At 38.6% G+C, this 72,089-nt stretch overlaps 4 protein-coding genes and 1 non-coding gene across 6 annotated transcripts; 2 read left to right on the top strand and 3 right to left on the bottom strand.

Annotated features, from left to right (window-relative positions):
• Window positions 1-13,309: 13,309 nt before the first annotated feature.
• Window positions 13,310-15,775, bottom strand: LOC141600365 (uncharacterized). Of its 2 annotated transcripts, XM_074420589.1 has the most exons (6): window positions 15,557-15,646; window positions 15,400-15,479; window positions 15,043-15,289; window positions 14,889-14,971; window positions 14,645-14,798; window positions 13,310-13,893 (listed from the first exon to the last, which is right to left on the bottom strand). In XM_074420589.1, the coding sequence occupies exons 2-6, from the start codon at window positions 15,436-15,438 to the stop codon at window positions 13,658-13,660; spliced, it is 759 nt and encodes a 252-aa protein (XP_074276690.1). In that variant the 5' UTR covers window positions 15,439-15,479; window positions 15,557-15,646; the 3' UTR covers window positions 13,310-13,657. The 2 variants fall into 2 exon arrangements, with proteins under 2 accessions (XP_074276690.1, XP_074276689.1); XM_074420588.1 differs by having other exon boundaries at window positions 15,400-15,775.
• Window positions 15,776-16,246: 471 nt separating this feature from the next.
• LOC141602114 (uncharacterized) lies at window positions 16,247-17,148 on the top strand. The gene is made up of 2 exons (XM_074422428.1): window positions 16,247-17,045; window positions 17,141-17,148. Exons 1-2 carry the CDS (start codon window positions 16,247-16,249, stop codon window positions 17,146-17,148), a joined length of 807 nt encoding a protein of 268 aa, XP_074278529.1.
• Window positions 17,149-25,042: 7,894 nt separating this feature from the next.
• Window positions 25,043-33,953, top strand: LOC141600364 (alpha N-terminal protein methyltransferase 1). Its single transcript, XM_074420587.1, has 8 exons — window positions 25,043-25,305; window positions 25,433-25,577; window positions 25,916-25,974; window positions 28,003-28,122; window positions 28,406-28,507; window positions 29,554-29,608; window positions 31,071-31,168; window positions 33,540-33,953. Exons 1-8 carry the CDS (start codon window positions 25,177-25,179, stop codon window positions 33,663-33,665), a joined length of 834 nt encoding a protein of 277 aa, XP_074276688.1. The 5' UTR covers window positions 25,043-25,176; the 3' UTR covers window positions 33,666-33,953.
• A 568-nt stretch (window positions 33,954-34,521) lies between these two features.
• Window positions 34,522-42,449, bottom strand: LOC141600362 (lecithin-cholesterol acyltransferase-like 4). The gene is made up of 10 exons (XM_074420586.1): window positions 41,949-42,449; window positions 41,714-41,832; window positions 41,417-41,552; window positions 41,255-41,306; window positions 40,309-40,409; window positions 37,248-37,430; window positions 36,978-37,135; window positions 36,431-36,485; window positions 35,581-35,634; window positions 34,522-35,148 (listed from the first exon to the last, which is right to left on the bottom strand). Exons 1-10 carry the CDS (start codon window positions 42,276-42,278, stop codon window positions 34,825-34,827), a joined length of 1,512 nt encoding a protein of 503 aa, XP_074276687.1. The 5' UTR covers window positions 42,279-42,449; the 3' UTR covers window positions 34,522-34,824.
• Window positions 42,450-53,932: 11,483 nt separating this feature from the next.
• Window positions 53,933-54,035, bottom strand: LOC141603987 (small nucleolar RNA R71). The gene has a single exon (XR_012525817.1). It is a non-coding gene; the product is annotated as a small nucleolar RNA R71 (small nucleolar RNA).
• Between the last annotated feature and the right edge of the window lie 18,054 nt (window positions 54,036-72,089).

Below are 72,089 nucleotides of genomic sequence, written 5' to 3'. Positions count from 1 at the left end.
TCCAAGCATCTTGAAAAACTGGATAAGAGACCGATGACGAATCAAAACACGATCGACCATTCTAACACACTTGCTAAAAGAAGAAATGTTTTTGACTCGTGAAGTGGGTGTGTGCCACTCGTGTTGAGTGAGCTTTGAAGAAAGGACAAAATTTTGAAAATGTGTATCCTAGTCAACCATAGTGTAGTTGTAGGAGTGGACTCGAAGTGAGGTTTTAAAATGGGCTTGTGGCCCGAATTTTGACTCGACAAACGGACAGAGTTTTGACTGGGTTTTTCACTAATCCAATGGCCTTTTCGAAATTTTGATTAAAAAAGGGTTTTGATTTTTGCAAAAATCGTCATGGTTTTGTTTAGAAATGGTGATCACGTAAGGTACAAACATTTATACAAGCATTATAACGGGATGCTGAGTGCATTTAAAAGGGTTTTGGTTTAAAGGGTGGGTTGCCATACCGAACCATCAAACCCGAAGTCTGTGGAGAGGCTCGTACCAAACAAGAGTAAGGCCGATTCCTAGTCCATTTCCTCAAGTAGTGAAGGCCCTTGATACAAACAAGAGTAAGCATCGTGGTATGGATGACGTCAATCGTTATCCATCTTTAGGCCCAAATAAGAATTAGGACCGTTTAGATGGAACGATTGGTCGAATGGGATGGGTTAGGCCTAGGAAGGCCGAATGAAACGGTCTAGGAAGACCGAGTTATGAAAACCGACAATTGTCTTGTACAAAATATTCCCTAACCTTGTTCAAGTTTCACCCTTGGCTACACGTAAGTGTATTATCCCCAGCGGAGTCGCCAAACGGTGGACAGCGGGGGGCCCACGGGGGCGCTTGGGAGGAAGAGAACAAGCGTTTGCATTTTTGTTGGAGTCGCCACCAATTTTTATGGGAAATTGGAACCGTTCGAATACCTCGTGTCATGTCAAGACACAAAGTAGTGACATGAACACTAAGCAATCGTTACCCTTAGCATTCTATGTCTAGAATGACTCTCGTGGATGCCAATGAACACGGATGTTCACAGAGATCTGGAGTAAGGGGTGAGGGTACATATTAGGAAGCTCTTTTGATCGAACACCTAATCCTGCCCGCCTCGATAGCGGCCTCTACTAATGATTAGGGACATCATCTATACTCGATATATCGTCGGCTATATGCATGCAATGCAACATCCAAGTTTTAATCCTAGCATGTGAGAATTAGACTAAGTCGGTGGACAATTAGTTTAACATACAATTGATGTCGAAGTAGGATTTAATGCTCAATTACAGGTGAAAGCATACAAATGATACAAGGAATAATAATAAATACAATAAAGAAAATAAAATGTAATAATGAAATTACAATAATTACATTGGGATAGGCGATTTATGTCGAAAATACCTTTAAAACGGATAATTTTGAGAAAACGAATAAAAGAATAAATTAACGAACCAAATAGAAGGTGATAATACGAGTAATAGTCAATTATACATAAGCTAAATAAACTAAGTCAAACAACAACGGAGTTCAGAGGCAGAATTCAACCCGGAACAGGCGCAACAGAGCTGCGTCCTTTGGAATAGGCGCAGCAGTTGCTGCGTCTGTTCCTGACCTGAATTCTGGCTGTGAAGCCGGAATTGCGTGTTGTTAATGTTAATTGGCTTAATTTGATGATTGATTAATATATTTCCTCGGATGAAAGTGATTAATAGGTTAATTACATGTGATTAAGGGTCATAAAATAATAAAACATGGATGAGACGGATGCAAACGAATTAATTACATGGAAGAATGATTGATTAGTGACATGGGTGAACAAAATAGGCTAAACATGATGAATTAATGACAAACAACATAATAGACAGGTGAAAATATATCAACGGTCGAATTCCAGAAACACGATATGAACAAATCGAATTCCTATAACCCGGATTGAGTTTAATGACGAAAACCCGCAAATATGAGATTATAAGGGATTTAAGTCGGATTTAATGATGAATTAACTATTAATGATGAACGATATTATACAGATGAGATTATTAGACTATTGTATCGAAGAATTAAAGAAAACAAACGAAACAAACAAAAGATTGACGAATTACAGAGGACGAAGGAAGAAGAAAGGAAGCAGGAACTGCGGCAGCCTCACGAAGAGGCGCGGCAGGAACTGCGCTCCTTCGAAGAGGCGCAGCAGTTGCTGTGTCCTTTCTCGACGGTTTGTCTTCTGGAAATCCGTAAAAAGAGGTTTTAAAGCACGGTTTTAGAAATCGGTTTTAAGAGATGTTTTCGACATAAACCTTACAATTGATGATGATACAAAAAAAAAAGGTAAATAACAATAAATAAAATAGGGATTTACACCCTCAGACTTACATGTTTGACGAAACGAGAAGAACTAAGTTATCGATTAGTGATGCTCGACTCGAATGTAGACGAAAGTGCCCTCGTAAGAGGAAAACGATTAGATTAATTAAGTTGATTATTGTGGAGTTGGTCAAATTGGTCGGTCATGCAAACGAGGCTGGTACTCAGAAGGATCCGAGCTTACGTGGTCGAATGTTCAATCACGTAGACGCCAAAAAGTAAGAATAAAGGTCTAGAATGCAAAGGAAGAAGAGAAGGGCAGACACTCGCGTGAGAAATATGAGGAGCGAAGGCTCCTATTTATACTAATCACGTGAAGGAATTAGGGTTTCGGAGAGTCTTTGGAAGTGAATCTCGGAAAGATATGAAAAAGATACGAAAATTACGCAGAAAGGACTGGGAAGAGGCGCAGCGCCCATCAAGCGTCTCTTGGAAGAGGCGCAGCACCTGCTGCGTCTGTTCCCAAGTGGTTTCCTCCTGTGGAAGAAAGATTTCCGTGTTTAAGTTATGGAAGGACGGAATAATTTGGTTTTCTTTAATATTTTATGTGAATATTACGGGAAATTGTTTACCAAAGGATAAAGATTGTGAAATATTTATAAAATATGGAATAGAAATATCCGGAACATTCCAGAACATTCTGACTCGGGATTTAACGGTTATCAGGAAATGAAGACGGTTTTAGGCCCGGACTCCAAATATACTCTAATTACTGTCAAAACGACCGTATCGGCACGTAGATGACAACTAAGAGATAGACATTAGTGTTTGAGCAATCACTTGACGATAAACTTACGAACTGTCACAAATCATTCCGCGTAGCAAACATGCGGCCCAATCATCACCGGGTGGTTTGCGAGAGGTGCATAAATGAGGTATCTATACAAAGTAAAGGTCCCAGGAGTCTACATCAGTTTGGAGTATATCCTCGTCTGGAAATGACCAAGTGTCTATTGTTTGTGCATCATTGACGGGATTTTCTGCGAAGAATTCGGCAACGGCACGACCTTTTATTACTTTCAGAGGCACGTATTTGAGATCGAATTCTGAGAGCATCAAAGTCCATCTTGCTAGGCGTCCGTTGAGGACGGGTTTATCGAAGAGGTATTTGACTGGATCCATTTTGGAGTATATTTTGACGGAGTAGCTAAGCATGTAATGGCGTAGCTTCTTCGTTGCCCACACAAGAGCGAGGCATGTCTTTTCGAGTTGTGAGTATTTGCACTCGTACTCCAAGAACTTCTTACTAAGGTAGTAGATAGCCCTTTCTGCACTTCCTACAGTTTGAGCTAGCATGGCACCCATGGTCATTTCTTTCGATTCATCGTGAGATATAAACCAAGAGGTTGATCTCGTTGAGGTGGCATGAGCACTGGTGGTTTAGCTAATATCTCTTTGATTCGGTTAAATGCCTTTTGACAATCATCATCCCACATGGTGTGGTCTGTTTTCTTGAGCTTCTTGAAGATAGGCTCACAAATCATGGTGAGTTTCGATATGAATCGACTTATATATTGCACTTTTCCCAGGAATCCTATGACTTCTTTTTCTGTTTGAGGTTGTGGCATTTCGATCAGAGCCTTGATCTTGGAAGGGTCTATTTCTATACCTCGTTGGCTAACGACGTATCCCAGGAGTTTGCCAGACGTTACTCCGAATGTGCATTTCTGAGGATTGAGCCTCATATTGTACTTTCGTAGCCTTGCGAAAAATTTGCGAAGGTTCGCAATATGCCTCTCTCTATCCTTGGATTTGACAATCATGTCGTCTACGTATACCTCAACTTCTTTGTGCATCATGTCATTTAAGAGCGTAGTTGCGGTGCGTTGGTATGTAGCTCCGGCGTTGATCAATCCAAACGGCATGACCGTATAGCAATAGGTTCCCCATTGAGTGACAAAGGCGGTCTTATGCATGTCTTCTATGGCCATCTTGATTTTGTTATAACCCGCGTACCCATCCATGAAGGATAGTAATGCGTGGTCTGCAGTATTGTCCACCAATATGTCGATGTGTGGTAGAGGTAAGTCATCTTTAGGACTTGCTTTGTTTAAGTCCCTAAAGTCAACACTAACGCGAATTCTCCCATCTTTTTTGGGTACAGGTACTATGTTGGCTACCCAGTCAGAATACTCAGAAACTTTGATGAACCCGGCTTTGAATTGCTTATCAACTTCTTCCTTAATTTTGAGAGCCCATTCCATTCTCATTCGTCGAAGCTTCTGATTTACATGTTTGAAACCTGGCTTAATCGGGATTATATGTTCGGCGATGTCCATGGCATGTCTTTGTAGGACCAAGAGAAAACGTCTTTGAACTCGTTTAGGAGGTCTATGAAATCGGCCCTTTCGGTAGAGCTCAAGGTAGTCCCTATCCTAAGTTCTTGGGGTTCTAGTTCGGTTCCTACATTGATGGGTTCGGTGTCCTCTATTACTGGCCCCCCTTCCCTTTCCTGTAGTATTTCTTTGGCTACGTAGGGAGGTATTTCGATTGAGTCTGGGTCTTGGTCATCCTCAGTATCATCGTAAACAGAATTGCACTCAAGATAACACAAAGAGTAAGCAGAACCTGATTTATTCCTATTAAAGTTTGAGAAAAGTTGAAACAACGAGGCCATCTGATCCATGGTCAGTGGCGGCAATGGGACAGTGGTTGGGACATTTCTCGAACTACTGTGACTACTCGAGGCTAAGCTAGGAGAAACAAAGGTAATGGGGATGACGACATGAGGAGACTCCCTAGTGACTTCTCTAGACTCCGACTCTGACTCGAATTCATCATCTTCTGGTTCTCCTTTGAACATCTCTCCTTCTCCAGTGGTGAGCTTGAAGAGTCTTCCTTGATTGTTGGTCCACTTGATTGACTTTCTCCATCCTTTCTGCTGACTCGTGTTAGTTTCTGTGATTAACGCGGTGGGGTTGAAGCGATCGTCTTGAAGTATCATGGTAATGATCTCATCCTGCGCGGCTCTAACAAATCGATCTTCTCCGAACAATAGACTAACAGCTTGTTCGTCTAAGCAAGGTGCTTGACGGGTTTTGACGGTAGGAACCGTTTCTGGAGGGATAAAGTAGCAATCGTGAAAGATCTCGATTCCGGCTAGCTTCCTCTCGAGATAATGCCAAGGCTCGGGAAAACCGTGAAAGAGTTCTAGACTTCCTTCTTTAACAAAGTACCCATTTAGGGTAGGGAGATAGGGTCGCATTTGGACTCCTACGTACTTACGGTTTTTAACTTGAGCGAGCATCTCGAGAACCTCCTCTTTAGTGGGTTTGTACCCTAGTCCAAGTGGTATTCTTTTTGAGTTGTCTTCCTTGTATGGTGCGAAGGTGTTTCTTCGAGTAGGGTTCAAAGGCATTCCAGGGAAGTATCCCTGGGTTTTGAGTATGTGGTTGACCACCAAGTTGGAGTAGGGATCATAGTATAAGGGTGCCAATTCGCTTTCTACGACACTTATGCTTTGGAAGCCCCCAAGTTCATATACCGGATCTGTAAGGACTTGATTGTTCGACTTCTTTTCGATTATTGCCTTGATGGGTGACGAAGTGATCGTCACTACTTTGCCATTTAGTGGGATCTTGATCTTTTGATGAAGGGTGGATGTCACTGCTTTGGAAGCGTGAATCCAAGGTCTTCCTAGGAGTATGTTGAAGGAAGCTTCGATGTCCACTATTTGGAAGTTAACCTTTCGCTCAATCGGCCTTGTGGCTATGGTTAGGGTAGCAAGTCCTACCACCTTTCGTCGTGTACCATCATATGCGCGAACACCTTGATTGGTAGGGGTCCAATCCGACTCTTTCATGCCTAATTTGTATGCCGTTTTGAGGGGTATGACGTTGACCGCAGAGCCATCATCTACCAAGGTCATTGGCACGTTCTTCTTTAGACAAATGACAGTGATGTAAAGAGCTAAGTTGTGACTAGCGCCAAAAGGTGGCAAATCTTCGTCTGAGAAAGTAATAGGATTACTTAGCTTCGGTGATTCTTGGAAGACCAAGTTGACTACATCTTCTGGTGTCGAGTCATGTGCTACATTTAGTTTGGCCAAAGCTTTCAGTAAAGCTTGGCGATGTGGGAATGAGCTCGCAACTAATTGCCAAACTGAAAGATCAGCCTTCGTCTTTTGTAATTGCTTGAGCAAATGGTCAGTGGAGTCCTCTTCGTTATCATTTGGTGTGACAACGTTGGTTGGACCATTTTGAGTAGTGCTTTGATATGGACGTCCCGAACGAGTTAGGTGGTCCACATCTTGGTCTTCACCATTTTGGACTATTTCCTTGACTAGGGAGTTTTCGATGAGGTACTCGTCCTCATCATCATCGGCCCAAACTCTATTTATTGTAGCTAGTTCCCTCATTCTCATGATTTCATCTTCTAGTCGTATGATTTGGTCGACTAGTCTATCAACCACGTCGACTATTTCTTGCATAGTAGCGTTTTGAGAGAAGATTAGTGACATATGCTCCTTGGGTGTTGCGTTGGGATCACGTAAAGTTGTCACCACATTTTATAATTCCCAAACTTGTCTATCCACACTCCTTGCCCATGTGATGAAGTCAGAAATGGTAAGGGAGATAGTAGAGTAGAACCCTTCATTCTCGATTGCATGGATTTCATCTTCAACTGGAGAAATGAGGTGTGAACAATCTAAGGTAGATTCGTCACTTGTAATCACTAGAACTCCAAGAGGATTCTGAGTGTTGTTGGGTTTACCTCCCGGCGGTATTGGTAGTCGGCCATCTTCAATCATGTCTTGAAGCACATTTTTCAATTTGTAGCATTTTTCTATGTCATGCCCCTTACCCCTATGGTATTCACAGTATGAGTTCTCGTCCCAGAACTTGGATTTCTTTTCAGGTTCGGGAGTAGGTCCTATGGGTTGGAGTTTGCCTTGTTTCATTAACCTTTTAAGAGCGTTTGAGTAAGTATCCCCAAGGTTTGTGAATCTCCTTGGTGGGGTACTTTTCTTGGATGGCTCGAGAAGGTTAACTTCATCAGTCTTGCTAGTGGAGCCGTAAGAATGACTTGTTGAGCCTTGATATCCTCGACCTACCGTTTTGGACAAGAGCCCTTTACGGATGCCATCTTCAATCCTTGTCCCTAGTACGGTTAAGTCCTTGAAAGTTTTGATGTTTTGGTATCTCAAATGGTTGGCATAAATGGGTTTGAGATTGTCCACGAACTTCTCCACAAGGGTAGCCACATCCGGCCGTTCAACTAGTTGGGTACTAGTCTTCCTCCACCTACTTAGGAAGTCGGTGAATCCTTCTTTGTCATTTTGGGTAAGAACCTCTAGAGTGCGCATGTTAACTTGGATCTCGGCATTATCCGCATATTGCTTGGCAAACTCGATCGCGGCATCTTCCCACGTAGCGATCGTCATGTGATATAAAGAGTAGAACCATTGCTTCGGGATGGTGTCAAGAGATGAAGGAAAGATCCTTAAGAACATCTCGGGTTTGATGCCTTTAATAGACATGTAATCCTTGAAGGCGCGGATGTGGTTCAAAGGGTTTTTGTGCCCCTTGAATTTAGGGATATCCGTCATATTGAAGTTGGTTGGCAATTTGGAGTTGACGGACTCATACTTGCGATTATTCTCCCTATAAATGTCATCCCCTTTAAGGTACATTAATTGCTCCTCTAAGTATTGGAGTCTTTTCTCAGCTACAGTCAGCCCCATGGGAGGATTTTCGTCCTTGGATTCATCCGCGTAGTCGCCCACTACTTCACTTTAATGAGGAGGCAATCTCCCCTCTACGGCATAGATTCGGCCCTCGATGGTATCAAGGCGATCATACACTTGGTCTTGAGTAACTTGGATTTGAGCTAGTGCGGGTAGGATTCGATCATTACCATCTTGAAGTTGGTGGAGGTTTGTTTCGCTGGTTCCAGGCATCTTGAAAAACTGGATAAGAGACCGATGACGAATCAAAACACGATCGACCATTCTAACACACTTGCTAAAAGAAGAAATGTTTTTGACTCGTGAAGTGGGTGTGTGCCACTCGTGTTGAGTGAGCTTTGAAGAAAGGACAAAATTTTGAAAATGTGTATCCTAGTCAACCATAGTGTAGTTGTAGGAGTGGACTCGAAGTGAGGTTTTGAAATGGGCTTGTGGCCCGAATTTTGACTCGACAAACGGACAGAGTTTTGACTGGATTTTGCACTAATCCAATGGCCTTTTCGAAATTTTGATTAAAAAAGGGTTTTGATTTTTGCAAAAATCGTCATGGTTTTGTTTAGAAATGGTGATCACGTAAGGTACAAACATTTATACAAGCATTATAACGGGATGCTGAGTGCATTTAAAAGGGTTTTGGTTTAAAGGGTGGGTTGCCATACCGAACCATCAAACCCGAAGTCTGTGGAGAGGCTCGTACCAAACAAGAGTAAGGCCGAATCCTAGTCCATTTCCTCAAGTAGTGAAGGCTCTTGATACAAACAAGAGTAAGCATCGTGGTATGGATGACGTCAATCGTTATCCATCTTTAGGCCCAAATAAGAATTAGGACCGTTTAGATGGGACGATTAGTCGAATGGGTTGGGTTAGGCCTAGGAAGGCCGAATGAAACGGTCTAGGAAGACCGAGTTATGAAAACCGACAATTGTCTTGTACAAAATATTCCCTAACCTTGTTCAAGTTTCACCCTTGGCTACACGTAAGTGTATTATCCCAAATGAGTCGCCAAACTGTGGACAGCGGGGGGCCCACGGAGGCGCTTGGGAGGAAGAGAACAAGCGTTTGCATTTTTGTTGGAGTCGCCACCAATTTTTATGGGAAATTGGAACCGTTCGAATACCTCGTGTTATGTCAAGACACAAAGTAGTGACATGAACACTAAGCAATCGTTACCCTTAGCATTCTATGTCTAGAATGACTCTCGTGGATGCCAATGAACACGGATGTTCACAGAGATCTGGAGTAAGGGGTGAGGGTACGTATTAGGAAGCTCTTTTGATCGAACACCTAATCCCGCCCGCCTCGATAGCGGCCTCTACTAATGATTAGGGAAATCGTCTATACTTGATATATCGTCGATTATATGCATGCAATGCAACATCCAAGTTTTAATCCTAACATGTGAGAATTAGGCTAAGTCGGTTGACACGTAATTAGCAAACAATTAATGTCGAAGTAGGATTTAATGTTCAATTACATGTGAAAACATACAAATGATACAAAATTCAATGATAAATACAATAGGAAAATTACGATGATAAAAATTACAATAATTACAATGGATTAGGCGATCGAAAATACCTTTAAAACGGATAGTTTGGAAAAAAGAATAAAAGAAAGAATAAGCGAACAAGTCAGAAGGTGATGATACGAATAATAGTTGATTATACGTAAGCTAATTAAACTAGGTCAAGCAACAACGGAGTTCAGAGACAGAACTCAACCTGGAACAGGCGCAGCAGGACTGCGCCCTCTGGAAGAGGCGCAGCAGTTGCTGCGTCTGTTCCAAGAGTGAGTTCTGGCTGTGAAGCCAAAACTGCAAATCGTTAACGTTAATTGGGTTAATTTAATGATTGATTAATAATATATACTCGGATGAAAGTGATTAATAGGTTAATTACATGTGATAGATGGTCATAAAAGCAATAAACATGGATGAGACGAATTAAAGACGGATTATTTACATGAAAGAATGATTGATTAGTGACATGGGTGAATAAAATAAATTAAACATGATAAATTAATGACGAATTAATGACGAACATGACAAAGGACAGATGAAAATATATCAAAGAGGTGAATTCCAGAAACCCGATATGAACAAATTGAATTTCTACAACCCGGATTGAATTTAATGACGAAAACCCGCAAATATGTGATTATAAGGGATTTAAGTCGAATTTACGATGGATAAAACATGTTAATGATGATAATTAATATACATGTGAGATTATAAGCTATTATGTCAAAGAATTAAAGAACAAACGAGAACAAATAAAAACTTGAACGAATTACAGAGGACGAAGGAAGAAGAAAGGAAGCAGGAACTGCGGCAGCCTCACGAAGAGGCGCAGCAGGAATTGCGCTCCTTCGAAGAGGCGCAGCAGTTGCTGCGTCCTTTCTCGACGGTTTGTCTTCTGGAAATCCGAAAAAAGAGGTTTTAAAGCACGGTTTTAGAAATCGGTTTTAAGGAGGTATTTTCGACATAAACCTTACAATAGATGATACAAAAAGATAAATAACAATAAATAAAAGAGAGATTTACACCCTCAGACTTACATGTTTGATGAAACGAGAAGGACTAAGTTATCGATTAACGATGCTCGACTCGAACTATGATGCAAATACGAAAGTGCCCTCGTAAGAGGAAAACGATTAAGTTAATTAAGTTGATTGATGTGGAGTTGGTCAAATTGGTCGGTCATGCAAACGAGGCTGGTACTCAGAAAGATCCGAGCTTACGTGGTCGAATGTTCAAGCACGTAGACGCCAAAAAGTAAGAACAAAGGTCTAGAATGCAAAGGGAGAAAAGAAGGGCGGACACTCGCGTGAGAAATATGAGGAGCGAAGACTCTTATTTATACTAATCACGTGAAGTAATTAGGGTTTCGGAGAGTCTTTGGAAGTGAATCTCGGAAAGATATGAAAAAGATACGAAACTTACGCAGAAAAGGATCTGGGAAGTGCGCGCAGCAGTCACTGCGTCTCTTGGAAGAGGCGCAGCACCTGCTGCGTCTGTTCCCAAGGAGTTTCCTCCTGCGGAAGAAAGATTTCCGTGTTTGAGTTATAGAAGGACGGAATATTTCGGTTCTCCTTAATATCTTATGTGAATATTACGGGAAATTGTTTACCAAAGGATAAAGATTGTGAAATATTTATAAAATATGGAATAGAAATATCCGGAACATTCCAGAACATTCTGACTCGGGATTTAATGGTTATCAGAAAATGAAGACGGTTTTAGGCCCGGACTCCAAATGTACTCTAATTACTGTCAAAACGACCGTATCGGCGTGTAGATGACAACTAAGAGGTAGACATTAGTATTTGAGCAATCACTTGACGATAAACTTACGAACTGTCACAAATCGTTCCGCGTAGCAAACATGCGGCCCAATCATCACCGGGTGGTTTGCAAGAGGTGCAGAAATGAAGTATCTACAATTTCCACTGATTTTCAATCCTCGAGGAAATGTATCTTTAAGGGTTTGGTTGATAATGTTATTATGCGGATATCTTTTTGGAATGGGTTATTTTTGTCTTCAGCGGGTAGACTCGCGCAGATCTCTTCCGTCTTATTAAACTCATCTAATTACTTTCTACCGGTGTTTAAAATACCGGTAAGTGTGGCAACCGGGATTAACTCCTTATTGTCACATTTTTGGTGGGCGGGAAGTAAGTCGGCTACATGTGTTCACTGGTGTAGCAAAAATTTTCTCAGTTTGCGAAAGAGCTCGGGTGGTCTTGGCATTAGGAATATTGAGTGCCTAAATCAGGCAATGCTATTTCTAGGATTTGGAATGAATCATCTATGGGTATTAATACGATGAATAACTTGTATTGGCGAATTGGTGATTGAATCATAAGTTGGATTGGCTATCTTGGGAAAATGGAGGATGTTGATAACAAAATTGTTCAGTTTCTGGCTATTATATGGAATATGGGTGCTAGGAAATAATATAATTTTTAGAGGTGCGAAACTAGTTCCGAATGTGTTTTTTAAGTTAATTTCACGATCATCTTACTATGCTTCCGAAGCAAATCAGCTGGGTAACGTTGATTTAAAAGGGGAGAGGGTGGATGAGTTATGTCCAAAGGAAGATCTTAGGTATAAAATTAGAAATTATATTTCTTTCTATCTCATCAATAAGGAATTGGCATGCCTGATAATTCGCATTAAGGTCGACGCTAGTTGGTTCGATAATTTGGAGGCTTCTGCCTACTGGGTAGCTTATAGTAATGAAGGAAGTATTTTGTTTGAGGGGGGAAGCAAATTCAAGGTTGAATCGGCGAGTCAAGCTGAAGCTCTTGGTATTAGGAAAGTTCTTGAATGGGTCGTCTGTAATAGGATATTTCATTTGAACATTTCGTCTGATTGTCTACAGGTACTTTACCAGATTGTAAGGATTGAACAAGAACATCATCTTGCTAAGGGGGTGCATGGAGATATTGCTAATTTGCTTCCATCTTTTCACTGTTTATCTTTTAGTGTTTTATCTAGGAATCTTAATAAACGAGCTCATAGCTTTGCTAAGAGGGCTATGACCATGTAATCCAGTTTTTTTACAGCTGCAAAAAAAAAAATGTTTTGATAGAACCCCATAATGCTCCAGCTTGAAGAATGATTGAATTCATACACGCTTTTTTGGCAAAGAAATTAACCCATAAATAACTTAAATTTTGATACTTTAGGTACTTACAAGATTTAATCTTTGAAATTAGTAGTATATTAAATTTTTCTTAAAAAATGTCGAGTTAATATTAGAACTTGGAGTACGCTATAGGAAATCCCAAAATTAAACTATTTGCATACGGCTAATGATATATGAGGTATGAAAATTGTATAAAGTGGTACAATAACATAGTCTCTCAATAACCAATTTGGATCCCTCTCCGTGAAAGACCGTCTTTACAAAGTTTTTAGAGTTTCTCGCTTCCTTTTGGAAGTCCAGACATGTTTCTTTTTACTTATGTGTCATCCCAAAACTTTGAAGAGACGGACTTTTACTTTAGTGAACAACACAGTACAAAATTATACAGACAAAAAAAACCCTAAATTGGTAAAAAAAACCAATTAAAAATATTTGAACTGATAGCCCGATTGATGACTAGATAAGACTAAATCTAAATAGTTTCCGAATTTTAATTCAATCTGAATCAAACCGGCATTGAATCAAATTTTTTTTTAGAAGAAATTAAATCAAATTTAACACACTTAAAGATATTCGAACATGAATACATTTGAATCAATATTAACTTAATTAAGGAGAGTTGTGATTTTCTTCATTAAAGTAATGGGTATAACTTATTAACACCCACCTTAATTATTGAAACCCACCTGAACTAGTATCTAGTATCAACAACCCAACTGGCTTCGTTTTGCCCCGAAATAGCACAAACTGATTAAAGCGGCTGCCTGAACTCAATTTTTGAAACTCACGTAGTCTAATATTGACCAAACAGGTCCAAACTCAATCCGCACCGGGGCCTAAATAGCACAAACCGGCTAACTAAAATAAACCCTATTAAAATCAAAGTAAAACTGAATGACCCTAGTTAAAATTCGTGATCAACCAAACCCAATGACCCATTTGTCTGGTGAGCATTTGGCTGCCATAAGAAGTGTTACCAGGGAATTTCCTGACCATCCCATGCAAAGAATTTACCATTATCCTGAATCTTGGCTCCGTCAATGATGCTAAGAAGCTTATTGACACAGAATTCTCTGGTAAAAAGCTTGCCTTGTGGCACATTTTTCTGAAATGGCCGAGATAAATCGGTGTCAACTGTGCCTGGGTGCAACAGAATGCAAACAATAGGATCCTTCTTACGTGCAAATTCCACTGAAACTGTTTTAGTCACTGCACATACAAGAAGCAAAACTTCAATTACAAGAAGTACGACTCTCCTTTGTTACTTCGAATCGACTACTACATTTCATACACGACATGTCGACATGGGCTAAGAGTATCGGAGACGAGTTCTGTGAAAAATTGCATGTACATTGCCTTAAGTGAAGTATCGAAGTGGTGTCGTGTTCGCACTGTTAAGCGCCTGACATGCGACACACACCCGAAGTGAAGTGTCGAAGTAACATACCAACTCTGCTATTGTGACGGAGATCAAAGAAAGACACTACTATCACACCTAGATTCCAATTAGTTTTGCCTGGGTGCTGTTCAGTTTTGATGCAAGCTAAAACAAATACAGTACGCTGTATAAGTTAATAAGCAAACCAAATTGTTTCACCATGAAAGCTTACACTAAAATTATAGGTTCCGAACAAAAACAATAATAGTGACATACTTCACATAAGAACACCTAATCAAGCTATCAGTAAGACGAATATTGTAGCTGCTACGAAGTTTGCTTTTCACTAACTAGTTTTTCAATGACTCGAGGATGTTTAATGGCTTAGTTTACGGAAATTGAACCCAGTAAATTTATGGAGAGTGCTTAACCCAGTAAGACCGCCACTACGGATCTTTCAGCACTGGGCTGTGTATTCTTCCTAGTTATAATATGGTCGGCAGACGGCAATATTTGTGCAAGTGTGTAATCAAACAGCTCAGAACTAAGGTATTGGTAGTTATGAAGAAAAATGCAACATACACTGATTTAATGCTGACTTAGAGGCACGATAAGAATGCCAACCCCCAAGGTGATTATCAGTAATAGATCCGACCCTGGCGCTCAGAGTTGCCACAACTGCAGCTTCCCTCGTAGTTCCTACACCTCCTCCAGCCTTTAAAAGGGGCCACATATGCTGTTAACCAATAAAATGACATATCACAAAAAGCATACATATTACCATAGAATTGAATTGAATTGAAAGTGTACCTACCTACCTACCTACCTTGATGACTAGAATAGGACCGACAGCATTAACCTCATATGCAAGCATCATAGCCGACTTGTGTACTTTGGTCAAGCTGGTTTCTGCATTTAAGATGAATGAATTGAAGCGTCTGTATTCTACTCCTAGTAGAATTGAAGTGTATAGCACCTACCTGGTTGAAGCACAGCAGGTATGGAAAGAATTCCAGAGGCATTGAGAAGAAGATTAAGATGACCATATGTTTGTGTCACAGAATGAGCTGCTGCCTGAATGGTGGTTTCAGAGGTGACATCCAATTTAAGAATGTTAAGGCGGTCACTATATCTGGTTTTCAGATCATCAAGTCCACTTGAATTTTCTGGATTCCGACAGGTAGCCACAACATGCCCTCTCTTATCTTTTTCCAATAGTTGTTTTACCTGTTAACCACTTACTCACTCACTCAACACATAGATATACATACTCTATGGACCAATATAATTAATACCAGCAACTTAATAATTCCGAAAGAAAGGGAAAAGGGACGTACAAATTCAAGGCCAATACCCCGAGAAGCACCTTGAACCATAGAAACAGAAACAGGAGGTTGAGGGATGGAGGAGAAACAAGCTGTTGGTGAGGAATACACATTGCAATTATAATTATAATTATTTCTGAATTGTAAACAACGCTGATACATCATATACCTTAGATGATTCATCAACCGCATTTTTTGCCTGCCTGCTTCCAATTTCCAATATGCTTCCTTATCCTGCCTCCATTTATTTCATTTCGCTCAAATAGGGAAATACTGTACTTTTTTTTTCCCCGGTTCTTGTACAACCACGTCATTCATTCACACTTGTACAGTTATACATCACTCTATCACACTTGTCACCTAAACTGTCCCACGGAGTTTATGCCGTACAATGAAGAGCTTTTTTTAGGTGGTCCGGATTTTCTCCATTATTTAAAAATAAATTGACCTTTATTACTTTTGAACGGTCCAGATTAAATTTTTGGATGATTTAATGGTTGCAAATAGGTAACCTTTTTTCTTCAATGCAAATACTCTTTTGAAAACAGACGAACACTATCCGGGATTGCATACCATATTGTGTGAATATGGATAAATATTAGGCATATCGTATCGGAATGATACGATATCGATATTCTAGCTGTTAAGTTGTTATTCTACCTTTATCTTTGGGATTTGCTATATCATTTGTTTCCTATTTACTAGGATCACTTTGTATTATATAAAGGCATTTTGCTAAATGGAATAAACACAATACAATTCCCTTTATTCACTGCCTCTTCTCTACTTCTCAACATGGTATCGAGCCACGTTTTTTTCTTCTAAAAACCACAAAACAAAACCCTACTTTCGTCCTGCCATGGCTATTGGCAACGACTCTGCCACACATACCATTGAAAACAGTTCTACCCCAAAAATTGATCCCCTTTCTCCTTATTTTCTCGGCTCTGGTGATATTCCGGGAATTAAGATTTCTCAAGTTCAATTAACAAACCTTAACTATGATGATTGGAGTCGTTCCATGAGGATGTCTCTCAAATCGCGTCGCAAATTTGGTTTTTGTGACGGTTCCATTAAAAAACCTACTGATGCTTTTCTGCTTGGACAATGGGAGGTCGTCAATTGCACCATTGTCCAATGGCTACGAAATACAATTGCTCCGTCTATCTTGGAAAGCGTGCCCTATGTCGAGGACGCCGCTGCTGTTTGGGCTGATCTAGAGGAACAATTCGCGGTGGTCGACGGCACTGCTATTCATAATCTGAAAACCGATCTCGGTAATTGCAAACAAACCAAAGGTATGTCTGTTACCCAATACTATGGTAAATTAAAGAGTTTATGGGATGCTATTCTTGTCCATGAACCACTCTTTACCTGTGAATGTGGGAAATGCACCTGTAATATCGCTTCCAAGGCGATTACCCGTCTTGATAATGAACGTCTCCATCAGTTTTTTATGGGGCTTGATAATACTCTATACGGTAATTTACGTAATCAACAATTTCAGTTAACTCCCTTACCTACTGTTAACCGAGCCTATCATGCGGCCCTTCAGGCAGAGCGCCTCCTTGCGCCTGCTGTCACCCCCGAGACACCGGATATTATGGCCTTCGCAATGCCTGGTGCTGCTCGTCCTCCAATTGATTGGAAAGCTCAACGTGAAAAAGAAAAAGCCGAGCGTCGGAAACAATTCTGCTCGTTTTGTGAGGTCAATGGTCATGCTGTTAACAATTGCTTCTTTAAAACAAATAAGTTTCCTGACTGGTGGGGCTCGCGTCCTCGTACTCGCCGAGTTTCTTCGCGCAGGGGGGGCGGGTCATGGAGATGGTGCCGGGGCCTCTACTTCGCAAGGTGTTGGGTCCTCAAATACTGCTCGTGCTAATTTGATTTTTACCAACGCTGATCCATCCTCTTCCACTCACTCAATTGTATCCTCCGATCGGTTATCTGGTATGTCTCATAATTGGATTATAGATACGGGTGCGTCTAATCATGTCACAGGTGATTTAGCGAGTTTTACGGAGCAAATTACGATTCCACCTCGTCCGGTTGGACTCCCGAATGGGCATCAGGTTATAGCCTCTATTATGGGGACGGTACAACTCAGTGGCACAATTACTTTGAGACGTGTCTTATTTATTCCAAGTCTTACTTGCCTCTTATTTCCGTATCACAATTAACTACCGATAATGATTATTTATTTAAATTTGCTAAAGATTCTTGTTATATACAGGACCGGTCCTCGAGGATGATGATTGGAGTTGGTGAGTTGCGAGACGGACTTTATTGGCTTTGCTCGGAAAAGATTGCTTCAGGAATTAATCAAGTGGGTACTACTGGCACGTTTGATTTATGGCATCGGAGGCTTGGGCATGCAGCTGATAAAGTGGTGAAATTCATACCCCTAGCTAGTAATTTTAGTCCAAATAAAAATTTGGTTTGTGATGTGTGTCATTTAGCCAAACAACATCGTCAACATTTCGTTTCAAGTGATAATATTGCTTCTGATATTTTTGAATTAATTCACTGCGATTTATGGGGTCCATATCGTATTCAATCATCCTGTGGCGCAAAGTATTTTTTAACTTTGGTTGACGACCACTCCCGATCAGTTTGGGTTTATTTGTTGACGGATAAGACAGAGGTTACCGACATGTTTATGCATTTTTTATCCATGGTTCGTACTCAATTTTCAAAACAGGTCATGATTGTCCGAAGTGACAATGGCAATGAGTTTAATTGTATGGCAGGATATTTCTTCCGACAGGGTATTTTATTCCAGACATCTTGCGTCGGTACGCCGGAGCAGAATGGGCGTGTCGAGCGTAAGCATCGTCATATCTTAAATGTTGCTCGTGCATTACTCTTTCAAAGTAAGCTTCCGAAACAATTTTGGGGTGAGTGCATTCTTACTGCAGCATATTTAATTAATCGTACTCCATCGGCCTTAATTGCTCATAAAACACCTTATGAAAAATTGTTCGGTACTCCTCCGTCCTACTTGAATTTGAGAGTATTTGGGTGCCTTTGTTTTGTGCACAATCAAAAACATGGGGGTAATAAATTTGAGCCCCGGAGTCGTAAATGTGTATTTATAGGGTATCCTCATAACAAAAAAGGTTGGAAAGTGTATGAACTTGAGACGGGTAAGACTTTTGTCTCTCGCGATGTGATTTTTTACGAGGATACATTCCCAAATCATGCCTACTCCTTTGTTGATTCTCCTGATGAGCCGTATGCCCTACCCACTGATGATTTTTCTGAGGATGTGCCCAGTCATACCCACGACTCGGCTGCTACTACACCTGATAATACCGACGGGAATAGTGCAACTAATACCGGCGCTTCTGCTAGTGTCGAAACCCCTGATGCCGCAGCCACTGATGCAACAGTCTCGTCCGGTGCTTCAAATGAGACTCCATCTAATCCGGATATGGGTCGTGGGCAGCGCCAAAAATTCCCGAATTCCAGACTTACAGGTTATGTTTTGGATACTACGCAAAGTCCGTCTCCGCCAGACTCACCACGCTCCCCTTCATCGTCCTCAGGTACACCCTATACTTTAGCAAATTATGTAAATTGTGATAAATTTTCTGCTAGACATAGAAATTTCCTTGCTGCCATTACTACAGGAGTTGAGCCCCCATCATTTCGGGCCGCCATTCGGGATGATAATTGGTGTCGTGCAATGCAAGACGAAATCTCGGCCCTTGAAAATAATGGCACATGGGAATTAGATCTTCCTCCCGATAAGAAAGCTCTCACGCCGTTGGGTATATAAAATCAAATACAAATCTGATGGCTCCCTTGAGCGGTACAAAGCGAGGCTTGTTGTTTATGGCAATCATCAAGTCGAAGGGCTTGATTATGGTGAGACATTCGCACCTGTTGTAAAAATGGTTACTATCCGTGCTTTCTTAGCTGTCGCTGCGGTTAGGAATTGGGAGCTTCACCAAATGGATGTTCATAATGCATTCTTACATGGTGACTTGTCCGAGGAAGTTTATATGAAGCTTCCACCTGGTTTTGCCACGGGAAAGGAAGGCAAAGTCTGTCGTCTCAAGAAGTCGCTATATGGCCTAAAACAAGCCCCGCGATGTTGGTTTGCCAAGTTGGCCGGTGCACTTCGTGACTATGGCTTTCAGCAGTCTTACTCGGATTACTCCTTGTTTACTTTTTCCCGTAACACGGTACGTCTTCATGTACTTGTCTATGTTGATGACCTCATTATCGCAGGAAACGATTCTCATGCATTGACTATTTTTAAAGCTTATTTAAGCAAGTGCTTCCATATGAAAGATCTGGGTCCTTTAAAATATTTTCTTGGCCTCGAAGTTGCACGGAGCCGTGACGGTATTTTTCTCACCCAACGTAAGTATGCTCTTGATATTATCTCGGAAACTGGCTTATTAGGGGCCAAACCGGCCACCACACCTCTTGAGCAACAACATACCCTTGCCTCTGATACGAGCCCTCTTCTTCCTGATGCCGAGAGCTACCGTCGCCGATAGGCCGGCCGGTTTATTTGGCCGTGACACGTCCCGACCTCTCCTTTGTGGTCCATCTTTTGTCTCAATTCTTGAAGGAGCCTCGGGAAGCACATATGGCGGCCGCGCTACGAGTTGTTCGCTACCTTAAAGGGAGCCCTGGTCAAGGAATTTTATTGAGCTCAAAGCGGATCTCACTATATCCGGGTGGTGCGATTCTGATTGGGGTCGTTGTCCTACATCTCGTCGCTCTGTTACAGGTTGGTTTGTTTCCTTGGGTAGCTCTCCAATTTCATGGAAGACTAAGAAACAACATACCGTTTCACTTTCCTCCACCGAGGCGGAGTACCGTGCTATGGCGTCTCTTGTTTGTGAGCTCAAGTGGTTGAAAGGTTTACTTGACTGTTTGGGAGTTTCCCTCTCTTGCCCCATGCGGTTATTTTGTGATAATCAGTCGGCCCTACACCTCGCACAAAATCCCGTATTCCACGAAAGATCCAAGCATATTGAGATCGATTGCCATTTTGTTCGAGATGCTATTACCGATGGCCTAGTCGTACCGTCCCATGTTTCTACCAATGAGCAATTGGCTGACATTCTTACTAAGGCGTTGGGAGTTAACCAGTTTCGCTTTCTTCTCGCCAAGTTGGGCATTGTGGACCTCCATGCTCCAACTTGAGGGGGGGTATTAGGCATATCGTATCGGAATGATACGATATCGATATTCTAGCTGTTAAGTTGTTATTCTACCTTTATCTTTGGGATTTGCTATATCATTTGTTTCCTATTTACTAGGATCACTTTGTATTATATAAAGGCATTTTGCTAAATGGAATAAACACAATACAATTCCCTTTATTCACTGCCTCTTCTCTACTTCTCAACAATAAATTCAACCCATTTTGCTTTGTGTAGTTAGGAGCTCTAGACACACCAAGCTAAAGTGGTTGGCATGACGACCACCCTCATTAAACAACTGTTTCATATTTGGGTTCGTAATGACAGTAAGGCTCTGTTATTTTGGACTTTATTTCAGTCTTCATAAGTTTAGTTCAGCTTTATTAATTTCAGTTCAATTCAGTTTAATTCAGTTCAATTCAAATCACTTCAGTTCAGTTCAGATAAGTTTATTTCAACATTAATATTATTATTCTTATTTTATATTCTTCTTATTATTATTATATTAATTTATTTACTATTGTTATTATTATATTAATATATTTTTCATATTTATTATATAACTATTATATTTATTATCCTTATTATATTTATTATCATTTTATTTATATTTAATATATTTTTTTATTATATTATTATCATTAATGGTAATATTAGTACTATTAATATTTATTATTATTATTATTATTGTTGTTGTTGTTGTTGTTGTTGTTATTGTTATTGTTTTATTGTTATATTATATTTATTATTTTATTAATATTATTAATAACATATTTATTATTATTATATTACATCTATTATTATTATTTTTAAGCGAACTTTTATTATTATTATTATTATTATTATTATTATTATTATTATTATTTATAATAATATTATTAATAACGTATTTATTTTTATTATTATATTATTTTTTATAATATAATATATTAATAATTATTATTATCATTTTATAATATTATTATTTAATATATTATATTATTATTAATAAAGTTACCATTTATATTACAAATACATTATTATTATTACTATATTTATGCACCACATAGGGTTTCTCAAATATAAATTTAAACAGTGGTCAAAGGTGACCTTACTTTATGCACAAATTGACCCCACATAAGGCTACATTTGACCTTTGTATTGACAACCCCTAGAAAGCTCATACTCACACATTTCCAATTAGTCCAAGAACACCTCAAATCAACCTCGTTTACTTTCTCAAATGTAGTCTAAAAGTCACCCCATTGCAAGAAGTTGTCAAAATTTGGCCAAAAAGTCGTGTTTGACAAAAAAAAAAAATATTAAAGGTTGTGTTTGACAAACTTTTTTTTAAAGGTAGTGTTTGGAAGTATTTTTTTTTTAAGATTGTGTTTGGAAGTATATTATTATTATTATTAATGAATAATATTATTATAATATTTATTATTATTATTATTGGTAGTATCGATCTGAAACAAATGGTCCCCAAAAACATCCTCAAAGAAAAACCCGAGAGCAAGCGGACAGGGCCTAGATACCGTGAATAACGGAACACCTGACGATATCCCAAAGACACAACGTAAGTCCTCCCGTTCATAGTCTGACCCAACCCTGAAATAGGAACCCACGCAACCAATCAGAGGAGTGAGAACCCCGCTGAGACTGCCATAAAGCAATCTGGCGTGGCGTCAAAGAGAAAAAAAGACTACGAGGCAAAGAAAGAACCGTCGCGAAATAAATATCCGCCAATTTCTTCATAAGTTTGGGGGCGAATTTCACAAGGGTTACCTAAAACACCGAGATCCTGTAGTCACAAGAAACACTGCGCGCATCATCATCAAAAGCGGGGCCGGCAGCTACAATACCGGAAGGGCCGAGGAGCTTAGCCTCGCAAAACCAAACAGACGCAAGCGGGACGCAATAAAGGCATAAAATAAAACATCCCCCGCCGCATACACACCAAGACCACCAAGCTGAAAAGGGAAAGTAGCAAGGCGCCACTGCCAATCCCCAAAACCCGGCCCGGACGCGGTGACAATACGTTCCAAGCTAGAACGCAGAGTGGCATCAAAAGGAAGATGGACAGACCCAAAAACAGTAGGGGAGCAAGTACGAAGTGAGAAGTAAAGCTTGGAAATACCAGTACAAGCTCGAAGAAGAAGCAACTCACATTGCGGGTCCTCAATCCTCGCAACCAAATCCATTAGCTCAATGGTCTTAGTTACTCTCGTCGCCACAACCGCACTGCTAAAATCAGAACAAGCACTGACAGGTCCGCCCAAAACGGTAACACCACGTGATGGCCGAGAAATAGAAGGGGGGAAAACCCCAGGAAGGCGACTCCGAGGATCCTCAACAGGCCAAAAGACCTCCGTCTTGGAAACATTAAGATGCAACCCAAAAAGAGGGTCGTCCACCATAATCAAATCCAAGACCTTCCCCACCTCCAAAGTATCACCCACGATGGTGCCATCATCTAAGTACCATGCCTGCAAAGTAAGGTCAAAAGTGTCCCGGATCTTGCAAACTAACGGATGCAAAACCAAAGCGAAAAGCAAAGGGCCCAAAGGATCACCCTGCTGAACACCCTGACAAGACCACAAGCAGTGCTCCCCATAAAAAGGCGGGTCGGGCCGGAATAACAAAACTCCACCCAACAGAAAGTGCTTGGCAACGACGGCGGACCTCCCGAAGCATGGTCGAACGATCAACAAGGTTGAACGCATTCTCGAAATCAACCAAAGAACATAGAAAGCCCCACCCGAGTCCCCCGATCCTCAATAAGCTTCTGTTCAAGGCATGCAAGATAGCCTCTCCTCCACCGGACACCTCAACCCCGAATCAAGCCCATCAAAATAAGAAGATAAGGACGGACCAACCATAGAAGCACCAACCTTGAGACAAGCCGTCTCCAAACCGTACCAACAAAGAATAGACGAACCCCACCACCCGGTTTAACGAGTGGTGTGAGAGGGGCGCCGGCAATGTACTCACCCAGAGGAAGAGGACAACGGCCCTCAAGAAAAAGATTAACCACCCTAATAATAGAAGTGATCAAATCATCCGAAATAGCCACAAAGAGCGGCGCCACTCAAACAATCCATAAGGTGTCAAGGGCACGAAAACCATCCCTCCCACAGGAAGTGCCGCGAGGGAAGCTCCGAATCATATCCAAGATCACAAATAGAAGAGGCAACCAGAGGATGATGATCCCCGCACGAGGAGGCAAAGAAGGAGGCGGGGCAACATGATGCTTCTCACGCAAGGCCACGAGAGTGGCATCGGAGTAGGGGGCGACCCCGAGAGAAGAAAGCACTCGTGACAAAGAAGAAGATAATGGCCATCGAAATCTTCCGCCGACATTGGTGGAGGTTAAGCTCACTCAAATCCACTCCTCATCCACGAGAAAATGAAGAAGGACCCTCATAAAAACACTCCTCAGAATAACCGCAAACCCCCCAGGTCTCCCCAAGCAAGTATAGCCCCGGCAATACACTCCTCCCGATCTTTGACGCCGAATAGTGTCCGACACTCATGATTACTCCGAGGAGCAAAAGTCCCGAGCAAACAAAGGGGTAGAACAAGCAACCGAACCCAGCGGGAAAGATCACTAGGGGCATCAAACATCGCATCCAAGGCCCCTTTCAAAGCCCGAGCAAACCCAAGACGGCACTTAGGAGGAATAGATTTGACGATGCGAAGGCCTAAAGACAAGAACGATCCAAATAAGATATAGACCACTGAACGAGCTCTACACTATCATCAGAAGAAACCGAAGTAGAAGGAGCCAAAGGTCTCGGAATACCATGAATATGGAAGGTGTAAATGCCATCAACACACCCGGATGCTCCACAAAATCACCCCGATTATGCCGACATCTAGCTCTAACAGTACGGGTCATAAAACACACCCCACACAACCAGAGCCCCATCCGTCTCAAAGAACTCTCGGCATTGGAATAAACAGTCAAACTATCAGAAAGAGTCTGCCGCGTAAGGTCCAACGCCCCGTCATGACAATGTCGGACCTGTAAGTGTTTCTGCCAAGCTGCCTTTGTAAGGCCCTTACCGAAACCATCCCGACACCCATGAAGACTCGAAAAAGGACAATGGTACCTAACTAGCTCAGGCATGAAAGGACAACAACCCAACACCCTTCCTTGCGTACCACGGCGTCGAAAAGCCGACCACCACCCAAAAAAGAAAACCACTCGTAGCTTTTGAAACGGCCCAAAACCCTCCACACCAAGAATTATATTATTATTATTATTATTATTTCAGTTTAATTCAGTTTATTTTAGTTCAGTTTAATTCAATCCAGTTCAGACAATTTCATTTCAAAATACAATGCGTAATTTTGTTAAATTTTCTAATAAGGCAAAGAATTATACCATCCAACATTCATTGCACGGATTTATTAGAGAAATTTATTTTCAAAAAATATTAATATAATCCCGTGAATTCTTAAGGTGTTACACTAGTATAAACTATCAACATTGATTGAACCGTGTCATCAGAGCTTTGACCGAGCCTAAGCTCGACCTCGACTTGCTCACGCGCAGTCATATCACCCCTACACGTGGTAATAATAAGTGAAATTTAGAATCCCTTGTTTAATTAGTGGTGTGGTGCTTGAAAACCCTGAGATGGAAAGCGCTGGAGTGGACTCAGACGGCCGCGTCTTCAACAACGCGGCGGAAATGTGGGCAGAGCACGTCGGCGGCGAGTCTGACAAGCGCCTCGATTGGTACCGCAACGGCGTCGGCTATTGGCAAGTCTGTCTCTTTCTTTCTCTTTTCATTCGTTTACTTGTGACGGATATTTTAATCAAAGTTAAACAAATGATTGAGACGGAACGAGTATTAATTAATTAATTAATGTTGAATTACATACATATGGAAGGAAGTGGAGGCATCAGTAGAAGGAGTACTTGGTGGATATGGGAATGTCAGTGATGCTGATATTACCTCCAGTGAAGCCTTTCTTAGAACCCTTTTCACCGACCTCCATATTATCGGTGGCCCAAATCGTCAACTCGTCTCTTTAGGTACCTTTTCTAAATCATCACTTATTTTCACTGCCAAATCTTTGATTTTTCTAGGCCCAAATTGCAAGTAAACCTAGCAACACTGTTGTGTAGCTAAGTGAAAACATTGATTTCTAGATACCAGTTACGTTTTGGTATTAGGATATTGTATTTGCGCTTCAATACCCAAAGGATATGGACTACATAACTTATAGAGGAATTGATTATTACCCAGATAACTTATAGTTCGTTCAATTCCTTAAAAAGTTCTCTTATATTTGTTTTAGTTTAAAGTACCCGCCTCTTTTAAGCTTGATGCGGCATAGAAATATGATAGCAACTGCTTAACCCTATTGCAGATTGTGGTTCTGGCATTGGTAGAGTGACCAAGAATCTCCTTATAAGATACTTCCATGAGGTAAGTTTTTTAATCCCTACTTGCGCATATCTTAGGAATTGAATCTTAGATGTTTGACATTTTTCAGTTCCTGAGGCTTGGATAGTTCGGTTTCTAACTTCCAGCCACCAAAACAAAACTTGCAAGTAAAGCTGTCTGTCGTAGTTGTAGGAAGTTATTTAGTGGTGAGTCCAAGATGCATGTGCTTTCGTCGTGAAGTCTAGGGTTTGTCACTTGTGTTCAAAGGAAAACATGAGCAAAAGAGTCATTCTTTTGGGTAATTTGCAGCATGTTCTTCTGAGCATCTAGGTCGACCCGCCAGGGCAGAAAGTATGTAATAACCCAATATACTGAACTGGCACGTTCACATTTTCTCTGTTTGTTAAGAATATTGGTATATGGATCTCTTAGGGCTCGTTTGGATTATGGGATTTGGTGGAAAAAACAGGGGGGGGGGGGGGAATCGATTTCCCCTCTAAGTCAAATCAAAATCGGTCCGCCATAGAGAAGTTCTTGGAGGGAAATTCTATCCAAACATGAAACACCCATGCTTTATTCCCCTTCCCTTTCTCTTCCCTCCCTTTCCTTTCCTCGCATCCCCCTCCCCTCCCTTTCCTCCTATTTTGCTATCCAAACAAACCCTTAAGGGGGCGTTTGGTTGGGGGTCTTTAAGAAAGAAAAAAGGGAATGAATTCTTTCCATTCCTTTTGTTGATGTTTGTTTAGTCATTTTTTGTTACCCATTTTCCATACATGATTCACCCCCAAACCCTCTAAACTGATAGTGCAGCTGATACTCCACCCCCCCAAGGGTTTCAAAATCCATTCCCCATCACCACTACTACAACTTTCAACACCCACCATACACCACCCACTACCAACACCCGCCACCCCCACCACCACCACCACGGACACCAGAACTGACGCCGGCGCCGGTGCCGCCTATCTCCGGTCGTCATGGCAGGCGCCTCCCTTCGACCGCCAACACCACGCAAATCAGCCACCTTTAACATACAAACACCACAACAAACACCAATAAAACCCATCCCATACCCCCGAAACCACCTTCCCCACTCCCCAAAACACCAGATCTGATGTTTTGGGAAGTGGGGAAGGTGGTTTCGGGGGTGTGGGATGAGTTTTATTGGTGTTTGTTGTGAGAGGTGGATGATTCCGACGAGGAGTGGTGGGTTTCGATAAGGGTGAGAGTGGTGTGGGGTTGCGGTCACCGGCATAGGGAAGGTGCGGGGCTGAGGACGCCGGCCAGTGCCTAAAGTCAGTGCCAATTGGGTGGTTCTTGGCCAATTGTGGTGGTTAGGGGTGAGGTTGTTTTGAGTATTTTTTTAATTATTATTCCTCTACCCATTTCAAACCAACCATGTGGTAAGATTAAAGGGGAACCCATTCTTTTCCTTTCGTTTCCCTTTTCGATTCTCTTTCCCTTTCCCTTGTCCCAACCAAACGCCCCCTAAGGCTCAAGTTTTCTAGATGAAGCTGAAATAATGTATTAAGATTAGGCATGATGAAACATACGTCATAGGTCAATGTTGCTTAAATAAGCTCTACTATGAAGTAGCCAATGTTGCTTGAATAAGCTCTCATCTCATCAAAAGTTTAATTTTGAACATTCTGGACTATCTATACTCCAAAAATCGTGTTGTCATTGTCATTGATTGGGTACTAAGCATTTAAGTCTTCGAGAAGATCAAGGGTTTTGGTTGTAACTTGTAAGTAGTCTAATGATTCCAGAGACGAGGAAATGTTGCCACAAAAGAACGTGCTTTTACAGCAGGAGTTATTCCATTATTTCTATCCGTTACCTTGCCATTGGCATTTTCTTGTTTTGTTACTTTTTCTTTAATTTTTGCCCTCTCTCTCTCTCTCTCTCTCTCTCTCTCTCTCTCTCTCTCTCTCTCTCTCTCTCTCTCTCTCTCTCTCTCTCTCTCTCTCTCTCTCTCTCGCTTCGGAAGTTGCATTACTTGTGCAACTTCAGTAGTTAGGTCTCACTGCTCATAGACAAGTACTATATAAATTGGTTTACGATGTTCAGGTGGACCTTCTTGAGCCTGTTTCACATTTCCTAGGAGCAGCACGCCAAAGCTTGGCACCCGAAGGTGTTGCAACTGCAGATGAGCACAAAGCAGTGAATTTCTATTGTGTTCCCCTCCAGGTAATGTTGAACACATTCATGCCTGCTGAACTGACATGTTAGAGCTGTTATCGCTTTGTTTTTTCTTACCTTTCCTTTTGTTGACTTGTGAGTTATGCCTTCCTGTATCATGCAAGTTTTTGGTGAAATGTTTATATGTACAGTATTAAACAACCACTGAGTATATAACGATTGAAGTATTTTGTGTTTATTTGTCAAACAACTTGCGTTGTGGCTCTATTGAAAGAACAGATCACCATAGTCATGTTGTTGAAATGTACTTATATTAAGGTTATATATCCAGGAGTTTATCCCGGAACCTGGAAGGTATGATGTCATCTGGATACAATGGTGCATTGGGCATCTTACTGATGACGATTTTATATCATTTTTCAAAAATGCCAAGGTGAGTTTACCTTCAAATTGTTTTACTTTTCATTGTGAGTGGGGTGTAGGTGGCCATAAAGAATGCAAGTAACAAAATAAAGAATGATACAACTTGCAAGTGTAGCTATTGCCTTTGGAGGAACAGTACCGGCTTATTGTCCGACGTGGACAATGTAAAGCCTCTAAGCTTGTTCTTTTTACTCTTTTTTATTTCATGCCAATTCTAAGGCCCTTTCACCTCCGTCTGCTTAACGTATGTATTGCACCTGTTGAGTTGGGAGTTTCGAAACGCTGAAATGAAAGCTCCTATCTTTTAGCTTCCGTTTTGGCTAGGCAGTGGTTTGTAGTAAGGGGGTCCCAATTAATTCCTTTAAGGGGATGGTAATATTTGTGCTTTGTTAGCTGAGAGAACTTGTCCTTTTATCAGGGTTACCTAATTCGCTCGTCCCCCTCCGAATTGCAAATTAATTCGAACGAATTAATTCGCAATTCATTTTCATCTTAATTCGTCCCAATTCGCGAATTATTCGCTAAGATGAGCGAATTATATGATTATGCTAAAAACCAAAAAAAATCAGGAAAAATTGAAGTATAGACAAGATACCTGGTTATTTTGAAGTTTGAACTTTGAAGCCAAGCACAATGATTTGATTCACTATTGTAGATTTGTAGATTTAGCTTTAATTTGATTTTGATTTCTGACAGGAAGATGATTTTTTTTTAGCTTTGTTGATATAAAAGGATAATCCTTTTGCGAATTGGATTCGACGAATTACCGAATTTTAAAATAATGTAATTCGCCAGCGAATTGAATTCGCTAAATTGAGCGAATCGCGAATTAGAATTAAGAAAGCGAATTGAACGAATTGCGAATCTGGTAACCCTGCCTTTTATTCTCTTAGATTCTTGGGAATGCAAAGTTGATACTTCGGTAATAAAGCTTATCTTGGGATGTTTTTTCTTTGTTTTATATGAAATGGACTCTGATGGCGAATCTTAGTTCGGGAGGTCTTAGAGAGCATGGAGATCTGACTGTAACCTATCTTTTTTTTGTTATAATGTTAGGTTGGACTGAAACCTGGTGGATTTTTCATTCTGAAGGAAAATATTGCAAGAAATGGTGAGGACCATTTTGGCATTTCCTTTTTCATATCTATGAGAATGATTACAACCAACATATTCTTTGACGTATAACATTTCACTTTCTATCATACCACTGAATCACCAATTTTCCCAAGTCTTAATATACCTGTAGATCTGAGCTGCTGATACCTATGTGATGTAACTCAATGTATGCATTTCTAACTCATTTATCTTCTGTGTGTTTGTGTAGTGTTTTTTACTATTCAGAAATGCGTATGTTATCGTTTGTGCAGTACAACTATCTCTTGAATTTAAGAGCCAGTTGTATTCTCAAAGGCTGTAGCAGTATTATATATCGATTAACCTCTTGAATTCATCAAGAGGTGAAACTGTCTTTTAATCAGGATTAATATTCTCACATTCTCAACTACTCTACATCTCTTGGTCATCGAGTGGACGTACCTAGAAATAGTTTGCTTTTTCTTTTTTTATGATTATAGTAATGGAGCTATCACAAGGGTAAGGTTGCGTACATTCGATCCCCCCTTACCCCGCAATTTGCGGGAGCCATGGAGGCATTGGGGTAATGTTGTTGTTGTTGTTGTATAGTAATGGAGCTATCATGTACTGGACTTACCTGGACGGCATTGTTGTGTGTTAAGTACTTTAATCATAATTTGAAGCGTTTGTAAAAAGATATATTTTATTTGTGTACCTAGCTTTTTTTGTCGTACTTGCCATGCAACTAGTTAAAGAAAGTGATGGCTTTGTCACTAATTAGAGGCACGTGACTTCATAGTCGAGTCTTAATTCGAAATCCATATAAATCATAAATTCTCTTACCTTTTTTTTGGTGATTTCTTAATTTGATCGGGGCATACTTCTTGGCATTAAGATCAGTGCAGGTGATTTGAAATGCTTCTTCAATATGTAGCAGAGTCATCAACTACATGTCCTGGTACTTTTGGATGTCGTCCACTCAGGTGTTAAGAAGCTTGTTCGTAGGAAATATGAGATTCACCTACTTTTGGTCTCTTAAAGATGTCGGCGCAAAATAATCATGCCAGTGCTAGTTGCGTATTGTACTGTGCCTTTTGTGGTTGGTAGTTGTGACAAGGGATCAGAAGTAGACCAAGTGTTAGGAGTCTTGGTTGTGGATGTGGTGCCTATGAATGCCACTGAAGAGTTGCTAAGAGTGTCACTGCCTACATTATTGTGTCATTTTTATGTTCTCCCTACTCTTGGTTCCACTTCATGAATGGAGAGGAATTTGATTGACGGTGCAGTAGTACGTTGTGTAGTGCTAGATTGATTAGTGACAAACTGTATTCCATTTCTGGACAAGTTGATAGTAGACTCTCACATGCTATGCCGATGGTTGATATTATTTATTTTTATCATGCCCCAATATAGTTATTTTGTGTACTAATTATCCTTTATATTCATTCAATTTACTCTAGCTAACATATGCAATGCTCAATTATGTTGAATAAATCCAGGATTCGTGTTAGACAAAGCAGATTGCAGCGTGACGAGATCAGATGCATATTTCAAGGATCTTTTTCGTAGGTGTGGGCTGCATGTTTATAAAATTAAGGTATTGGTGACACTATCATCATGAGTTGATTTATTCAATAATCTGCGGAAGTTCATCATTTGTTAGTTTCGTTCTGTCATATGAAAATTTTGAACTTTTTGAACAAGTTGAACTTTTCGAGTGATTGACTTAAATCTGAAATCTAGCAAAAGAACTCGAAAGACATTCTAAAATAACTTGAAAGGAATTCCCAAACACATGCATTCTTCAAAAAAATTATAGCATTGAGGACACTTGATCTTTAAAAAATTAATGACAAAGTAAAGGTTAACATTTTATAACACCAACTACAAGTGTGATTAACAATATACTAATGGGGTTAAACCATATGGACAGTTAATGAGTCTAAATTTATGCACAACCTAATGAGGACTGAATACTGATACATTCTACATCAACTAATGAAGAAATAATTTATCTAATGCGTTAATGTTTGTAAAATGCCTTTGTTGTGTACTCCCTCCTATTATGAGTTTTGTTCCCCTTTGTTTTCAGTGCTAATAATAAGGAAGTGAGACATTTCCCTTTCTACTCTTGTATTACCCACCCATATACTCTCATATATTTCCCAGTTCCCATCCAACGCCCACCACATCCACATTGCCTAACACCAACTCAAACACCAACCCAGCCTTCAAAAATAATGCTCCAAACCACGTAATCGACTACCTCAACACTGACGCCATCTTAGACCCTGAGAAAATAACCGCCCAACCCTTAGAAACTCATCCCCACCCCTTGAAAATTTTAGATTATCACAGAGATCAATAAGAGGTATTTAGAGATCTCCGTGGTGATGTTGGTGAGATTAGGTGGTAGAGTTGAGTTGTCGTGGACTCGTGGGTGGTATTGGGTGGTGAGATGAGGTGGTGGGTGGTGAAGGAAAGAGTGACAAGGTAAGGACTGATGTGTTATGGCGGGCTAGCTTGGAGGGAGTTGTGGAGGAGGAGGGGTGTTTTTAGGGACCTGGTGTTATCAGGTGAAGAAGAAGGTGGTGGTTTTTGCTCATTAGGGAAAGAGATTCATGGTGGTTGTTGGGTGGTGGTTTCAGCTGGTTAGAGAGAGATATTGGCTGTGATTGGGCAGCGGAGAAGGTGGTGGTTTTAGGGGAAGAAGTGGTGTGTTTTATGGAAAGGGAAAGGGAAAGAATGGTGGTTTATAAGAGCGTGGTGGTTTTTGTGGTAGTTTCATGGAGGAGGGAGTGAGGGGGTGCGAGTGAGCTCTTATGGTGGGCGGGCTGGATGGATTGTGGTTGAGAAGAGCTAAGGGGTTTAGGAGAGAGATGTCCATCCATGGATCATTTTATGTGCAAATAAGGAAATAGGAGAGAAATGGTGACTAAGCTCTATAAGGAAATAGGGAAGAAAACAAAGACTACGAAGGAGTATTAGATAATTGAAGTCCCTAATAACTCAAAGTCTCTGGTCCAAACTTTCTTTGAAGCTAAAAGTTCATGAAATTTTGATTGATTGAAGTCCCTGATCGCGACTTTTTTTTGAAGATAAACCCAAAACTCATAATTGCTCGTTTATTCTAAAAAGAAGTGGAGTGAAAATATAGGCTGAGGAAAAAGATATGCTATCAGTTTTTATATGTCATCATCATTCATCACATTTCACGACACGAATTTGTCACCTCAGTATGCTACAAAATATATGAGCAAATCTTTTAAAATGTATACTCTTCTGAAAGCATTTTTCATGATGAATTTAATCAGAGAATTTTTATACGTAGTACATTTCTCAAAATACATTTTTGTGAAAATTGAAAGCGAAAAGGGTATATCATAGAACGAAAACATCATACAATTAAGAGTTGGTAGAACGAAAATCTGTGACGCTTGATTTGCTGGCAAAATTTGTATGCACTTTATGTTTGTGGAACAAAATGTTCACAACGGTTGATATAGTTTGATCGACAAAGTCAAGTGGGTCAACCAAATATATGAAGGTATTAATTGACTTAAGTTATTGTCTAATGGCCAAAAATAACTTAATTACATAACAGGATTATTTGAATTTGACAAAGAAAGAGACAATTATAGAATGCTTTCAAAAAAGTTGGGCCTTGTTTGGATGAAGGAGAGGGGGAGGGACGGATACAAATTTTCTTGTTTTGGTGATAACAAATAGGGTTGAAGGAGGAGAGATATGAAGTGTTCCATTTTCCCTCCGCGCCCTTTCCCTTCCTTCCATCGTATTCCCTGTCCTTTCCGTCCTCAAATGCTATCCAAACACAACCTAGTGTTAACACAACGTGGAAGAACGTCTTTTATTACCACCAGATATATGTATTGTATTGAAATGTTGGGAGTACAATTTTAGGTACAAACTTATACGAGTATGAGTTATATGTGGATCTCCTTTTTCAGGACCAGAAAGGATTCCCTCAAGAACTATTCGCAGTTAAGATGTATGCATTGATGACAGAATTGCCGAAGAGAAGTAACCATCCTCGAACCAGGTCGCGTGCTAACAGACCTGCGGTCATCAAGTGACAAAGTTCTATTTAGCGGGTCGGCTGTTTTTTTAGGGATTTGGCGTGACCCTTTCAGTATCGCAGTTAAGATGTATGCTTAAAAATTAGAATACTAAAGGAACCTATGATATCTGATTTAGTGGTTTGTCTAGCGGGTCGGCTGTTGTTTAGGGATTTGGCATGATTTAGTATACTTCTTCCATTGTAATGTGCTTTCTCCATTCTATATATGAGATCAGCGCAATGTACCAGATGCTACAAATGTTTAAAATCATACAGAGTAATTGTTGTTTTATTATGAAACAAATGAGCTTTTTTTTTTTTTTTTTTTTTCCGAAGAAAAGCTGATGTTTGTATTATCCATAACATCTTGGAAAATCTATGATCCGACCCAAAGGAAAGTTTTCACGTTGGTGCTGTGTTCTTCGGAAAATTTTGCTCATGTGGTTCATGAAAATGGGTTTATTTAAAGTGTCTTTGAGAAAACTCAAAGAAAGATTCTACTTCGAATTGTAAATGGTGGGTGGATTATACTTGGAGGACTAATAGAAAAAGCATTTCAAGCCATTTAAATCCGTTTTGCATTATTGTGTAGAATGCTAGTATGATTTTCTGTAAAACAAAATCCACGTGGGACAAAGCAAAACCGTCTAATATTTTTTCCTCTTCAGATCCTGTTGGGAGAGTACCATGTTGGCATCCCACGTCGGAATATGTCTTGGGTTTTTGTTGTTTTATTTCTCTGACTTTTGTTTAAAATTAATCATTTACAACAAAAAAAAATCATCACAAAGTACAATCACAAAGACTAATTGAAGTACAATACATTAAGAAAAAATGCCTTTATCTTGGGAGTGGTATATTTGATATAGAAGTGTCCATTAACTGGCGGGCCATTTTGAACGTCGCCAGGATCTTTATTACGAGTATAATATAACATGCACAAGTCGCATAGAAGATTGTCATCATCTACAGTCTGAGCTTAACCAAATACCGAGTACTCTGTAATACTTAGCCGAGCATTAAAAGAATCCATTTACAATAATTTACATATGTACACATGGAGTACACTATGACGACACAATGGCCATCCATTTCTGAACCGTGGAACATAACAAAGCCACTAATAGAAAGGCTTATTGAGATCCCAGTGGCCAAATTCCATGGCTTCTAGACCTTCATGCCACAGATACAATGGTTGATTCCTCCGAAACGGATATCATCATCGGATCTTTCTTAGCTTCTATCTCATCTTGCTCCAAGTTGCTGGATATGAGTTCCCATTCTTCATTCAATGGGTTTATGTGGAAATATTTCTCGGTGATCTTTTCTAGTTCAAAAGCGGTGGGCAGGATGACATAGTCATTCAATGGGTCATAGAAGGGGTCCGGTTTACCAGCCTTCAGCCAATGCTGGAGTACTCTGAATACATGGTGCTCAGAAAGGATGCCACGGTGTTCAGCAGGTATTCCAACCCTTGCTTCAGCTTTAAGTCCATCAGCCTTGGAAAAGAAATCGGAAAGAGATTCACGAGTTGTCATTAGCTCCAAATGCTTGTAACCCTTAATAAGAATAGCTAACAATATCTATTGGCACAAGATTTAAGAAACACTACAAAAAAAAAGGTATTGGGTAATAGTATTCCTCTCACTTTTCTTTCTCCTAATTCTACTTGGGTAGTGGATGGGGATTCAAGTCAACAACATCAGAGCCTTAATCCCAAAATGATTTGGGGTCGGCTGACATGAATCATCCTTTAGAACAGTCCATGGGTGAACGCACACTTCAAAAATGCGAAAAAGAAAGTGAAAAACAAAATGGTGACTTGGGAGATATCAAAGAAACACAGGGGAGTAACATGCAATTTATTCACGAATCCCTTCCAAGGCAGATTCAAGACATTTGGATGAGGAGGGATTAAGTTGGCAAAATACCTTGCCTGATTCTGTTGGAACTGTACCATCACCATCAACATAGATGTACTTGGCCTGGAATAAGATGTCAAATAAAGAAAATTGGAAAGAATTATGTGCAACATAACAGACAATTCTAAAAGAACGAGTACAGTTAAGATAAACGAGGGATATAAATTGGAAGGATAAATGAATAAGAGACGGCCAGACAGGTCGTAGCAAAAAATAGTGTAGAGTTTTGAGATATCCATTCTTTACTAATTAATTTTAGTGAGCTAGTTCTAAAAACTACTACAGTACAAGGTATGCTATGCTATATTCGGTTCATAATGATTCTCAGTTCGATAATTAATTTTGGAACTGATCGTCACGGTATAACTTCAGTCACTACGCCGCTAAAGAGGGTGACACCACGACATGGTATTAATTCTTCGTACAATGATTAGTCTTGAAATTGGTCGTCACAGGCTAATCTTGGTCATTTTGCCATAAAAGAGAATGATACTGCCTCAAAACGTGGTCGTGTTAACCTTCAAAATTCTGATAACTCATTAGCAATCCGGTGTTGTGGCCCAGATTTAATACCATGATTGAATTGCAAGAAAGAGATACGGAGTAATAAATAGCCACATAACACCATTTCGCAATTGTTACTGTAATCAGGTATTTTCAACGCCTTTGACCATAAGGGGTCGAGAACATAGTGATAAGACAGAGAGATGAACATCTGGATCTTTTTCTATTTTATTATCGGCAAGGTGTACTTTCAGAACAAAGCTACACGTACAAAAACTAATGCAAAGATACACACGTTTGCACTTTGATTACATATGCATATATCATAGTTGACCAAGTGAAGTTATGAGAGTACCTCGCAATATCTCAGTTGCTGTAAATCCAGAACAGGTGAGTCCTCACTGCCATAACTGCACATCAATCATACGATAGACATACATTACTTCACAGTATTGAGAAGATCAAATAAACTGCTAACAAAAGCAGGATTCATAAGTCCAACGCCAACTCCTACCACAGTATTAAAAATCGGCCTTTGTGCGGTCTAACGTCCGTACGTGAAACGACTTAAACTTAACATGCCAATAATTTCCACTTCAACAAAGAGCTGACAAAAAGAGCAGATAATTGGCTGGTTTTTGCTAGTAGTCCTATACAACAGATATTTAATTGATAAAGCCATACTAGGCTGATACAGGCTAATACAGCCTATGCTAGACCGATATGCCTTAGATGACCAATACAAAAACAAGCCACAATAATCCGGACACTCACTGCAGCATCGCGTCATAGTACGATAACGTAACAACAATTACCATGATACAAGCTGATGCCGTGAATTAATACTATGAGTCCTCTTAGTAATAGAGGTGAATGGCAAACATAAGAACATAAAATCATACCAAACACTATGAGGCGTCTCGAGACTGGTGCCATAGATGTTGTAGAATTTAACACTGGGAGGAACCTTTGCCCGGGATAATATCTCCTTAGTTTCATTCGCCCAACTAAGAATATCTGTGTTGAAAGGTAAAGGGATACTCTCACCAACATAGTCAACCTGAACAGAAACAAAAAAACAGAGACTTAATGGCAAGGTATGAATTTAGCAGTGACAGAACTCCTTCATACTCCATGGCCAAATTTAATTTGAAATTACCATGGGCACTAACCGTGTTATTTGATAGAGACTGCTTAAAGATAGCTAAACTTTCCTCTTGAGAATATGACTCCAACAGTACATGGGAGTTTCCATCATTGTCATGCCTCTCCCTCCAGATTTCAAGATTAGGATGATGTTGCCAATTGAATTTGCGACAACCCATCAATTCATATATTGAAGGACACTCAATAAGCTGTAAAAAACACCACAGAAACAGACAATTAATGGATATTTCCATAGTATAGAAGAGTATACATAATTTAACATCCATAAATGAGGATGGTGTGTAAAATAACTTACTGACCACAAGAAAATGCGACTTCAAGATCCTCATTACAAAAATAGGACGAATAAATATATAGTAATTCAACTAATTCAACACAAACATCAAGATTGTCAAGCACTAAAAACTTCAACACCAATAAAGACAATGGCAGTACCAGCAGATGCTCTGTAATATCTTAACAAATAGCACTAGCAGTTTGGTAAAAAAAAAAATAACCTACACTGTCAGAATAACAACTCATAGATGCCGGCATGACAATTGCAGATTTCTTCACCCCCTTAATATGCTGACTAAAATAGACTTCGTTTGACCTGATTCCGGTCCAATAACCCAAAAGTGAAAGCCTTTGCATTTCACTAAACCACATGATCAGCAGTTTCTTTCTAAAACATATTCATTACTTCTCCAACCAAAAAAAAGAAAAGAAAAAGAAAGAACAAAGCATTGCCATGCGAGTAGGTCTTGACAAGAACTGAGCATCTTACCTCCCTGAAACTAACATAGTAGACCTGAAGCTGCTGCACTATAGTAAAAGGAAAAGAGAGCACATTCCCACAATCCCCATAAGGTTGTACAAAACAATCGATAATTAATTTTACGGTCAGGCCTTACCTACCCAAAACTAATAACTAATATATAGAGATCGATGAAAGATTATTCTTGGAAAGTAATTTTTCCGGTTATTTTCTATATTATCGGAATAAAGTAAAACAAATTTGGGTGAACACAGAAATTAACTTCCATGATGTGAGAAAAGAGAACTGAAACTTCAAACAGCTTCCACTAAGTTCGTCAATATGAATTCCAAATCTTGTAAAGTTCTAAAATCTTTGCTTTAGGCCAACCAAACAGCTTCCACTAAGTCGTTCACTATGAAATCCAAATTCCTATCCTATACTCTGATTGTTGGTTGTTGAGCAATAGCTACAGATGAAAGCAACATATTCCCACAATCTAGTAAGTTGTATATGTTTAGGCTAAAAATAGCGCAATAAGAAAGGCCCACTTAATAAGATAAGGCTAAGGGAGGAGTGGCAAGAAGGAAGGAAGCCCGAAATTGGGAGAAAGGGGAAACGGGCTGAAGGAAGGTTAAGAGCCCATCATAGAAGACGTCCGGGTTAAGGAAAGAAAAGTTAGGGAGAAGTTAGGGAGATTAGGGAGAATTGGGGAAGGCGGCCGAGTATGGAAAGAGTTCTTATGGAAATTATATTCCCTTTCCATAATCAAAGTAGGACATATCTAGGGTTCTTGCCCTATAAATAGCCAAGGAAGCAAATCAAGAAGGACATTCACACATTCACATTCAAGAATACATCAACACCACGGCATTAGCATATTATTGTACTCAAATACTCATCCGTCCAAGATCTTGCAGGCCGGACGCCTAGTGCCAGCAAGATTAGCTTTGCACCTCGATTGTATTCATCCTCCTATTCAAGTATAGTGCAATATTTGGCAGGGTACCGTCCCTCCCGCGGTTGTTCCCACATTGGGTTTTCCGCGTCACCAAAATCTTACGTGTCAATTTACATTACGTGCTCTATTTATTTATTAACGTACGAACGATCATACAATCAACCAACGAGTAAAGACCGCATTAACCCTAATCAATCAACCTGGTAAAAAATACCTAAACAGTATACAAACCAAATCACCTTAAACATAGCGTTTGAAGCTAAAAGGTCATTTGTAATGGCGAAGAAGTCACTTATTGTGAATACGACAAATTATACATTTGGAGATACTAAGCCTAACGTAATTCCGTTTGATAAGAAAAGTGAGGAGGTAATAACTATTTCAAAAGGTGAGAATGTGAATATGAGACTTTGCGGCCATGATCTAATATTTTCCTTAATAAGATTCATATTCTCCCCTCTTCAAGGACACAACACACTTTAGTACTTCACTTGTCTCGACAGATAATAAATTGTTCATCAATGGTCTGTAAATACTTCTGTTTTAGGCTTTCCAAACAAAATAAACCTAGAGACCTATGAACCATCTGAGATCTTAGATCTCTAACTTGATGATATGGCAGTACTGCCTTTGTTTAGATTTTTGACAGCGAATACAGAATATCTGGAGGACTCCCCCTAACCACAATACACTCTCCAGCCCACTTGAAATTACAATGGTCAGAGGGAAAATTGGGCGAGATTAAGTAGTTGATCAAGAAAAGGCTCTATTCTATCTACCACCTACACTGAATCTAAACCCCATGTTACTTTGACTAGGTTACAACTTACAAGTATCCAAAGAGGTGCATGTTCATGTGTTGCACTCATTATTTTCTAAACAAATTCATGTTGTCCATTTAAATATGAGCATGTCCAATTGTCCGCACTCATGTCTAAGTGGTAAGTGAAACTGGAAACTAAAGAAAAGAAATGAGTCTGACCAAAAAGGCTGAGAAAACACCAAAACAAAATAATCCGAAAAGATAAGAGGCTACGAGCTATAGTTGAGCAGATGAAAAACCAATCAAGTTCACATCATCAATTTGACGGCACATCCTCACAACAACACGTCACATCAAAATTACCAAATTAAAATAGTTAAGCGAGTAACAAACCAATCAAATTCACTTCATCATGTTGACGGCAAAACCGCAAAAGAACACATTGAATCAAAATTGCCAAATTAAAATAGGTGTGGGCTAATGACAGCGCCAAAGATCATAAAAAGACATCTACAACCCCCTTTGTTCCGAAATATCCTGGAACGAATAGAATGAAGACGATTAAACAAAACAAATTAGGAATACAAGGAAGAGTCAAAAGCATACCAGCTGGTGCATGCTCCATTTTGATATAAACAAGTTCTGCTCCCATCCGTCAACAAACGAACAACCATTCAGCAAAGCAGATGTGACATATCCCGGAGCACCTATCAGCACATAGATGTTAGATTTTTTTTTTCTTTTCTGTACTTGAATATAAAACATGGGACAAAAACCTGTTAAAAAGACAATCATATTAACAGCTACTCATGGTAACAAAGTTCTATTATCCACTTTAAGGATATACGTCTAGTATTTGATTGGAAGTAACAATGCTTATCCAACCAGCTATTAATTTCTTCTTTTTCTGTCACTACAAATATAAGCAATCCAGGAGCAAAGAGGAAAATGAGTCTTTATATGCAAATATCACAATGATGCCCAATTCCATTTTATAAATGAAATTGGATTACCCTTGTAACCACCCCATGATTTAGCCCCACAAAGAAGCTACTGAAAGAACCCTCCTCCAAGTTTCAAACCAGCGCCTACTTTCTTAAGAGATCGTCTCTTTAAGGATATAATCTTCCCTACATTCCAATTCTGGTTTATCCCGATATGAACGGTCTAAAAAGAACCTTCCTCCAAGTACAGAACTCCAATGTTACTCCCAGTCCAAAAGTAAACATATCTGAGGTCAACCTAATTCAAAACATGCCTTTGAGGCATTTCAATTGAAGGTTGAACTTCTAGGGATGGATGAAAATCCTGATTACATTTCATATACCATGATCCTTCAAGCAACAGCTTTAAACGTCCCGTGATAGAGTGATATGAAGAGAAATAAAAGGATGATGAAGTCGCAGATTGCCGATACAGCTTTTAATTCTGGGTTACTTGATTTTAAAAAAATCTGGTCAATAGTTCCGGATATTGTGAGTCACTGGAATACTTGTGGCCAAGTTCATGAATGAATAATTCATCACAAGAAGCAAACAATAGTTACACTTGCCTTGAAAAGGAGCAGAAATCGCTATCCAATTCTGAACATACTTCTCAAAAACCTACATATACACAATAGTAAAGTGATACTTTGGTATTCTAGACAACAAAATTACGTAACCAACCAATTGTGTGTTGACGTCCGAGAAAAAAATAGCATAAAGATTCTTACATCAGCATGCAAAGACATGAAACATTTCACAAGAATTCCACCCATAGAATGGCTAATCAAGTTTATCCTTTTTCCACCAGATGCAGTGTACACAGCCTCTAATTTCTCTGCAAAACGATCCATAGATTCCTGCAGCCTGAATTTGAATAACAAAAATAATTATTCTCTCTGTCCCGGTCATTTGTTGTCATTTTCTATATTGGGGTGTCTCAGTAAGTTGTTGTCCAATATTGGGAACCAGTGTCGTGTCCAATATTGGGCATAAATGTGAAAGGGGATTCGAGAATAATGTAGTACCTGTTACTCTGGCGAAAATCATATCCAAAACCAAAGAGGGTTTTCCCCTCTTGATAACCCCACTTAATCATTTCCGTTATCATGTCATGGAAATAATAAAAGGACTCCCTTCCAAGGATCTGCAGTTAAAATCAAAGTATAATGATAATGATGTCCTGAATATAAAAGGTAAACAAATGAGTGAGACGGAATGAATGAATGAATTAGTAGTAATGGAAAGATAACAACAACATACGACATCGGGGTCAAGGACATCAATTGCATAGAGTCCGTGTCGATCATCAGGGACCTTAATAGTTGTGAGAGGATCCAACGACAGCGTTTTACCAGTTTCAGGATCAAAACGAGACCAAAGCTTATTCCGAAACTCGTAATCAGCGGAGAGGATACGGACCCACACGCGCTCTCGACGGCCGTTTTGGTCAACGGCTTCTAGAATGGAACCGGCGATGCCTGGGACGAGTAGAACCGGATCCAGATTAGGATCCACGAAGGGTTCAGGCTTCTTCAGCAGCTTAAGCCACATCTCCAGTGCTTCCGCCAAGCTTTCCAACCGAACCACCATTGATTGATTGATTGAGTTTTTTGGTGTTTTCAAGTCAACGTCAAGTATTTGAAGATTATGATTATGATTCCTATGTCCAACAAGTTGTGGGATGATGACCGGATAGACTTGGAGTTGAGTGTTCCTTAGGAATTAGGAGGATTAGGAATTGAGTTTAATGCACGATTCACTTACGATTTATCCGTTTTTTTTATCAGGCGTGGGCTTTAATGTTGGCTCAAAAGGTCTGCATACCGGCCCAAGTCAAGTCTCATGTAGAGTTAGGTATGGGTTAAAACCTTTAAACTCGCAATTAGGTTCGTTCTGACCAGAGAAATAAAAGAGACACATTGGAGTTGTATATCAACCTTAAGACCATCTGCATTGGCCATCAATTTTTACAAATTGATGGAGAAAAGAGAAAAGTGATGGTGGGTTATCCGTGCATCGGTGCATGAGAGCAAAACAGAAATTGATTGCCATCGGTATATAGAAGAAGGAAATGATGGACAATTGTGGGATCTCTTTGAAAAGTAATATTATTTTAATAAAACTTTCACAAATCCCAAGTTGGTTGTTTCCATTTGTTTCTACTGATGTACAATTGACAACGGCTAATTGTTTGCCAACGACTAATTAATAACGGTTCAAATTTTTTTGATTCATTGCCTATTTTGCTATAAATAATTGTTAAATTTTCTTATAATTTTCCATCTTATTCTTCTTACTTATCTTTACTATATTTTCTAATTTACATATACTTATTATTCTCTCATATTTATCCATTTTATGGATCCAAATAATCCAAGACCACTTTATTATGAAAATCTCGATCCTAGAAAATTAATTGCCCTCAAAAAATTCGTATCTCCGACAAAATACGTCGCCCACACAAATTCCATATCCCCCTCAAAATCAATATCTCTCTCGACAATATAATATTAATCCATTTCAACAAACTCATTCTAATCCTCCACCGCCACCGCCACCATATCGACCAAATATTAATATTTTACCTTTGAGTCATAATATTTCATCACATGAATATAATTACCTCCCATTTCCTTCTCAAACACCTCCGAATTAGCGAAATACTCCTCGAAATAATGTTCAAATTGAAGAACAAGAAGACAATAACAACAATGAACAGGCATAGAGTCATATTGTACATTTTACTCGGGAAGAGGACGAAGCTTTGATTTCGTCATTTATGAGAGTCTCTGAAGATAGTATTGTTGGCACTAACCAAAAGAAAGAGGCACTTTGGGCGAAAGTGGAATCTTTGTATGAAGAAGCTCGTCTTGCCAATCCACTTAACCTTAGACAGAAGACTGGTGTAGATACCTCGTTTCTGCACCTCCCGCAAAACACCCAGTAATGATTGGGCCGCACATTTAGCATATGTCGCGATTTTATGACATTACGTAAATCGGTTAATAAAAGGTAACTCATACACTTGTGTCTATCTCATGGTCGTTGACAGGCGAATCGTATACCTACCAAAAATAACCAACTGGTCTCTAACTAACATAGCTAGGGAAGTCGGGATCGTATCCACAGGGAGGCTATTTGCAGATCTAAATGTCAATTCAAGTATGTCTGAGTCACAAAACTGGGGGTTTTGAGTTGGATTTTGTCTATTAACTAAGGTAGCAAACAAAAGAAAGTAAATTATAAACGAATTCAAATAAGAGAGAAACAGCTAGGATGGTCGGTTCACCGCAGTCTACAACGATCTAAGGTAAGGTCAACGGTCAGCAATAAACGGTCTGAAGGGTATTGAACAGTTCCTCTCGGTCCACTGTTTGCCCTAGAATTCTAATGTAGCTCCCGCCCTAATTAGAGTATCCTATTGTTCATAGCAAGTCTTCGCCTTTTCCAATCTCTCGATCCAGGTCAAGGTTTAACAAGATGGTCAATTAATTACGTGCACTTAATTAATCAAACCGCTATCAGATGCTATGATTAACAAAACAGACGGAGTAAACAGCTAGACCCAAAGCCCTAACATATCATGTCATAGAACCGCGGATCCCCTATATCCAAGCACGAGGGATTTAGCTACGCATAATTAAATGAAGAACAACAATCAAAGTAGAAAATAAAACTAATGATTGCATGATGGAATCAAATAGATATTGAACTAGCATAAAACGGAATAAATAAGAACAATAAAAGAACAATAATGAAATTAAAGTACGAAGAACAATTGAAATTACCGAAATTGAAAGGGAAAGATTACAAGTTTAGAGCCGAAAAATGGAAGGAGCAAAAGTAACGTGTAAAACAGTTTTTTTTTGCAAAAGTAAAGATGCCCTAATCAAGTTTTCAGCTTGTCTTTATATAGAAATAGCTAAGAATTATTAATTAAACGACTAATGGGCCGAAATAATAAGTTAAGCAAACACGGCCTGATAAGTAAAATAGTCGATCGACGAAAATTCCACTCGATCGACTAAATAGAACAAGCGTCAGGTCTCCGGTTAGCAAAAAGTCGATCGACTACAGAGACCAGTCGATCGACTAAAGATACCAGTCGATCGACTATAAAAACCAGTCGATCGACTTTTCTTCAGCGCGCATTTCCTACAACGCGCACCGAATTTCAAACAGCCGTCATTTCTTCGTTACTTGGGCAAATAAAGCGTTTTCGGTGGCGTTGGAAAGCTAAGAGGATAAGTTTTCACCTCCAATTAGAATGACTTGATTATCATTTGTAGAACTCGAGTTATGGCTCTTCAAAGTAGGCACTAGTAATGTGAAGCCTTTCTTTTGCTCACTAAGCTTCTTTACTTCACTAAGTACTCCAAAAGGATGGTTTCCAAGCTCATTTCCATCAAGACCAAGATTTCAAGCTTTCGTGATGAGTTTTAGCTTATTTGTACATACTCGAGCCTATAACCTGCATAGAACACCACACGGCCCAAAGTAGACGATTCATGGGAGAATAGTAGCTAGTAGCTACTAAATAAGCATAGAAATGCGTGCAAATGAGCAAGGTAAATGTACGAAATAGGCACGCATCAAACCTCCCCAAACCAAACCCTTGCTTGTCCCCAAGCAAGCAAAGATTAAGGACAAAAACAACTAATGGAACGGTAGACAAGCTCAGAGCTAACTATGCTTCACACGCCCAAACCAATTTAATGCACGTACCCAAAACCAAAGTACATAATCGATTGCAAACGAGTTATACATATGAAACAACTTACTGAACCTTCAACCTTGCAAGACTCATATATTTCGGACTCTCACGGGTCGCTCATCACTCATTAAAGAACATGGTGAGTATATAATGTAAGATGGAAAGAAATAAGACACTCACCTAACTGCAGCCTATAAGAACATGCATGCAGTCTAACATGATAGTCATCTCTACCGACCGTACATATGCATTCCAACCAAACAGGACCAAGTCGCATGCCGAAGACTTACAAATATGGTGAAGTGAGGTAGTTGGGTAAGAAGGGGTACAACATTTTTGGAAAAGTGGAGGTAAGAGCCAAGCTAGTACCAAAACGAAACCAATGGTAAGCAAATCTCGTTCAACAACCCAACCATATAAGATAAAACAATGCCAAAACTGGCATAAACTCACACACCAAAACAAATTACTCCTTAGATAATATGGAACAAGAGCATAGGAGTGAACCATTTCTTTTTCAACTTGATTTTCCATTTTTCTCTTTTTTTTTCATTCTTCATATTCACGTTTTTTTTTTCTTTTTCCTTTTTTTTTTTCTCATTCTTCAATTTCCTTCTTCTTAGACCCTTCACAACAAAAAGATTTGCCACAATCGACAGATACACATATACCCAAAAATATTAACCGTACTAGCTCGACTTGGGTAGGCTATATAGGAATGTGGTTAACAATTCCGTCAAAATAAGTCAATATGGATATGTGAGGCTCAAGGGTAAAATAAGAGGAAAAAGGATGCCTCTCCACATATGACACCACCACTTACCCGAATGCATACAGGTACTAAGAGACAAATGCCATGCTTATGCAAATTGATCTTACATGTCTTATAAGGAGTACTACTCTCATCCTGGTATGAAACTGATCATGAATGTCATCAGTTTATTTAGCTCTAATACCTCAGAAATTTTGAGTTGGTTGCCGATATTAAGTCAAGTTTATTCGTTTAGAAAAGTTGATCACAAACTCGTAGATTATGCAATGACCGTACAAGAGTGGCAAAGCAAGGCTTAGGTGAAAAATAAAGCATAGGCGCAATTTCATCATTGTTATCTAACCATTCCGACTCGACCTAATATGCAAAAGAAAAACATGTTTTTCTAAATTTTTCAAATTTTTCAATTTTTTTGAGTTTCTTATAGTGGAAAAGGAAAAACAATGCATACAGAAATGTAATAAACATGCAAAGAGAAATGCAGTAAAGATGCAGATGGATGCAATTAGACAGATGCATACCCTCCCCAAACGAAATCATGCAATGCCCTCATTATGTTGAGCAAACACTGGCAGCAGTGCAAAATATAAAGGGAAAAGGGGATATGCGAAACCAGATGAAAACAAATAAAGGAAAGTAGAAGGAAATAGGGGCAGCGGGAACTTACAATTTAATGACCTCCCCAAACCAGCCAAAAACAAGGGAGGTCATGGCCAGCAGTTTCTAATCATAACCCACAGCGTAACCGGGATCATCATCTCCTTAAATAACGTGCCGATTTCCAGGAAAAATCGATCGACCAACATCACCAGTCGATCGAATAACAACCTCAGTCGATCGACCAAAACAACCAGTCGATAGACCTACAACCCCAGTCGATCGACCAAAATAACTAGTCGATCAACTTTTCTACTCTTTGTACGCAGCACAAACTCGTCTTTCATGCATAGTTCACCAAGACGACACACCTCTATGCCGATGCACCTGAAAATAACGCACAAATCTCCTAACAAAAACCAAAGCACATGTCTCAATTGTCTCAGTAGCAAACGGAAATAAATCCTAATTACAACGCAAATAAAGCAAACGATAAACTAAACTAAAATGTCCTTTGTTAAATAAAAGTTTATTCCACCGGGTTGCTTCCCGATCAACGCTGGTTTTTGAGGTCCCGCCCGACCTTACTTCATGAGTCATCAACAATCAGGCGGCGCACAGCTTGGCCGCTGACTAAATGAAGTCCCCTCAACATTCTTCACCTTGGGCCACCACTCAAACATGGTTTTGAAAATAGAAGATCGTCCCGCATCATAGGCTTCCTTGCAACACTTTGCACGTAGCAAGGGATCTCCTTTTTTATCACCATAAGTAGCATCGCCAGCTTCAGAGAACGCACCCAACGCACCAAATCCAACTCTTGAATCTTCCTTGTAGCTCAACCCGTCATGTCCTGTAAAACGAGATACAAAAGCATGGTCCTCCCTCTTGCTCCCAGCATGGGGCAAAGGTGTCACAGTAATAGAAAAACAGGACTCAACTGTAGGACTATCAACTACCACATGGCAAGGTACAACTTGCATAGGTGCCCTACGGACACTACATTGGGTGTAGGTCAGCTTCTCACCCCTACTTTAAATGTCAGAGTCCTTGCTCCTACGTCAATAATTGCACTAGCAGTGTGCAAGAATGGTCTCCCTAGGATAATAGGGGTATGGGTATCCTCAGGAATGTCCAACACAATAAAATCGACGGGTATAAAGAACTTACCTACCAGCATAGGAACATCTTCTAGGATCCCTAAAGGACGCGACAAGGAACGGTCTGCCATTTGGACAGTCACATTTGTGCATCTAAACTCAGTCAAACCTATCTTTTGAGCTAAAGATAAAGGTAAGACACTGATGCTAGCACCCAAGTCGCATAAAGCATTATCAATAGTATGGGTGCCTATAAAACAGGGGATAGAAATACTACCTAGGTCGGCCAATTTAGGTGGAGACTTATTTTGTAGGAGTGCACTACACTCCGCAGTAAAAGCTATAGTCTCTACCTCATCAAAACTCCTCTTACGAGACAGAATTTCTTTCATAAACTTTGCATATGAGGGAATTTGAGTAATAAGTTCAGTGAAAGGTACCGTTACCTACAGATCCTTCACGACTTTCAAAAACTTCCTGAATTGCTGCTCAATCTTCGTATTCAGCTGTCGGGCCGGAAAGGGAAGCTTAATCGCAATAGGTGGCTCGACAATTTTACTCTTTCCTCCGTCCGAAATGGACGCCTTATCAGCAGTAGAAGGCGTTTTACAAGCAGTAGACGATGAATAAGCAACTCCGTCTGGACAATTAGTCGATCGACCACTTTTTTCAGTCGATCGACTACTTTCTTCAGTCGATCGACCACTTTTTTCAGTCGATCGACTTTTTTCAGCTTTGTCAATGTCATGTTTTGCTGTTTTAGTCGATCGACCACTTTTTTCAGTCGATCGACTTTTTTCAGACATTACAACAACTTCGTCAGCACTTTCATCTTCCGCATCAACATCCATATCTTCAATAATAACCTCGGTGTTCACGCGGGACATCTCTGGTCTATCATATGTAGGACCACTTCGCAGATGTATTATCAAATATGAACGACTTCCCTAATCATTAGTAGAGGCCGCTATCGAGGCGGGCGGGATTAGGTGTTCAGTAAAAGGACTTCCTAATACGTACCCTCACCCCTTATTCCAGATCTCTGTGAACATCCGTGTTCATTGGCATACAAGAGAGTCATTCTAGACATAGAATGCTAAGGGTAACGAGTTCTTAGTGTTCATGTCACTACTTTGTGTCTTGACATGACACGAGGTATTCGAACGGTTCCAATTTCCCATAAAAATTGCTGGCGACTCCACAAATGCAAACGCTTGTCCCAAGCGCCCCCTTGTCCCAAGCGCCCCCTTGTCCCTCGTGTCCACAACTGGCAATTCTGTTAGTGGCAGAATGTGTCGTATATGCAAAGCCGTCATGGCATGGGGTGATTGTTTTGCAGAAGCTAATCGAATCAAGAGAAGTGAGATGTTAGAAGATGACGTTATTCAAATGGCTCATAAGTTACATAAAGGAAAATTCAACTATGAACATGTTTGGCGCTTGTTAAGACATTATAGAAAATGGGAAGATCACATTGCTCCATATGCCAGAATTAACCCGGGGAAAAGAGCTCAACAAGAATATCCAACCACTCCTACAAATGTTGGTACACCCGAAACCGGTAGTAGTGGCAAGAGAATTAGGCTTAATTATGGAGGGTTCTCTCCAGCTTGCTCTATAGAAGAAGGAAGTGCATCTAATACTCGTCCAATTGGTAGAGATGCAGCTAAAAAAAGTAAGGGGGCGTTGAAAATTGTTATCGGAGAGGTGAGTCATTTTAGTAACGCCGTGAAGAATTAAATTTTAATATGACTAGTGATAAAGATAATGAGTTGAGGAGGTTGTCCATAGACGAAGAGAAAGTAAGGGTCAAAGAAAAGAAGGTTAATTGGTCAATACTTAGCAAACCAATGGAGTGTCCGTCTTTAACTCCGGAAATGAAAGAGATGAAGGCGAAACTCATAAGAGAACTATTATAATAATTCGTACTATTTTAATTTAAATTATGCACTTTTATTAGAAAGTAATGTACTTTGTACTATTTTAATTTATATTATGCACTTTTATTAGAAAGTAATGTATTTCGTACTAGCTTAATTTATATTATTCTCTTTTATTATAAAGTAATGTATTTCTATTATGTAAAATATTGTCTTGTAATGTTATATATCAAATTTTATGTACTTGTATTATATTACAAAATCTTATCTTATCTCTTATCCACATAAAATCTAACATTATCCATATAAATTCGAAGAAAATCCTACACTATCAACATAAAACATTATCTTATCCTCATCAATTTCCTTTATATAAAGCACTCACCCTCACTATTGTAAATCACTAAAATAACTCTAAAATATTCTCATATTTAACCAAAAAATGTATCCCTCAAGTTCTTATCATCTTTCTCCCTCAGGCTCACCACCACCATCATCTTCTTCCTTATCATCAACCTCGTCAGAAGAGAATGCTAGGCAGGAGAGGCGGAGGCAAAAAAGAGTTGCAACATACGAAGCAGTCAGGTATATGGTAAATTATATGGCAAATAATGTTATACCACTTATATTGGTAAACTATATGTCAAATAATAAAGAAAGAACATATATTGAGAGAAACCGAAAAGAGGGCCATGCCCGTCTTTTTAACGATTATTTCTCTGAAAACCCAGTTTACCTTCCACAAATGTTTAGACGTAGGCTTCGAATGCGCAAACCTTCACTCTTGCGTATTGTAGAGGGTGTATGAGCTTATGATAAGCATTTTCAACACAAACCTGATGCTACAAGTAGGTTAGGTCTGTCACCATTAATTAAATGCACATTAGCACTTCGTCTCTTAGCATATGGAGAGGCTGCTGATAGAGTGGACGAGTACTTGAGGCTTGGAGAATCAACAACAAGGAAGGTTCTTGTTAGATTTCCTGAAGCTGTTATTCATAAATTTGGGGATGAGTATCTAAGACGTCCAACTGTTCAGGATCTTCAAAGGCTTCTATAGGTTGGAGCGTATAGAGGATTCCCAGGCATGTTAGGAAGTATCGACTGCATGCATTGGAAGTGGAGAAGCAATTGTGATATGGGAAGCAGTTGCATCACAAGATTTATGGATAGGACATTCAATTTTTGGTGTACCTTGATCGTGCAATGATATAAATGTGTTACACCGGTCACCTGTTTTTGATGACGTATTAAATGGGCGAGCTCCTCGGGTTAATTATATAGTTAATGGTCAACAGTTTGACATGGGTTATTATTTGACCGACGGTATATATCCTCAATGGTCAACTTTTATACCATCATTCTCTCTTCCACAAACACCCAAAGATAAGTTGTTTGCCGAAAGACAAGAGGCAGCAAGGAAGGATGTGGAGCGTCCTTTGGAGTACTTCAGGCGCGATTCACAGTTATTCGAAAACCAGCTTTAACATGGAAAGAGTCCATGTTAAATAAGGTAATAACGACATGTATTATACTACATAACATGATAGTGGAAGATGAACGTGATACATATGAAAATTATGCTGATTATTCAGAGTATGGGAATCTTCATTCACATTCAAGAAGCTGAGTACGGAGCGGGATATCAGATTGAAATTGATAGATATATAGTAAATCGTGACAATTTGCGTTCTAGAAATACGCACATGTCCTTAAAAAAAATTAATTAAGCATATTTGGCAACGGTTTAGCGCTGAAAATTGAAGTATTTAAATCAGCAAGTTGTACTCATAGTTTTTTATTAGTTATGTAATTGTCTTAGAATTTGTAATGTTTCCAATTTTTTAATGAAAAATAGTTTCTCTATTTTTAAAAGTGTGATGATTAATTACGATTATTAACTAAATACGATTATTAATTAACTTACACAATTATAAAAATAAAGTGATGTGCTCATTTTATATAGACTTTTACCCCCCATTTTAGCTCGGTTTTTATTGTATAACGTACTTTAATTAGTATATTTGTGAGCTAATCTTGTGTTCTAGGTGTATTGTTTGTATTTGTTACATTTTGTAGGAATCTAAGCATTTAGAGGCTTTTTCCAATCACATTAGCATACACCAAAGTTCACTAAGATAATTGGAAACAAGATGGACCAAGCATGACAATGGAGGTGTTTCCAAGCCCAAGCAAGAGTGCGTGAGACAATGCAAAACGATCCTACAAAGAGCCCACTAAGAAGTCCAAATTCATGTGGAAAATATCAAGCATAGGATACTCTTTGAGAGCTCTTAAGATGATAGATTAAACATTTAACCGGGTGCATTAAGGGTCATTTATCACGTACATTGGATTCCCTCAATATTTAAGCAAGAAATTAAGAAAAAAATAGCCGGATTACCACGCCCCCGATCGAGGCTGGCAACCTCGATCGGGGTTGACCCTCTCTTGCAATTTTACAATATGCCCCTATTTTCTTATAAATAGGGGTCTTAATCCGTCATTAGGGATATCTTTTTCTCACGTCTTCATACACTATATTAGCCTTAAGCAAAATTCTCTCATTAGTTTTCATATTTAGTTTCAATATTGTTAAGCATTTGATTGTTAAACATTTGGTTATTTATTCAAGCATTTGGTTCTACTTTGTTCTTCTTTGCAATTCAAGTTCCATTTTCATTACGGTATTCCTAATTCTAGCTTACTATTTTACATTTCTATTTTAGTTATCACATAGTTTAAGCACTTTTATTATATCACATTAGATTATTCTTATTTTATGTTTTATCATTTAGTTTATATCATTTCTACAATCATGTTTAGCATTTTATTTAACAAAGTTTGTAGTTTACATTTTAATATGAGTAGCTAAATTCCTTAGCCTAGAGGCTAGGGAAGCCATGCAAAATCAAATATGTAAAATGATAAATTAGGTTGATATAATATCGTCTAATTGTTTCTATCACATGTTTGCATCGTCACGTTTAATCTTTGTTTAAAGGACATATTCACTGATTAAGTTTGTTAATTCGTTCTAAAAGTCGAGAGGCATGGAATCAGATTAGACTAAGCATGTGTAGTAAGACGACATAGTCATAAATGAGAGTTTCTCTAGGACCCGGTCTATGGTTGACAATAATATCGTAAGGTGGGTGTCTCTAAGCCTAAACAATTGACAATGCTGTTATTACCGAGTTTAACATGAACATATATTTACCTTTGTATGTGTGACCCGACTCCCTTAGACTCCTTTTATCATATTGTTTACAATTTTATAATTATTAATCATCAAACCAACCAATAAATCAAACCAAACGAAATTGACCTTGATAAGAATCTCTCCATAGCATATCACAACGCAATTACCGTCTCCTTGTGTTCGACCTCTATTACTACACTAATTTGTGTTTAGGGTAATTATCTTTGCATAGGTGTACGATAGCCTATCAAATTTTGGCGCCGTTGCCGGGGAGCACGATTTTATTGCGTATTGATTTGTCGATTTTTATCTTGTTTTCTTTTGTCTTAAGGAACACTTGTTCCTTGAGACCGTTACTTATCATTTTCTAGAAATTACCGTCTTATGCCCAGGTCTTCTCGTAGTGGAGATTTGCTTTCGCCGGATTCCGAGCCCGAGAAAACCTTTAGGAGAAGACGACGTTTTTGGAAAGAAGTGAAAGAAGCCACTTCTCCCGTACAAGTTGAACATGCTAGAAAGTCTTACTTAGACGATATAGAAGCCCTTGAAGAGGAGGAGGTTTCAAGTTCATCATCTCCACCACCACCCCACCATCTCAAACTAAAAAGATGGTGAAACTTTCCGATCACTCAAAGTCCACCGTGGCCATGCTTCCTGCCGGTATCACAACTACTCAAATTACCGCGCCGGACTTCGAGATTAAACCGGCTTTCATTAGCCTTGTGGAGAGGAAGCAATTTGGGTGAAGTCCTTTGGAGGATCCCAATTTGCATGTGCAAAATTTCTGCGATTATTGCTCCATGATCCGTCAAACGAGCGTCACTCAAGCCCAAATAAGGGAAATACTTTTCCCTTTCTCTTTGAAGGACAAGGCCAAGCTTTGGATCAATAGACTTGACCGCACCGCTATGGGAATCACCAATTTGGAAACATTGGCTCTTGCGTTCTATCAAAAGTTTTTTCTACCGGTGAAAACTCAAACCTTGAGGAGCCAAATCACCGGATTCCGTCAACAAGTTCTTGAGAGCTTATATGAGGCTTGGGAGAGGTACAAAGAATTGCAAAGACAATGCTGATAGGCTTATCGTGTACCTATGCAAAGATAATTTCTCTAGACACAAATTAATGTAGCAATAGGGGCCGAACACAAGGAAACGGGAATTACGTCGTGAATTGCTATGGGTAGATTCTTATCAAGGTCGATTTCGATTTTGGTTTGGTTTGTTTGTTTGATGATTAATAAAAATTATGATGTAAATTATATAATTAAAATGGAGTCTAAAGGGTTTGGGTCACACATGCAAAGGTAAACATATGATTATGATAAGTTCGGTACTAATAATTTTGTCAATTGTTTAGCTTAGAGATACCCACCTTACGGCATTAGTATCAACCATAGACCGGGTCCTAGAGAAACTTTTGTCCATGAATAGGTCGTCCTACTACACATGCTTAGTCTAATTCGATTCCGTGCCTCTCGACTTTAGAACGAATGAACAAACTTAATCTAAGATTACGGCCGATAACCAAAGATTAAACGTGACAATGCAAACATGTGATAGAAACAATTGAACAATATTATTATCAACCTATTTAAACATGTTATATATTTGATTTTTGCATGGCTCCCCTAGCCTTTAGACTAGGAAATTTAGTTACTCATATTAAAATATAAAGGGTTAATTGATAGGAATAATCCAAACTATGTCTCCCCTTCTCATATTAATCCATACTATATTTTAACTCAAAATAATCCGAACTATACACTCATTTAACTTATACTAAACTCATGCAATTTTTGACCTGTGACAACAGGTAAGGTAAAGGGTCAAATTAATGTGGGTCCCATTCTTCATCATCTTCCTGCATGTTCTATTTTCAACCCAGAAAAACCATGGGTAGTAAGAAATTTTAAGCCATTTCACTCTTCCATATATCAGTTTTGTACCCGATCGAGACCGTAGTGAACTCGAAAACAGAAAAACAACGGAAACAGGCGCGATAGTGTATCTAAAATCAGAAGAAAGTTAACCGTAACTCGCTGTTTTTCCATATAAGAGAAACTATTATTTTCCTATCTAGTTTTTCAAGGAATCCGATGAATAGAAAACATGATTTGGTAATATTTATTTACTTTGTCATCTTCCTCCTGTTTCCATTGTTTTTCTGTTTCCATTGCTGGGTACAATTTATGGGTTCTTCGTTCTATTCTTTATCTTCAACACTAAATTTCAGATGAAAAATAATAGTTTCTCTTATACCAAATCGCATCATCTATCTAAATTAACAACAATACCCAAACAACAAACAACCCACGGTTCTTATTCTTCTCTTTCATCTTCTTCCTCCTGTTAGAAATCTATATCTCATTATACAACATATTCATATATGTTACAATTTAATTTTGTCATAAAAAAAAATTAGATCTTATGCATACAAACATAAATAAATATAGAGAAGAAATCGTCATTCTTACTATGAAAGTTTCGGATTTTGGGCACAAGTAAGATCTCCTTCTTACTTGTTCTTGAGCTTTCCTTATATGGAAGAACAAAGATTCAAGCTTAGAATATCTCCCAAAGATGTATACCCAAGATAACCTCTTAAAAATAAATATTATTTGAATCTAGAACAATATTTATCTTACTAAAATTGACCCAAAACTATTATTTTTGTCTCTTGTAATTTCGGCCAAGAGAGGATAATTTTTGGAGCTTTTATTTCTCTAGTTTTTCATAAGATGTAGAGAGGTTTTTGTATTTCTTACACTAGAAATAATGTGTAAAGTTATGAATGAAAAAATTAGAGAGAAAAACTCTCTATATTGGCTTTAGAAAACCGGTGGGGGGAAAGAGGGAGAGCCAATGCATGGACAAGTTATTCTTCTCAAGAAAACATAGGCTTGCATGGCTATAAGCTAGATGTGTAATCATTTTGTTTCCACTTAAATAATTTACACAATTTAAACATTATTCTCCCTCCAATATTTCGGTCCATATAAGATAAAATGGGTTCCATTTTATCTTTGTCAATTTGTCACATGTCACAAGTCATGTAAAATTGTCATGCATTTTTAACATATTAAAAATCAACGCATTAATAAAAATACATCATGTACAAAATCGACTTAGTAATTCATAATTACTTGTACCAAAACGTTTTACCAATTATAAATCACAACATCTTGTATTTATAATAAATTATTCATTCAGTTTCAATTGTTTCCGTAAACAATAATTTCATCTAAGTAATAAAACAATTCGATCACTTAGACCGTATCTTATTTAATCAAATTACAATGAGACACGTAAATATTACTTCCAAAAACGTCCGTCAATTTTAAGTAATTTAATTAACTCGTATCGTCATACGATCAATTAAATATTCAATTAAGAGTGTTATCCTTTAGGTATGACCTAAGGGGATCAACTGATCACCACCGTCGCACGACAAGAAATGTCAAACTCTAGTCGGCCAATCATTACCGATATGTGTGGACCATTGATCAAAATATTACTTCCCACATGTATTCTTAAAATGAGACTTAAACATGTGATCATCATGATCGACAGTTGTGATCACATTATTGTCGGAGGACACATATTCCAACACCTCCAACTAATATTAAATCTGTAACATCATACTCAATTATTTAAAAAAAAAAAAAGGAAAAATGAGGGAAATGAATCGGAATTTTTTCAACCCGAGAACCAAGACTAAACCTAAATATCAGGGTGTTTGGGCTAAGATCTGATTGTTGGGAAGATGAATGGCTATGAGGATTGGTGGGTTAATTTTGAAGGCACCATTATCATCGCTACCAGGGTGTTTGAGGTCGGAGACGGCGTCAAAGGCAATGAAGTTGGATTGCTGGGTTGATGCAGGGAGGAGCGAGAAAGAGGAGTGATTCACAGTGGTGGAGAGTTGTGGTTAATTTTAAGATCTCATGGTGGAGAGTTGTGGTTGATTTTGAAAACAAAAGGATGAAGTTTAGTGTTCTGACCTTGTTGTTTAAATGATTTTTTTTTTGTTGTAAATGTGACTTGATCAATAGGTAGCCAGTTACCCGGTGTATTGTGAGAAAAATTAGTGCATAGGTCAGATTATTCTGAGTTAAAGTATGGTTTGGATTAATATGAGAAGGGGGGGGGGGGGGGGTCATAGTTTGAATTATTCCCGTCAAATAACCCAAATATAAATTGCAAACTAAATTACAAGAAATGCTAAACATGGTCTTGTGATTTATGAAAACTAAATTAGATAACATGCGCCATAAGTAATGCTAATGAAATGTAGATGAAGTATTGATAATAAACTATGCATAAACTAAATGGGAGTGTAAAATTATGAACTAGAAATGAAATACCTTAATAGACAAGAACTTGTATGGAAGAAACAATTTAGAACCAAATGCTTGAATATCAAATTCTTGAACAATAACTTGTAGTACAAAGTGTTGAAAGATTAAACTAAATAAAAGCTTAACATAAGATTCTTGACTTAGTGCCAATATCCTCTTGGATCTATCTCTATGGATTCGGATACCTAATATGCGTTGTGCCTCTCCTAAATCCTTCATTTGGAAATGGTTATCTAACCACTTCTTAACAGAAGACAACATTGGAATGTCATTTCCAATGAGTAGTATTTCATCGACATACAAGATTAGGAACACAAAATTGCTCTCACTAAATTTCATGTATAAACATGGTTCCTCAACACTTCGAGTGAAACCATTCTCTTTTATCACATGATCGAATCGATGATTCCAACTTCTAGATGCTTGCTTAAGACCATAAATTGATCTCTTAAGTTTGCACACTTTGTTAGGATTTTTAGAATCGACAAAACCTTCGGGTTGTATCATGTACACCTCCTCTTCCAAATGCCCATTTAGAAAAGCGGTTTTGACATCCATTTGCCATATTTCATAATCATGAAATGCGGCAATCGCTAACAAAATCCGTATGGATCTTAGCATGGCTACGGGGGCGAAGGTTTCATCATAATGGAGACCTTGGACTTGGGTAAATCCTTTTGACACTAGCCTAGCTTTGTAGACATCATCATGTCCTTCTATGCCATTCTTGATCTTAAAAATCCATTTGCATTGAAGAGGTCTTGTCCCTTTAAGCAAATCTACCAAGTTCCAAACTTGGTTTTCATGCATAGAATCCATCTCGGATTTCATGGCTTCAAGCCATAAGGAGGAATTCAGACTAGAGATTGTGGCCTTGTAGGTGGCGGGCTCGTCACTTTCTAAAAGCAACACATCGAGTGTTCCATCTTCTTCGATAAGTCCCACATATCGATCGGGATGGCGAATAACACGGCCCGTTCTTCTAAGTGGAGGAGAGACAACCGCGTTAGAAGACGAAGGAACATCTTCGTGCGTCTCTACATCTTCGGTTTGTGGCTCTTGAACTTCATCAAATTCAAAATTTCTCCCACTCTGTCTCTTAGAAATAAATTGACTTTCTAAGAAGACAGCCTCGCAAGACACAAACACTTTGTTTTCTTGAGGTTTGTAGAATTAGTATCCTCGAGAGGTCAAGGGGTAACCTACAAAGATGCATTTTTCGGATCTTGGGGCAAGCTTGTTATCGGTCTTTGCCTTGACGTAAGCATCACATCCCCAAATTTTCATGTAGGATATATTAGGAACTCTTCCCTTCCACATCTCATATGGAGTCTTTTCTGTTGTCTTCGTGGGACTATTATTCAAAGATCTAATTGCGGTTTGAATCGCAAATCCCCAAAACGAGTTTGGTAACTCGGTTTGATTCATCATTGATCGAACCATATCAGGTAAGGTTCGATTTCACCTTTCGGCAACACCATTGAGTTGTGGTGTTCCGGGTGGAGATAGTTGTGATACTATGCCACAACCTTTCAAGTGTGAATCGAATTCATGGCTAAGATATTCTCCACCACGATCGGATCGTAGTGTTTTTATCCTTTTGTTCAATTGGTTCTCTACTTCATTTTGAAATTCCTTGAATTTCTCAAAGGCTTCACTTTTATGCTTCATTAAATAGATATACCCATATCTACTCAAGTCATCGGTGAAGGTTATGAAGTAGTCATAATTTCCTCGAGCGGTGATACTCATTGGTCCACATACATCGGTATGTATGAGTCCCAATAGTTCACTTGCTCGTGTCCCTTTACAACTAAAAGGATTTCGAGTCATTATTCGCATGTTCCATATGATTGATAATCAAATGGTGTAGTCACATTAGTCAAAATTAATCTTTTGATGCGATTCTCGTTTATGTGACCTAATCGACAATGCCAAATGAACGATTCATTTGGATCACTTGATTTGAGTTTCTTTGATTGAATGTTGTAGATGTCATTAGTCGGATTCGAAGTTTCTAAAATGTAAATGCCATTAATGGAAGGAGCCTGGCCTATAACCAAGTCGTTCCTTGAAATAGTACAACAATTGTTCTTAATGACAAAAAAAAACCGTCCATGTCTAACATAGCGATAGAAATAATGTTTTTAGAAAGTGTAGGCACATAAAAACAATTATGTAAATACAACTCAAATCCATTAGGCAAAGCTAATACATAAGTTCCCTTGGATTCGGCCGCTACTCGAGCTCCATTTCCAAGGCGTAGATCCACATCTCCTTTGCTAAGCCTCTTCACGTCTCTTAACCCCTGTAAATGATTACAAAGGTGAGAACCACAACCGGTGTCCAGTACCCATGTCGTAGTGGAAGTATAATTTACATCAATAACATAAATTTCCTTAGGAATTTTACCTTTTGGAACGATGATTCCTTCCCTTATATTTCGCAAATATACGGGACAATTCCTAAGCCAATGTCCCATGCCATAGCAATAATGGCACTCATCTTCAACTTGCTTGAAGTTTTTCCCTTTCTTTCCCTTCTTCTTAAACTTTTTTCCCTTGGAAGCAAGAACTTGATTGCTTGAGCTCCCACTAGTTTTGGCATCTTTCTCTTCCAAAGACAAAGATCCTATAGATTTTATGAGGCGGTCTTCCTGAGACCGGCTCACAAGAGATCTTGTAATAGTAGTAGTAGTAGTAGGAGGTTTAGAAGAAGTGATGAAGTTTAGGTTTCCATCCGAACCTATCCCAAAATGAAGTTCTCTAGTAGTGTCGAAATTATTGTTGAAGCAAACGTCGTCAAAAACATTATGGCAAGACTCAATAGTTATTGGTGTAGTAGCGTTTGATGGATTCATTGTAATGAACTACAAGTATGGAGGAAAAAGGAAATATTAACATTTGTCTTTTTAATATCATACTTGTAAATAAATTAACAAGATATGAGCATTTATATAGTGACCTCTACCCAACTATTATAAATGATTCCAAGATACAAATTCATATTAACTTGGGCACGGTGTGGCCGATGAATCCCTTATCAATATAACTCGGTGGATTAACTCTTTAATCGATTCTACTTTTAGAACTCTTGGTCAATAAAATTACATTAACATTTATCTTTAGCCCAGAACACATGCAACTACGGTTACGAATACTTCCGTTGAACTCAATCCAAATTTCGAATAAATGTGTCCATGATCCAAACCCACATTAACTTGGGCACGGTGTAGCCGATGAAACCCTCATCAACATGAATTCGGTGGATAGACATTTATCACCCACTTCCCCTACGTAACAAGGTTTGTACCCCGGTGTGGCCGAGTGCACTCCCTCACGAAATAGGTTTTCATGGTTTCTACTTTTTGGTAAGGCTAAGTCTCAATTGCTTATTTTTAGCGAGAGGTCATGTCAATTTATTATCTATCACGTTTTAAGTGAACTAAAGCGGTGAACTACGATAATTGTAATTGACACGGTCGATAAACTCGATTAAAATGATAATGCATGTTTTAGTTATGGCGATTTAGCGATGCATGCAACATATAAATAAAATGCAAAGTAAAAATAAAATCCTAGTATGGCCTTCCTAGAATAGTATATCTAATAAACTATTACAAATTCGGAAACCAACTCCTTTGGTCCCTTGAACTTCAGTCTTGGCACGCATCTCGAGGTAACATCGTCTTCATGGAAACTCCGGGAAATTACAAAGTAATAAATAAAATTGTAAATGAATTACATAATTTCCTATTATACATTTGTAATTAAAATAAAAATAAATCTATTAAATTACAAAACGATGATACGAGATCACAATAAATTACAACCGAATCGATATTCCCATACCTTTCGGGTAATATCAATTAAAACTAAGGTCATACTATGTAAAATTACATAATTCAAAAATTACATAAACTTAAAATATGACAATCATAAATAAAAAGCAGCATTATAATATGTATGAACATGCCCAATGTTATGCTAAATCGCCTTTAAGGAGCCAATATCGTATATTAATCGGTTTTTACGGATTTGCGTGATTTAACCTTTTAAAATCACAATAATTACATAAAATCATATTTATGTACAAGTTAATTATCTAACCAACTTAGGACTCAAAATTAGTCTCCACTAACATATTTGACAATAATTAACTTATATTTCTTAATATTGTTCATAAATGGACTCAAAATACAAAAATTTGTCATAAACTTCAAATTAAATCATAAAAATTTCAAATAATTCAAAATTTGAAATTTAAACTCATGAACATTCTGGAAAAATATACCATGACACTCATAATATTCAAAACTTAGGTTAAAAATTTAGAAAATTTATCAAGGAAAAACAATGTTGCGGTTTTTCCGATTTATCAATTATTATCATAAAAATATGAGGAAAAATTATTTTTATTAACTTTTCACTTTTATATCTGAAATATAAGATAAAATGCAACATGTGACGTTTTTCCTTAGTCATGAAGTATGTTTTAGCAATTTTTACTAATTAAAGTCACTATTTATGTGATTTTTCATCAAAAATTCATAAATCATGCATAAAGACTTCATTATAGCCAATTATTTTACACACATCTTGTAAAATTTCATGTGACAACCTACTAAATTTCTATGACCAGATTCAAAATATTACTCATATTAACCTATTTTTCCATTTAAATACGATTTTAACTTGAAAAATCCATATTTCGAGCATAACAATTCATTTTATTATGAAAATTTACAGGCCATTAGAAGATAATATATGTGAAAACATATCCAAAAACCACTGGAAAAATCGAAGTTTAGCTGTTTTTAGTCCAAAAATGACATTTTTATCATAAAAATCACATTTTAATGCCATTATTATATAAAATGAACAATAAAATCCATAAATAAACCCAAAAATCCTAAAAACATTTTAGGATCAGAAAATTTAACATGCATAATTAATTTCGTGATATATCATAATAAACACAAATTTATAAGTTTTGTTTGTTAATCGTATAACTTCGGAAAAACAATAACCGATTTGCATGCAAACAACCTAAGCTCATGATACGGCTTGTTATAAATCTATATCTCATTATACAACATATTCATATATGTTACAATTTAATTTTGTCATAAAAAAAAATTTAGATCTTATGCATGCAAACATAAATAAATATAGAGAAAAAATCGTCATTCTTACTATGAAAGTTTCGGATTTTGGGCACAAGTAAGATCTCCTTCTTACTTGTTCTTGAGCTTTCCTTATATGGAAGAACAAAGATTCAAGCTTAGAATCTCTCCCAAAGATGTATACCCAAGATAACCTTTTAAAAATAAATATTATTTGAATCTAGAACAATATTTATCTTACTAAAATTGACCCAAAACTATTATTTTTGTCTCTTGTAATTTCGGCCAAGAGAGGATAATTTTTGGAGCTTTTATTTCTCTAGTTTTTCATAAGATGTAGAGAGGTTTTTGTATTTCTTACACTAGAAATAATGTGTAAAGTTATGAATGAAAAAATTAGAGAGAAAAACTCTCTATATTGGCTTTAGAAAACCGGTGGGGGGAAAGAGGGAGAGCCAATGCATGGACAAGTTATTCTTATCAAGAAAACATAGGCTTGCATGGCTATAAGCTAGATGTGTAATCATTTTGTTTCCACTTAAATAATTTACACAATTTAAACATTATTCTCCCTCTAATATTTCGGTCCATATAAGATAAAATGGGTTCCATTTTATCTTTGTCAATTTGTCACATGTCACAAGTCATGTAAAATTGTCATGCATTTTTAACATATTAAAAATCAACGCATTAATAAAAATACGTCATGTACAAAATCGACTTAGTAATTTATAATTACTTGTACCAAAACGGTTTACCAATTATAAATCACAACATCTTGTATTTATAATAAATTATTCATTCAGTTTCAATTGTTTCCGTCAACAATAAATTCATCTAAGTAATAAAACAATTCGATCACTTAGACCGTATCTTATTTAATCAAATTACAATGAGACACGTAAATATTACTTCAAAAAACGTCCATCAATTTTATGTAATTTAATTAACTCGTATCGTCATACGATCAATTAAATATTCAATTAAGAGTGTTACCCTTTAGGTATGACCTAAGGGGATCAACTGATTACCACCGTCGCATGACAGTAATGTCAAACTCTAGTCAGCCAATCATTACCGATATGTGTGGACCAGTTGACTGTAAAATATTACTTCCCACATGTATTCTTAAAATGAGACTTAAACATGTGATCATCATGATCGACAGTTGTGATCACATTATTGTCGGAGGACACATATTCCAACACCTCCAACTAATATTAAATCTGTAACATCATACTCAATTCTTTAAAAAAAAGGAAAAATGAGGGAAATGAATCGGAATTTTTTCAACCCGAGAACCAAGACTAAACCTAAATATCAGGGTGTTTGGGCTAAGATCTGATTGTTGGGAAGATGAATGGCTATGAGGATTGGTGGGTTAATTTTGAAGGCACCATTATCATCGCTACCAGGGTGTTTGAGGTCGGAGACGGCGTCAAAGGCAATGAAGTTGGATTGCTGGGTTGATGCAGGGAGGAGCGAGAAAGAGGAGTGATTCACAGTGGTGGAGAGTTGTGGTTAATTTTAAGATCTCATGGTGGAGAGTTGTGGTTGATTTTGAAAACAAAAGGATGAAGTTTAGTGTTCTGACCTTGTTGTTTAAATGATTTTTTTTTTGTTGTTGTAAATGTGACTTGATCAATAGGTAGCCGGTTACCCGGTGTATTGTGAGAAAAATGAGTGCATAGGTCAGATTATTCTGAGTTAAAGTATGGTATGGATTAATATGAGAAGGGGGGGGGGGGGGGTCATAGTTTGAATTATTCCTGTCAAATAACCCAAATATAAATTGCAAACTAAATTACAAGAAATGCTAAACATGGTATTGTGATTTATGAAAACTAAATTAGATAACATGCGCTATAAGTAATGCTAATGAAATGTAGATGAAGTATTGATAATAAACTATGCATAAACTAAATGGGAGTGTAAAATTATGAACTAGAAATGAAATACCTTAATAGACAAGAACTTGTATGGAAGAAACAATTTAGAACCAAATGCTTGAATATCAAATGCTTGAACAATAACTTGTAGTACAAAGTGTTGAAAGATTAAACTAAATAAAAGCTTAACAATTTGTAAACTAAAATGAGAAAACTAATGAGAGATATTATAATGCTTAAGGCTATTTAAGGAATTGAGACGTGAAAAATGAGATGCCCTTAGCCTTGGAAAGCCTCTCCTGTTTATAGGAGAGGAAGAAGAAACGTAAGCCATAAAGGAGCATGCAGCCCCGATCGGGGTCGTGTGTTTCTTGATCGTTTGCCTTAATTCTCCTCTTAATTACTTGGAGAATCCTATGTAGGTGATTAATTATGCGATTAATCATCCTGTTAATGCTTTTATTTGGCATCTTAAAAACTTTGGAATCCCATGCTTTCCCCTTGACTTTTGACTTGCAATTTGGGCTTGACTTGGATATTTGATCACACTTGCATTTTGCTAATTGATACATCAAATTCCTATGCAAAAACCCATGCAACTTGAAGTACAAAGTCCATGCAACATCCAATCCTTAGTCCATTTGGTCTTCTTTCCTCTTAGCTTGCAATTTCTAGCAACTTTGTAGTATTTTAGCTCCAAAAAGCTTATTCTCTACAAAATATGTCAAAACATCCAAAACAACTAGAAATGCAAATATTAGCTATAAAACACTTAAGATAAGTGCTAAAGACATGTAAAATCAAGCTAATATAGGGGGTTAAAATGTATAAAATATGAACTTATCAAATGCCCACATCATGGGTTGGATGATTGGTTTCTAGCTATAGCATTCTACAATGGATGTTGTGCCGAGTCCCGAAGAATTCTTGATTCCACCAACAATGGGTGGTTTGATCAAATTGACACCGATATTGCTCATGCCATGATCGAATCTATGGTGGTCCATGATGCATAATATGTCAATTCCCGAAGTGTGCCACTCAAAGGTAAAGAAGAATCCTCCGACAATCCCGTCTTATTAGCTCAAATTGACTTACTCCAACAACAATTGGCGGAACGAGATGCTAGAGATTCCCTTAAACAACTCAATGTCGTGTCTTCTACGAGCCAAATCATTGTTTGTGATGGTTGCGGAGGTACGGGTCATTACACCGCTCATTGCCAAGCTACTATTGAGGAGGTAAATGCTTTTCAAGCTCTAAGACAAAGTTCTCATCCACCGGGTACATTTTCAAATACATATAACCCGAATTCAAGATTCCACCCGAATATATATTATAGAAGTAATAATGTACTTAACCCTCAACTTACACCACAACAAAATGCCTATGTCCCTCAACAACAAAAGTATAATCCTCCATCGAGTTATCAAAACCAACAAAGGCCACCACAACAAAATTACCAACAAAATCAACCCCCACCACAAAATGGCCAACAAAATAACCAAGGAGGAGGTAAACTCGAGGGCTTGATAGTACAAATGCAAAAGCAATTGTTGGCTCAAATCCAAAAGAATGAGCAAGCTCATAATGTCGCAATCAAAATGTTGGAGCAACAAATGGCTCAACTAGCCTCATCTAGCTCTTCAAGAAAAACGGGTCAATTACCCCCTCAAGGTGAGCAACCACATGCTACCCTTAATGCTATATCCTTAAGAAGTGGTACGAAATATGATGGAACATCCATGCCCAAGGAATATGAGGAGGTACTTGTTGAGTTGGAGATTTATCCAAATGGTAAAGAAAGTGAGGATGTTCCAAAGAAGGTGGACGATTCACTTGTGGTTGAGAAAATCAAAGATGTGGAGGATGCTCCTCCAAATAAAGATGTTGAAATAAAGGTGCCGGAAAAATTCAAAGTGCCATTCCCTCATAGATTGGCAAAGCATCAAAAGAATTCTCAATTCGGTAAGTTCATGGAAGTTGTGAAGAATCTCCAGGTAACCGTTCCTTTTACCAAATTAATCACTCAAATTCCATCTTATACTAAGTTCATGAAAGACATTTTAACTAAGAAGAGGACTGTTGACAAAGTTGAAACAATATCCCTCACCGCCGAGGTGAGTGCTCTTTTGCAAAACAAGTCCCCTCCTAAGTTAAAAGATCCCGGTAGCTTTTCTATTCCATGCACAATTGGCACCTATCAAATTGATAAAGCTTTATGTGATTTAGGTGCTAGTGTGAGTGTAATACCTTACTCTATTTGTGCTAAGCTTAATATGGGAGTCATAAAATATACTAGTGTCACATTGCAAATGGCGGATCGTTCTATAAAACGCCCTTTGGGAGTTTTGGAGGATGTTCCCGTGAAGGTTGGTAAGTTTATTATTCCGGTTGATTTTATTGTTCTTGACATGGCCGAAGATGCCCAAATCCCAATCATTTTGGGAAGACCCTTTTAACATACCGCGGGTGCGGTAATTGATGTCAAGAATGGTAAAATTACATTAAAAGTGGGCGACGATAAGGTCACATATAATTTGAATAGTGCCATGAAGAGTACCATGATAGAAGAGTCTTGTTATTTTATTGACATTTTGGATGTTGTTGACATTGTTATAGAAGACTCTACACCTCGATCTTTATCTGAAGATCCCTTGGAGGCACTCTTGTTATTGGAATCATATGCAGGTGATGATGAGATTGGGAATGAGGATATTGATGCTTTGGAGCAAGAATTGGATGGAAAGGAGCTATCATTGGAGGAGAGCTCACACTTTATAGGCTTGGTTGCTACACCTCAAGATCTTGAGGTACAAAAACCCGAGCTTAAGCCCCTTCCTTCCAACTTGAGGTATGCTTTTCTTGATGATAAGGAGATATGTCCGGTAATCGTTAGTGCTAAGTTAGATGAGAGTCAATTGGCCAAATTGCTTCATGTCTTAAGGTCTCACAAGAAAGCCATTGGTTACAAACTTGATGACTTAAAGGGCATAAGCCCCGAATTTTGCATGCATAGAATTAATCTTGGGGAAGATCATAAACCATGTGTCCAAGGTCAAATACGACTAAATCCTAACATGCAAGAAGTGGTCAAAAAGGAAGTGCTTAAATTGTTGGATGCGAAAATTATTTATGAAATTTCCGATTCTAAATGGCTGAGTCTGGTCCAAGTGGTTCCTAAGAAAGGGTGAACGACCGTATTCAAAAATGATAAAAATGAACTAATTCCAACTAGAATTGTGACGGGTTGGAGAATGTATATTGACTATAGGAGGCTAAATTTAGCCACCAAAAAAGACCACTACCCATTGCCTTTTATTGACCAAATGTTGGAGCGGTTGGCATGTCACAAGTATTTTTGCTATCTAGATGGTTATTCCGGGTTCTTTCAAATACCAATTCACCTGGATGACCAAAAGAAGACCACATTTACATGTCCTTATGGTACTTTTGCTTACCGTAGAATGCCTTTCGGTCTTTCTAATTCCCCCGACATTTTCCAACGTTGCATGATAAGCATCTTTTCCGACTTTATTGAGTCTATCATGGAGGTGTTTATGGATGATTTTAGTGTCTATGGTTCTTCTTCTTTTGATGCATGTTTGGCTAACTTTTCTAAAGTGTTGAAGCGTTGTGAAGAGGTTGATTTAGTGTTAAATTGGGAAATGTGCCACTTCATGATGAATGAAGGAGTGGTGCTTGGTCATATTGTCTCGGAAAGAGGAATTGAAGTGGACCGTGCTAAGGTCCAAGTTATTGAGCAACTACCCCCACCGGTAAATGTGAAGAGTATAAGGATTCTACCACCGTTTTATTAAAGACTTTTATAAGATTGCAAAACCCCTCACGTAACTTCTTTTAAAGATGCTCCCTTTGTGTTTACTAACGATTGTCTTGAGTCTTTTAATAGGATAAAGAAGGCTTTGATTTCCGCACCTATCATCCAATCACCGGATTAGAACTTCCCATCCAAGCTCATGTGTGATGCAAGTGACTATGCGGTACGTGACATGCTAGGACAAAGAAAGAACAAGGTTCTCCATGATATCTACTATGCTAGAAAAACATTGGATGCGGCTCAAATCAACTATGCCACCACGGAAAAAGAGCTACTTGCCATTGTCTATGTCTTAGACAAATTCCACTCTTACTTGATCGGTTCAAAAGTCATTGTTCATACTAATCATGCCGCACTAAAGCACCTCCTAGGTAAACAAGAAGCTAAGCCAAGGTTGATACGATGGATCTTGCTCTTGCAATAATTTGATCATGAGATTAAAGACAAGAAAGGGGCCGAAAATGTTGTTGCCGACCACCTATCCAGTTTGAAGTTCAATGATGGAGGTATTGAGTTACCTATCGATGATTCCTTTGCCGATGATGTTTTAATGATGTTGGAAGCCAATACTCCTTGGTATGCCGACATAGTCAACATCTAGTTGGAAGAGAGTTGCCACATAACCTTTCATATCAATAAAGGAAGAAGTTCTACATGATGCCAAGTTCTTCTTATGGGACGATCCAAATTTATTCAAACATTACTCCGACGGGCTATTCCGGAGATGTATCCCACATTGGGATGTGAAGGGGGTACTAGAAGGATGCCATTCTTCTCCTTATGGTGGTCATCATAGACCATCCAAGACCGTTACAAAGGTGTTGCAATCCGGCTTCTATTGGCCAACTATGTTCCAAGATGCTAAAAATTTCGTGATGGCTTGTGATATATGATTTATTTGCACCAATTTCCCTTCTTCTTTCATGGATTCCGACTCCCATCGAGTCGGTTTTGTGCGCCTTACCTTGCATTTTATGCCCGATACCCGTATCTATGATTTTGTGCCCTTCTTGCGGGATTTGAGGCGGTTATAGAGGAATCGAGGCAAGAGAGGCAGTTCGATGATTAGGCATGAAAAAGAGAAGGGAGAAAGGCTGAAGCAGTGTTCTCTGCCGGCAGGTCGGCAACCGGTCCACCGGCAGGGAACACTACCTGGTTAGAAGAAAGGAGGAAAGCTGAGAAAGAGTTCTCTGCCGGCAGGCCGGCAGCCGGCAAGCCGGCAGGGAACACACGCCCATACTTAGCCAAGATTTGAGGAAGTTTTGGAGCTAAGATTACAAGAGCTCGCTACCGGCAGAGGTAGCCGGCAACCGATCAACCGGCACAAGCTCCCCCTTATGAAGAAGAAGCCAAGAACAAACACTCTCTGCCGACAGGCCGGCAGCCGGTCCACCGAGAGAGAGACCCCCAAGTCACAATTTGGCCAGATTTTGAAGATGTCGCTGCCGGTTGAGGTAGCCGGCAGCCGGTGTGCCGGCACAAGGCGACAGCTGTGGTTTTTGGGCTTTATTTCCTCATTTCCTCTAATCCAATGAACTAGTATAAATACCCTCTTCCCTAATCAATTGTAAACACATACCCTAGATCTGAAATTACTACTTTAATCTTATGCAAACCCTTAATCAAAACTTTAATCTTTCCCTAATTAATCATTAATTACATGTTATTCTAGCTTAGAAATAGTATTGTTGGATTGTTTACATTTAGTATTGGGTTGTTAATTGGAGATTGGTGAAGATTATTCTTCTATTTAATCAAAGGTTGTAACTTTGTCTTCATTATTGGTATAATCTCTTCTCTATTGTTGTTCATCTTTCATTTGTTTACATATTGAATTGTTTAATTAGTAGAATTTGCAAACATGTTTCTCCTTGGTTGTTTTATGCTAAATTCTCCATTTTTTGTGTTTGTTATCATAGCTATGTGTGAGTAGTGCCTTACTAGGATGTAGGGGAATCCCTTGTAGTATTAAGGAGAGGGATTTGGCATGGATTAATGGTAATTCTTGTGTTGTTTACGTTTACTACTTGTTATGCACTTAAGGTGTTTGATGAATTGTCCAAATGAGTAAGTTGAGTAATTCTTCTAACAATCTATCTACTATTTGAGTGAGTAACTTGAGTAGTAACTAGGATTTGATAACAAGTTTTGAGTTAGATTAATTGAATGAGTAAGTTGATTGATCCTGGCTCAAGTGTAGAATTTACATCGAGAGATTAAAGCCTACATATTGTGACAACCTAAATAACCATTAGTCCACGCCTATTTCCCTTCTCCATGCTATTTGGGTGAACCCGACCATCCTAGTCTTTATTAATCATCATCTTAAACCATCTTAATTGTTGTCTAATTCCTACTTGCTTTAGTTTGCATTTTAATCATTAGTTTAGAACTCAAACCACCTTTTTTAGATTGAACTAAACTAGTCTATAAATGAGTAATCCTAGTGCCCCAATTTCCTTCCTTTGGGTTCGACCCTTTTGCATACTATAACGAATTTTCGTTCACTTGCGAGAGGAGTAAATATAAAACTCACACCAAGTTTTTGGCGCCGTTGCCGGGGACGGAAATATTGGATAGGATTAGTAGTTTTCATCTAGGCTTAGTTCTTTTATTTTGTTATTTGCTTGTTTGTTTTCTCCCCTTGTCCTAGCTAGTGAAACTCTTGCATTAGGACTATTTGATCTTTTGTTGAGTGCATGAATAGGTGTTACATCGGAACTCTTTACCCACTTGATCACGAGATCGAGAAGACATTTCGGGCAAGAATAAGATTAGCTCTTTCGGCAATTCGAGGATCTCCACCCTTTCTTAACCCACCAATTACCCAAAATTACACAATTGATAACTTAGACCAACCACCCTCTTTCTCCACCCTATCACCCCTTCACATTCCACATAAATCTCCACCTCAAAACTCTCCCATTGATTCACCACAAAATTCACCAACTCACTTACAACATTCCAACCATACAAACGAAACCGAATCTCCACGAAACAATCTCATAAACGAAGACATAGCGGACCAACCAATGGGCTATTACAATAGATCGGACCCCAATCGTGCATGTTCGACTATCAACTATGGAGCCCTTGCTCCCAATACATTTGAACTCCGACATCATGTAATCAACTACATGCAACAAGATACTTTCCATGGTGTGAAGAATGAGGATGCACACCAACATCTTACCTCCTTCAAGGAGAAAGCGGGTTCTATTAACCATAACGGTGTGACGGAGGAACAAATTCTCTTGATGCTCTTTCCCATCACTTTAAAGGATAACGGGAAGAAATGGTTAAATTCCCATTAACCGGGCACGTTCACTACTTGGTAAGCTCTATCCAAGGCCTTCATCAACAAGTTCTACCCACCTTCTAAAACCGCAAGAATTCACAATGAGATTCAAACATTCAAACAAAGACCCATGGAGACTCTAAGTGAAGCTTGGGAGCGTTTTAGAGACCTTCTAGCATCTTTTCCACACCATGGCATCCCAAAATGGATTATCACCCAAACCTTTTTCCAAACTCTTGAGCAAAGGTTCCGGGACATGATCGTGGCGGCTTCGAGTGGAAATTTTGATGGAATAAATAATGCTCAAATCACGGAAATGATTCAAAATATTTCCGAGATGGAGAGTAGTTATGCTAGAGATATGGATTACAAAAGTGAAGGACCTTCCAAGATAGAAATGGAGTATAAGGTGAAATTGGATACCTTGACAAAGGAATTTGAAGAATTCAATATGGCAAAGAAGCAAGGGGAATCAAAGCGTGATAATGAAGGTGGACCTAGTCACTCCAAGGTTTCTTATGTCCAAGAACCAAGGTCTCCACCTTTACACTATCCTCCTTAAATGCTTTGCGATTATTGTGGCGGTGTGGGGCATACCATTGAGTATTGTTCATCTATACCGG

Source organism: Silene latifolia, chromosome 9, assembly GCF_048544455.1.
Source record: "Silene latifolia isolate original U9 population chromosome 9, ASM4854445v1, whole genome shotgun sequence".
Taxonomy (NCBI): Eukaryota; Viridiplantae; Streptophyta; class Magnoliopsida; order Caryophyllales; family Caryophyllaceae; genus Silene; species Silene latifolia.
The sequence above is the reverse complement of the archived record's forward strand: the minus strand, read 5'-3'. Positions and strand labels throughout refer to the sequence as shown.

What these genes read in the sequence shown, in the direction of transcription:
- LOC141600365 (XM_074420588.1), bottom strand. Translation starts at nt 15,579, where the DNA reads ATGCGGTTGATGAATCATCTAAGGTATATGATGTATCAGCGTTGTTTA. An exon ending in GTCCTATTCTAGTCATCAAG is followed by an intron (nt 14,799 to 14,888) that starts GTAGGTAGGTAG and finishes ATTGGTTAACAG; the next exon opens with CATATGTGGCCCCTTTTAAA. An exon ending in TAAGTCAGCATTAAATCAGT is followed by an intron (nt 13,894 to 14,644) that starts GTATGTTGCATT and finishes TTGTATGTGCAG; the next exon opens with TGACTAAAACAGTTTCAGTG.
- LOC141600364 (XM_074420587.1), top strand. Translation starts at nt 25,177, where the DNA reads ATGGAAAGCGCTGGAGTGGACTCAGACGGCCGCGTCTTCAACAACGCG. An exon ending in CATTTTTCAAAAATGCCAAG is followed by an intron (nt 28,508 to 29,553) that starts GTGAGTTTACCT and finishes TTATAATGTTAG; the next exon opens with GTTGGACTGAAACCTGGTGG. An exon ending in TGCATGTTTATAAAATTAAG is followed by an intron (nt 31,169 to 33,539) that starts GTATTGGTGACA and finishes CTCCTTTTTCAG; the next exon opens with GACCAGAAAGGATTCCCTCA.
- LOC141602114 (XM_074422428.1), top strand. Translation starts at nt 16,247, where the DNA reads ATGGCTATTGGCAACGACTCTGCCACACATACCATTGAAAACAGTTCT.
- LOC141600362 (XM_074420586.1), bottom strand. Translation starts at nt 42,278, where the DNA reads ATGGTGGTTCGGTTGGAAAGCTTGGCGGAAGCACTGGAGATGTGGCTT. An exon ending in GATTTCTGCTCCTTTTCAAG is followed by an intron (nt 40,410 to 41,254) that starts GCAAGTGTAACT and finishes ATGTGCTGATAG; the next exon opens with GTGCTCCGGGATATGTCACA. An exon ending in AATGGAGCATGCACCAGCTG is followed by an intron (nt 37,431 to 40,308) that starts GTATGCTTTTGA and finishes TGTTTTTTACAG; the next exon opens with CTTATTGAGTGTCCTTCAAT.